Genomic DNA, 72,089 nt, shown 5'->3' on the forward strand with positions numbered 1-72,089 from the left:
GACACTTTGCGGTGCCACACACACATTGCAAATGCATGAAGTGAAACAAGTTGCTCCCACCCAGACATGTACGTAGAGTTCTGTGAAGTGCATGGTCTGATATCTGGTACCTGATGAAATACAGGGCTTGGGGGGCTTTGTGGTGTCTCAACTTTCCATGATACACAGCTTGAACAGCAAATGTTCACAGCTGACAGTACTGTCAGATGGCCAGGGAAATGTCCCCAGCAGGGGCAATCCAGGATGCATCAGTTGCTATGTGTGGTCCTTTAAGGATTTCTTCAAGATTTTGCTTTTGGGTCATGGAAAAAAACCCGAATAAATGATTCACAGGCCTAAGCAAGTTATTTGAGTTGAACAGCTCTCATTTCTTATTGCAAAGTGTCCTAGCAAAGTCCTGATTGATTTCTTTGAACAAGTAGTCCTACCAATTTGCAAGCAAACTGTTCTCTTTAGAAAGATGAACTTAAAATATATTTCAATATGATTTTCTGGAATGGGAAGAGAGAGCCTCAAGCCAGCCTTTTGTGTAGGACTCAGATTTTATATTAGCCTTTGTCACTTGTGTGAAAAAGACTGTGTACATGCAGTTTCATTCTTGTATAAAATTGCACCCTTGGGAAAATAAAAATTAAGAGCCATAATTTCTAAGAGATAATTTGCATGTATAATTCCCATGGGTTCTAGTAATCTCAGTATCTCATTATCTAAGCCTAAATCTCTAATAAACTTACAACAAACCCCTTTAATCAGACCAAATAATATTATCTGTATTTTAAACATCAGTTATTATCTGGACTATAATTCTGTTTGTATGCACAGATAAACAGTGTATTCTGTCAGGCAGCATGTAGCCTAGTAGATCCCAATTAATCACAGACCAACAGATAAGCAGGACAGAATCACTGCAAAATCTCCATCTTGGAAGGAGCTTTTTGCTGTACTCAGTTTTGGAAAAAAGTTGCTGACGATATCTCGTCTTTAATCAGTACTCAGAAAATACCTCTGCCCCAAGTCTGAAGTCATGCATAATTCTGGTTGCTACCCACTAGACACATTTTGTGTGTGGAATTTTAACTTTATTATTTTCACATGCTTCCCAGGCTGGAGTTCTGAAGAGACAGACCTGGTAATTTTCATTAGTAATCCGATAAAGTTTAAAAGATCCTATTGATTATTAGGAACATGGTTTAAGCACTCTCTGTTTTTAAATGTGTGTTTTATAATCCATTGCAATTTTAAAAATCAGATTGAAATAACTTTAATGCCAGTGGAAAATTTCATGAACAGGTTGTCCTCGCAACTCACTGCTGCCACCCCCGTGCTAAGCCCTCAACTCTCCCACACCCTCCCATACAATCTTAATCCTGACAACTTCCATTCACCCTCCAGCCACATATGACTGTTAGTGGAGGGAATTGATGATAAAATATAACCTCTCCAAACATACCTTGAGTTCATAGATAGGAGCAACTGTTGAATTCTGACATTCCCAGAGGCACTGAGCAAGAGTTTGCCTTGGTTGCTGCCATCTCTTTAGAAGAGGAATCATTGTGTGCACACATCCCATCTTCATACCCCCAGCACCAACTACATCCCTTGCGGTGATTTCTGGAAAAGCTAATCTTGAGAGATCAGCTCCCTGACCTCGAGGGGTGGTACCGTTTCAGGTTCAATCTTGCATTTGGAAATTCTTGCAACTGAAATAAATAGTTAAATAAGTAAATAATCCCGAATCCTTTGGATTGGTCACGTGGGTAAAAGTTTCAGCTGTTCAAAACTTCTCCACAATCTTGAAGAGATCTGTAGATCCATAGCTATGGAGAGGCTTGAGCAGCTATAGAAAAGAGGAGCTCAGTGGCACCAGCAGCTATAGAAGTGTGGATTTCCTGAGATGCAAGAGTGCACACCCCCTGACACGAGGGTTACTTCAATTTTTCAAATGTTCACAGCTGACAGTACTGTCAGATGGCCAGGGAAATGTCCCCAGCAGGGGCAATCCAGGATGCATCAGTTGCTATGTGTGGTCCTTTAAGGATTTCTTCAAGATTTTGCTTTTGGGTCATGGAAAAAAACCCGAATAAATGATTCACAGGCCTAGGCAAGTTATTTGAGTTGAACAGCTCTCATTTCTTATTGCAAAGTGTCCTACAGTCCAGTTGTTTGACTTGGCAAATTGGTTTCTTTAGTAGGCAGCATACAGTGCTAGCTGCTATCATGCATTAATACTGTCGTACATGAACCCTGACAACTGCATTTTATAAGTGGATCTTTATATTAGATCTTTATGAAACCACAGAATCCCTTTCCCTTCCAGGCTCAATAAACAGCTTAGTCAAGGTTTTGACTATCTGTTTCATTTAATTACATATCCCTTGATTTATGGTTCAGGAAAGGCTGTAAATGAGGACATCACATTAGCAATCCAACCTCAAAATGTTTTCGAAATCAGCAACAAAAATCCTCACATGAAGTCTTATGAAAACAGTCCCCTGGGGAACCACATGCAGTGCAGCCTAGTTAGCTTCTGTGTTTACTGAACAGGAGAGATGAATGGCTGACTTTGATTTTTTCCTAGGTGTGCAAATAAGGAGCATTAGACTTGCTTATCCTGAAGTGTTTACCTTCATCTGTCAGTGTTGGGAGCTGAACACGTGGCTCTGTGCCCCAGGGGAGGCAGAGGCCAGGAGATGTAAGGCTGAGTTAATGTGGCTTGGCAGAATTACATGGTACCAGAAAGGCAGAAGAAGACTGTCAATTAACAGCGTTAGTAGGCACCAAAAGTCATAAAACAAAGTTTCTCGATGCTCAGTCAACCTACCTCACTCAGACATCAGAGTCTCCAATGAGCACATAAAGCAACAAGAAAAAAAGAGGGGCAAAACCCTTAAGGAAATATACACCCAAACCCTACTCCCAGCCTACCTGAATTTTAGGGCCATTAAATCCAAAGCCTGCCTGAGGCTCCATATTTATCAAGTGACCTGTTATATTAATAGTGGAAAGAATGTCCATCTTTAAGCTTTCTGTTCTGTAAATGGTTCAAGACACATGATTCGCGTGGTCAGTGACAAACAGAACAGCAGCATATCTAGAATCCCCTTCACCTAGAGCTGTAGCAAGATACGTTATGCACTCTGGCACGACACCCCCAGCTGTATAGCTGGCAGAACAAAAGTGCCAGGTAGGAATAATCTCAAATAATTAATCTCATGAACAGCAATTCTAAGGGAAGTTCCAGGATATGGGATAAACATGGAGACATGTATCCTGCAGGATATGTAACCTTGCATCATTGAGGCATATTTTGGTTCATCGACGGGCAAACTTTAAAACCATATGGGACCACTATGATCATCTATACAAATCCACACAATGATTTATGCAACAATGTTATAGCACACGGTTAATCTGTAGTGTACGTTTTAAAGTTACGATGCGTGCCTTTCCAAATACCTGCCAGTGATCTACCACCCTTCTGGCAAGCTATTGCTTTAGTAAATTACGTTCTGTTATATAAACTGTTAAAATATTTTTTTTATTAACAGATTAAAACAGGAATCTCTCCCTCTTGTGGGTGTTTGGTTTTAACTTAGATAAGATTAATATTTTGAGCTTCTTAAGCCTTTTGATCTAAGGCAGGTGTTCAAGACTTTCAATCATTCTTTTCAAACTGTAAAGGACTGAAAAAGAGACACAATATCCTTGAACGAATCAGCACAAACACTAGTCACACTTTGAGCTGGTCAATACATTTCTATTTTTTTCAGCTAGAAATGTTTTGCTGGAAGTTACTGATTCACCCTCATGCAGTGCAGTGGTTGAGGTGAAACTTCAAGCAGGAAGTTCAGGTCCAGAACGGAATTTCTGATCAAACTGCGAAAGCAGCCTTTAGCACAGGCAACGGTCTGTAATGGGGCAGTCACATGCGTAAAGAGAAGTTACACTGAAGTTTCTCCTCCACGACAAACACTTTGAGGATGTGATCTCGGGTCTCACAAGTCCTTGGTAAGTGTTTTTGAGAGGCTGTTTTGGAATGTTTCATTTGCATGGCAATACACCACAAAAACAGAATTTGAAATATCTTATCTATTTTTAAAAAATGGAATTCTTATTTGCTGATCAGCCCCAGATATTTCAGTGAAGGTTTCATTAGGTTTATAAACAGAAGTATCCTACTAGCCGTTCCTGTGACTGTATTCTGGCAGCAAGAAGAGAGTGAAAATAGAAAGTTTAAAACAACTCTTTCAACTGCAAGGCTTTTCTCAAGAAAAATGTCGCTTTTATGTTTCTTTCTAAAAATCAAATGCACTGTTTCTGTCTAGGTCATTCTGCACTAAACTACAGGATCCACATCTCCCCCAGAAATAATGGAGAGGAATCTTTATCATTCCCACACTGGCACACTCACCCTTAGGTTGACAGGAAAACTTAAGCCCTTTTCATGTGGCTTATGAAATGGCTTCTGGGCAGGAGGTGCAGAACAGAGGCCAGGGAGTGCGATGGCCATGGTAAACCTGCCTAAAGTGCCAAGCAGCTCACTAAACCCAGTGCTGTGCAGAGGCTTTGTACACGGTACTCTGGAGATGGAGGCACCCTGCTTCTCTTCTCACACACTCTTTATTAAATGGGCTTTTGTTAGGCTTATAGTTAAGATTAATGCAGCTCAATGAAGTACCAGCTCATTGACTCTTCATTTGATGGGTAAATTTCAAAACTGAACAACTAAGTAGAATATCTCACGCCCTACAACTTAATGTATTCCTGAAGTTCGAAGAACTATTCAATAATAACCAGCTGTTGCTGATAATAAAGTTATTTCCCATGTATTGAAATGCTTTTGATTCAGATACATGGGGAAAATTATGATTTAAGACACTAGTTACTCGGAGATAGGAAAAGCTACATTTTACCATTCCCTGTGCCAGCCACTGTGGGGCAAAGGCTTATGCCAACAGCATCTTTTTAGTATTTGCATTCATGCTGCCTTTCTGCATATAAAAGCAGAAAGTGTAAAGTCTAAAAGAAGCCTAAAATCCAGTCTTCATCTCTTTTTCTTCCTTTATGAGAGCACAGAGAACCCACACTGGAGCTAGGCTCTTACACCATGCTAATGCACACCTTACCTCTCCCACACGTGACAAGAGAAAACCAAAAGATTGCTTCCTCCATGGCATACCTGCCTAACATCAGGAGCAATTTAGCCTCCAAAAGCCATTTTTATTTCAAAGTAGCAGTGGTAATAACATGAGTTGCCTTTAAAAGCACCCTGCAATTTCAGGAGAATGTCATTGATCGCTGCATCTCATATCATAGGACTCACAAGTCTGTTTGTTTCTAGCCCTTGCAGAAGGAAGAAACATTACTTTCAGCAGTCCAAAATGCAAAGAAAATAAGCTTTAAACTTCTTGTGCTCAAAAGCCCTATAGTTCTTTCAGTTGTCATGAAAAGCTAATTTCCTGGTTTTTTGGGGTTTAATTTCTGATTTGGGGATTTGACAACACTACATGTATTTTCTAGTAAGGAATGGAATAATGTACTTAAGTAAAGATCCCTTTTGCTTGTTGAACCTCTGCGTGCCTTAGAGAGGTCATCCTCACCATCCCTGTCATTGTATACTCTCTGTTACGCCCCTGACTGTGCTGAACCAGCTGCCTAATGAACTTGCAAGGAAACACCAGAATAGGTTGCTCCCCTGGGAATATGCTGGATTCTGGCATGGTATTCCAAAATTCCTAACTCATTCACTTTCCAAACATGGTTTTCAACAGCCTGAGGACTCTATTTGGTTCAACAGCCTATTAGGGTCCCTGTAGTACAGCCTACCAGATTTTACATAGCTCTTTAACATCTCTAGCTCAGTCTGTTTGATTGGTAGGCCAGGGCAAAGGGGGAAAAAAGCCCACTGAAGAAATTTCATAAAATACCTTTCTCTCCCCCTCACCAAGTTCTGCAACTTTGAAACAGCTTGTTCAAATAACTTCAAATTCAGTCAAATTATCAACTGCCTACAGCCCACTCATGCCAAATTTGAAACACAACAGAGTAAGAAGGAAAGTACTTTAGCAGAGATGCCAGTAAAAACTGGATTTATAGAGGAAAACAAATTTTGTCCTCACCTAAAGAGTGTAAGATTGTGAGTTAGACTTACAGAATGGTATATGCTTGGTTCTGAGAGATCACCGTATCCTCCACATAACAAATAAAAAATCAGATAGTGCACACAGTCCCACCAAGTTACCTTATGAAGAAATAGCAATAGATTGTTTCTGCTTCCAAGATCCTGCAGTAAAAATACACAAGATGCACAGAGGCAAGCGGTATTCACTTCATTTTACATCCAGGCACAGGAAGACCAACTGAATTATCGATAGTCACTGAAAGAATGGAATTAAACTCAAATCTGTTGAATCCTATGACTGAGTTTTATCTGCTTTCAGGTCCATTTGCATCTTTGCCTTCATATTTACCAGTATTTCTAAAGCAATTTGAGATATCTTGATGAAAAAAAAAATTAGCAATATAGAATGTGTTCTTACTTATGCTATAGTGGAAACGTATTTATAAAAGTGGCAGAAAATGTTACATGCGGATAATTCAGAAATTACAAGGATTTCTCACATTGCCTATAGATTCACCTCTTTAGAAGTCAGTGAACTGGTTTTTTGTGGGTATTGCAGGGCTTGCATGAGCTGAAACTTTATTAAATTTCCAAAGCGATGAATCCACTCCCTTTTTGACCCTAGAAATATCTGTATCCTAACAACTACACAAAACAATAGCGAAGTGTGACTAAACGTGAATGGCAATGTACTGCTGACAAGCTCTGACCATTAACATTTTTCTTTCTGTTTAACTCAGCAGGCGAAAGGCAGCTAACAGAAGCTGTCTGCTGTTACGAGCATCACAAGCATTTCATTGTGAGCATGCAAAAGAAAATGAGTGCAATTCTCTCTGAGAATGCTACTTTCTAGGTTTTCATTATTTCTCTACAGATTAATTGTGGATAAATGCAAACAGCATATTTAGAAACAGGACACTTTATTCTGTTGAGATCTTTGAAGCCTGCAACCCAAGCAGGTGAAATAATTGAGACATACAAGGACAACATCTGCTGTGCAATTGTACTAATATGATTAGTTTTGCCATGGTGTTACCAAAAGGAGAATATAGTCCTTTTATAGCTTAATTGATCACATTTAGATGTTTGGTGAAGTCTGAATGCAATGGGAAAGCTTCTGCAGGGGTCAAAAGTGACTCCTCCTCACGCTAGTACGTAGCCTCATTATTAACTGATATGCTGAACCCCCTCAGATTTCAGCAGGGTGTGGGGAGGCCCAGAACTCAGCTTTCCTCCTTTCTGTGTGAAATTACTAGCTACTCTCTTCTTACATAAAAGGCACGTCCTGCGTTGCTTGCACTTCTATTTTAAAAGAAAACAATGAGCCCCTCTCAGTGCTCTGGAAAAAGACTTGTAGGTACCTATATTCAGGAGACGATTCATGGCACTGGATCCTGAATAGATGGAAGAACCTGTGTCCTGTCAAGCAAACGAACCTCTGTTTCAGAGAGGACTCCGTGCTTAACACTTCCAACTGGTTACTCTACATGGCTTCCTGCTCCCAGCGCTGGTTGCTCTGAGCCCCATTTTGAGACACCTGCCTTGGCCCACCAGGTACCAGGAGCCTTGGCACTTAACCCAAAATTCTGGATTCCACCAAAGGCACTTGTAACTTACATTTAGGGATTACACTACCTTTCATTTGGGGGTGCAAGCCCGGGAATTCTTTCTGCGCCTTGACATCCTACAATCAACAAGACCGGTGGTTGTTTATCACTTCCCTCTATAAAGTTACAGGATCAGTCCATGAAAACTATTCCAGACAAATTAAGCAGTTAATAAAGGGACATTCCTAAAAAATATTGTTACACATTTCTATGTCTACAGGTATGACGGGAATCAGATTAGACTAATCCTTTGGCTGCTGTAAAGCAATGTTACCATTGAAGTTGAGGCAGATGTGCTGATTTACACCTGATGAAAACCTTGCCAGTAAGACCAATTAAAACAATTATCTTAGGAGAGAAATAAAGACTGTACAGCAATGTTCACCTATAAGAAAGCCTCTTCTAGTAAATGTCATGTTGTTCTCTGGATTGTTACTGGAGGGTTCTACGGTACTTAAATATAAAGGGTCAATTTTAAAGTAAAAAAAATTAAATAAAGAAAAGCAAAGCCCATGTTCAGTGAATTATGGAGAGTCCGTGAAGGGTGGTAAGTGTGAGAATCCAATCCCTGCTCATAGAAAGAGCCCTACTGTATGTTCCTACAAATATTGATGTTTGAAATCCAAAGCACATGTGATGCATTAGTGTGAAACAGGGATTACATACATGCTGCTCTCTGCCCTGCAGTTCAGGAAAAGTCCTTATGTAATGAAGAACTGAAAGACTTATGAGGGAATCCAATGGACTGTTATCGTGTAAAAATACCAGTGCTCTCCAAAGTCAACTCACAGTTGCTCAAATGTATGCCGGTATGTGTTTTGTTTTCCAACAGGTCTGAGAGAGAAGGAGCTCCATTCATGTCAGACCCTGTTAATCTCATACCTACAGCTCGGTCTATGTGAATGAAACAGTGACTTGGGAAAACCACTGCTTTTCTTTCCAGTCAATTCTCAAACATATAAAACCTACCGCAGGAGATCCAAACACCCTCAAACAATAACAGGCAATTTTGCCAATTACAGAAACTACTTGTAGGCAGTAAGAAGGGAACTTTTCATCCAACTAGGGGCTGTGATTTTGGGTGTTGGAAAATTAAGAATGATTTCCTGATGCTTCCTTCACCTGCTTCTCTTGATAGCCATCTGAATCCTGTAAGTTTTAATCATACACTATGCAAATGTCTGGACTGATTCTTGATTTAAGAAATTAAGAACAAAAAAAAAAAAAAAATTTAAGAAAAAAACCCAAGCAAAATGCAACAACAGAGCTCTGAGGTTGTGTAGTCCCAACATGTTACAGATTTAAGAGGTCATCCAAAGAATAGGACCGAGCCCAGAGCTTTTCATAGGCCAAATTCTGTGCTCTTTTCAAACTAAGCAGAGCTCCCACTAACTTAATGACAACTGAATAACAGTTGTGATTGCCTAAGAAATGTTAAACAAGAGTTACAAAGAGACCTTCCTATTCACTTCAGGTATAGCAAATGTTCGCTTCCAACACTTTGGGACAGTTTGTTTTACCCTTCATGCCTTATCCCACATGTTAAAATCCCACTGCCTCTAAAGAATATTACTGCTACAGAAATAAGATGTTTGCTTTTGAGAATTTCTTGGAAAAAAGCATGCATATCCTTGGCTCTGTTTCAGATATCCAGTGAGACATAATTGGTATTGTCACCTGTAAAGTTTAATAAAGTATATAATTGTGTATCAGTATGACAGAATGTTTTAATTCACTCTTGTTTCTGTAGCTAAGCTGGCAGCACCATCTACGCTTCTAGATCACCTCAGCCACAGTGATATGGACTGTCATAGGACACCTGGGATAATGGGACCTCTGACTTATCCAGAGATGGAAATTTGGAATGAAAGGGGAAGAGTTCTATATGTTCCATTCAAATAGATCAGGTTTCATGTGCTTTCACTGAAGACCCAGGGTAGAAACTATTCTGAGTCTGTCTGCATTTCTAAATGGCTTTTGTGAAGGTCAGTATCTTATTTGTAGCTCGGCAGGTGTGTTCTTGCACTGCTAGGTCACAGTGGTCCCATAACAGCAGCTGTTCCATCACACCTTTTTAGGAGAGGAAGGTGCAATCTATGTTATTGTTGCAGCCGAGGAGCAAAAGAAGCATGCCGTGTTTGAAGTCATCAAGACCTACACAGGTAAAAACTTTAAGAAATAAGTCCTGGTTTTCATTCTGCTTCCCCACAGGCCACCAATTTCCTCAAGACTAATCTTGACAACAGTTTTCACATTTGATCAGACTTCCAAAGAAAGATTTATTTTAAATTCATGCAAATTTTGCAGAAGTAAAGGGCACAAAACTGCAGGATGGCATGATCCATTCAATAAACTCTCCTACTGGAATAAGACTGACATTCTGGAAATTTTCCAGTAATTTTTTTTTTTTTTTAAGAGCAAAAGTTACTGTGCTTTCAATTACCACTATGGGAGAATATCAAGTGCTTATACTGAGGAGCCCTCTGAAACATTGAATTGGTATAAAAATTACTGAAACATTTCACAACTGTGGAAGAAAATATGTTACCCACAATACAAGTTCTGGTCTTGATATGGGACTCTCCAGACAAGATTAATTATATAGCTTCATTACTCAGGAGGTGAGAGTCGTCTTAAAGCCTTGTCTAGGGCTCCATGGAAATCGCACAGAATTTCAGGTCTTGTTTGAAGTACTGTATGCCAAAAAGAAAGAATGCAGGAAAGGAATGATCAGAGCAGAAAGTAACCAGCTTTGCGTTAACAGCAAAAGGCAATTGTAAATTGAAGAGAACTCTCTATTACAGTTGGCTTATTCTACAAAGCACAAGAATTTTATATTCCTCATAATTTGCCCTGGATGTTCACATTCATCTAACTGTTTCTGAAAACCTAGTAAACTTTTAGGCTGCATGACATCTGTGCCAATGAGTTCTTCAGATCAATCATCTGCTATGTAATTTTTACTGTGTTGCCTTTTGATCCCTGCTTTCAAAGAAGTGTCCAATATATTTTCACTAACTTCTTCCCTAAACTTTTGCCAGGCCTTTCATTGCCCATTGCCTCTTGAAGTTTACAAGTCTGAGATCTTTACAGCTACACCTAGTCGGCCTTTGGTAGCTGGGCTTGAGTTTGCAGAAACTCCTTGTCTGGTTTGTAGTGTGCGGATTGTCCCTCAGAACAAAAATTATTCATGTGAAGAAAAATTAATCATGTGTCAGACTGTGTCCAATGCCTGAGTTCATGCATTAAAGTAGGAAGAACTCTGAACAAATAATTAAAGATAGATAGATTTCTAGGAGCAGCAGGGAGACAAATAATGGTGGTGAGAAGTACTTAGAGAGTGTAATAAGCGAAGCAAAGAACAAGAGGGGAAGGAACATATAGACTAGGACACCAAAGTGAGACTGTTTGGTGAGCTGGAGAGCATACATTGAGCAGGACCATTCTGATTGAGTCTTGATATTTCTCAAGTGTGGAACAGAGTCATTCGTGGATTTAAAGAATACCTGTTTCTGAGATGGAACTGGGAAAAATCTAGCTTGTGAAATCTACCATGTTCTTTCCTCTACCAAGCCCTCTGCAAAGTCCCAGCAGACTCCTTCCTCCCCTCAGCATCAGGATGCCATCTGCATCACCTCTGGCATTTTCTGTAGAAGGGCATTGCTTAAGAGTCTCCTTTGACTCTGACCCACAGCCCTCAGGTCTAGATCGCTATTCTCCAGCCTACATCGAAGGGATATTCAGTCAGTGCTTGGTGACCAATATCTTAATCATAGGCAGAGGTGTTTACTGTGGCTACTGCAATATAGACTTCTGTAGAGGCTCACTGCCTCCCTTCCTCGCTCACCCTACTGTCACAGGAACCGTTCTAGCCTTATTACTGCTACTGCCACCAGCTACTCTAGCTGGGTGGCCCTAAAACTTCCAGGAAACTGGTGTCTGTAGCTAGGGAAAGCCCAGGTCTCCTAGCTACAGTACTGAAGGCTTTTCGTTGCAGTATAGCTGGCAGGAGTACATCCTGCTCTGGCTGCTGCAAGATGGGCTGAACATCCTTCTGCCCCTTACAAGACATGGAGACAATTGCAGTGCACTGGGCAGCTCACCAGTGACGGAGTTTTAAAGCCAGGATCTGAGTGGGAGCTGACAGAAGTGGGCAGAAGGAGAGGCTTGCGTGATTATTAGAGCCCACCCTTCTGAATCTATGCACATGCCTAAGAAAAACTCTGCCATCTGTACTCTAAGCTCATAGGAGATAAGCAGAGGAAGGAGGGGTTTGTATCACATGTGCTGCAAAGCCTTTGTAAAGAATGAAAACAAACTGTGGTGCTGACTTTGTCTATGAAAAACAGCGAGGCCTCAACCATGCCGATGTTTTGTCAAAAAATATTGAATCGATTAGTGACCGTAACATTTTCAAATAGCTTCCAAACAGCAAAACAGATTTTGGCATAAATAAAAATCCGTTCTCTTTATTGAATCCTTATAAGGCAAGTTTCAGTGCAGAAGGCATTCTTAGGAGCAGTCATCAGGCTGGACCTTTGCAGCAGGGGGAAGCTTTGGTAGCAGATGGGGTGCAGAATACAAAATTGTCACTCCACAGTTCAGGCCTCGCTTTAAGGCCAGCTGGAGTTGCTAAAGGGGTGTCAGTGAGACTTCATTTATGCAAAGAGGATGACTGTTTCCCCTTAGCACAGTAGCTGTATAGATCAGGATTTTGTCCCCTGGCCCTCTAAGGTAAGTTTGCAGGAGTCACTGTAATTTGGCTTCAGTTTTCCTTTGTCAGTCAGAACCCACAAAGTGATTCACATGGTGATTTGATCCTCTGAGATGATTTCGAATGGACTTTCTTCCTTCGTGGGCATAGCACTCAATGGCATCTGCAGTGTTAATCTTCTCTCCAAGAGCATTCTAGGTTTGTCAATTTTGGAGATTCCAATCGAGACAATAAAAATATAATAGTCAGCCTTCTTTCTTCCATCCTAATATCTATACAGAAGACAGCTTCCTTTCTAGTTCTGTTACTCAGTTGTACAGCTGTCTCCTCTCAAGGAAACAGCCATTGATCTTCCTAAAGTCCAGCTCAGGAACACTTCAGTCACTCTAAACTTTGCTTTCGCTCTCATCAGTGGATTTCTTATCTCCAACATTTGCAAGGCCTGCAATCCCAGCTGAGGAAATAGATCATCCCTAAATTAATGCCATAATTTTGGATGTAATACATGGATATGGGTAGATACATAGAGGGAAAACCACACCCACACCAAGTACAGCTGGAGCATGGGAGATTTAATTTGCACTTCTTAAGCATTCCAAAATACCAAAACAAAGACCATATTTTAAAGTGATTCTTTATGCTAAGCTGTACAAGGTGACCAATATTCATCTTACAGCCATTAGACTTATCAATGTCTTACATTTTTTAGGATACTTACAAGACTTTGCCAGAATTAGCTGGTAGAACTGAAATTTCACACACTAAATGTCTGTGAGAGAATTGCTATTATTTTAATTTGCACATTGTGCTGAAAAAGGGTAGCTGTTTCCAACAATTAAATTAGGTGGGAGATGTTGTTTTGTGCATGTTAAATATATTCTCATAACTTTTTTTTCAGAAGGGTCTGCTGAAAAATAAATTTGAAATTGAAATGAGTTTCTCTTATGTCAGAGACGAGCCTTTTGTCTTCCCCGCTACAAACAACTTGAAGTTGTCCAAACCCTAAGTCATTGGGGGTAAAAATGAATGTTTGCCCACAAATTAAATTAAATTCTACAAATTAGGTGAAATTCTACAGACAGTATACTTCAAATGAGGGATCCAGGGGCTAATCAGGGTTTTCCCGAAAATTGCTGTTTCAGTCTGCTGGCTAAAACATCAAATCTGAGATTAAGGTAAATGTTCCTCTTTTATCTACAGGGCTTAATTATGCTTAGGTGTCACAGGACATAGAATAATAGAATTATAAAATCATTTAGGTTGGAAAAGACCTTTAAGATTAGTGAGTCCAATTGTAAACCTAACACTGCAAAATCCACCACTAAACCATGTGCCTAAAGTGCCACACCTACAGGTGAAAGTAGCCTGACTCAAATGTAAATGGAAGAAGAGAAAAGCATGACTTCATGGAACTAGAAATACCTCAGGAGACAAGGGCATATGGGCAAGGTGATAAGGAGATGATGATGATGATGCTGCGGCTGATGATGATGCCGAGATGGGAAGGTGGAGTTGGAAAGTAAATCAGAGAAAATCTCACTCTTGAAATGATAAATGAGAAAGAAGTACCTGTAACCAAAGATTTCCATAACTCACTATTCCTCTGATGTCAGTAAACGTTCTCAAACTGCACTGGCTATTTGTTGTGATGGAGCTTTGAGGACTACTGATCTGTTTTCTTCAGGTTTTGTCCTTGTTACAATTGTTTAAAAAAACCCCAGACTTTCAGAGAAAGACTACATGTAGTACCTAGGGCCTGGCTGCACAGCCAACTGTCAGAGAAGAACACTGAGGCCTGGCTTAGTCCTCTGCTGGCCCGTCTCTGTGTCACTTTGCTGAGTGCTCCTAAATCTGCTTTCGTGAAGGGTATCAGTATTTCCCTGAAGAAACTGAAACAACGAGCACAACAATGAAAGATCCAGTAAACATCGTGCAGCTGGCTTCCACTGTGTTGGCAACTACATTTTAAATAAGAGTAAAGGAAATTTAGGTCAGTTAAAAGATCCTGCTAGTTTCTCTACTCTTTCTCCAGCTAAATGCAGTAGGAATGCTGCACACATAAGAGATTCAAAGGGAATCCAAGAGATTCAAACAGATTGTTTCTAATTGTTCTACTGATGCCTCAAATATGTAAGAATCAGTTGCATACTTTGGTTTAACAAAAGCAGTAGTACAACTCCAAGGGTTATTACAGAGCAGGCCATATCATATCTGTTATTAAGTCGCTCCACTAGGAAACTCTTAACATGCAATGCCCAGTTAAACAAAACAAAGATGTAGAAATGTGAATGAGCTGAGGCCCTTCCTTTAGATTTCTCTGTTCCATACTGGTATCATCCCAACAATGGCAATTGGGATGCTGCTAATTTGCAACAGAAATAACACAGTAAAAAATTAAGAATGCACGGAGTGACCAATTTTACAATTCCTTAACTTCTGATCCCTCCCCCACTCTTCACCTGCCTGACACTAATCTTCACCTAGCCAAAACTCTCCAGTCCTTTCTCAAACTGAACTTTCAGTTTCTTGGATGTTTTCAAAATTATGAAGTCCTATAGAGATGATAGCAGCTGAAAAGATCTCATCAAAACTACCAAAATCTGTGTAGAATGCCATTGAGCCTACTAAATGTACATATAAAAGCTAGTCAAGTGTTTAATAACTCCGCAGTATATTCAGGATATCAGGATGAAGAAAATATTCACCTCAAAATTATCTGCATGAGCTAGATACTGCACTGGAGTCAAAATTCTTTATTTATTTTGACCTGGGTTTACTCTGTGATTTCTATATTTTTCATTTTTTTTTAGAAGTGTTTGTGCATGCCTCTAACAAAAGAATGCCTTTTCAGTTGCATGAAGCACTGATTCTAAGATAGGAAAAAATTGGGTAAAAAGTTGTGACAATCAGTATTAGATCAATATGCAGCTGCTATTGCCTGCATTGCAGGCACAGTCCCTTAATGGTTTTTCAGTAAGCTGTGTTTATCCTTCTCTTTTCTGTTTCACAAAGCTCTGGTCTTCCTGATCTGTTCATTTTATGACACCTTTATGGTGAAAGCTTGACTTACTTAATCACTTGCTGTGGCAGTCTCCTGTTTTATGACACCTTTATGGTGAAATCTTGACTTAATCACTTGCTGTGGCAGTCTCCTACCATACATACTGCCCTGTGCTCACATATGGTAGGTTCAAACCCCGAATATGTAGCTACCTGATCTGTTTTCTAGAAATTTGTTACTTGGACATGATTCTGACAAACCAGAATGTCAGCCCAGGTTTTTTGGCAGTGTGCCTCTGTTTTCTGTTTCCGTAAGAGGCCTTTACTTTCCCAAGCTCCTTGTCCCACTGGTAGTTTTATAAAAAAGCTCAGCAGGTCCCTGGAAGTTCACAAAGACTTCTTCATTCATAAACAAGCTGCTTGCAAGCCCCTGAACAGAATGGCTCTATCCGTGACGTCTGATTGACCTTCAAGAACTGCACACATGACAGAAAAAATAATAATAATAAAAAAGGGGGCAGAAAGTTTAAGGAAATAGACAAATGAAGAACAAGGGGCCCATCAGTGTGTTAGTAATGTGGTGAATGCAAGAATTAAAGATATAAATATCATGATGGGCTGTATTTGCATTGCCACAGCCTGGTTAAAAGAAAGAACCCCAGAGCTAGGAACCGACGCCTCTTGCATCCCTAATGGCTTCTATATAAAAATTGTCATTTTCTTTGTATGATTAAAATAAAGAGCATCGGCAAAATAAACTCTCCCTTCCTACATGTTTCTTTTAGTGAATCTACTGTCGATAGAAGATGCCAGTCTAACAAGTCTGCAGACAGAGGCCTTCTGTCTGCAGAATAGGTACAAGACAAGCAGTGGCAGGGAGAGGGTCTCTGCCACACACACAGCCCTCTCAGACCAGCAAGACCACCCCAAGAGGGAAAGGACCGTTCGGTCCTTGGCCTCCTTACTGACAGCAGCAGCCTGGGAGCCAATCAGTGCCCTTTGCCAGAGCAAGTTTCAGGCGGTCTGGAGTCTGAGCACTTGTCACTAGCCTGAAGCTAACAGTTCATTTAGCCTCATTTGCTACCGGCTGCTACTGACAACTGCTCTAGAGAGTGTAAGGCATGCCAATACTGGTCTCTACCATATGGGTCATTCAAGCAATTTCTAGTTATTCTATTAGTCACCATTCCCTGTCCTCTCTCTGTTCATCTACCTCCACCAATCGCCCTTCCATCCTACTTTGAATCAGGGGGGTCTTTCAAAACAATCCCGATGCTGCTTTATCCTCCCCAGCAAGCTCACTTGTTGCCTTTCCCCTCCATACTGGAATCTTTGCCCCTTCTTTTCCTTCCCAGTTGGCACTTTGCTTGTCTTCCAGTTTTGCCATTCCAGGGGAATCCCAACAGGGCATCAAGGACTTTCTTGGCTTTGAGCTGTTAACAGCTGACCAACACCCTCTCTCTTCTTCAGTGAATCCCATGCTCACACATTTCTACATTTCTAACTGTACATTTTGAAAGTCAAAACATTTAATTCCTTTCCCCCCTACACACTGCCTCTTGATTCTCTGTGGCAACAGTTGATGACATCACTGTGTCCCCCACAGCGCAAAGCCTCTGATGGCAGGCAGAGGTTTAGTGAGCGACCTCCCAAGTACCTGCTTTGTGATATTGAGTATAGGAGAAGATAGTGTGTTATCTCTTTTCTCCCACTTGATCTAATGATTTGTCACAGTGCCAGAAAGGATGCTATGGACTTTCATCTTATGTCAAATTCCAACACTCTGAGTGACATGATGACTTACAATACTGGCAATGGAACAGAGTTCAGTCCTGACTAAGGGTGATCACAAGCCGGGATTGGGTTCTGGCTGTAGGTGGCCTTATCTTAGATGAACTTCTACACCGGATGCTGAGTTTCCAACTGTCTGAAAAAACATCATCATTTTAGGTAGCATAGCTGATAGCTCTCCATCAAGATGCCTGCCAGTGAATTAGTCATGGAAAATAAATTAGTCTTTATTACCCTAGAAGCAGTCACTCCAGTTTAAGACTAAATCATGCTGGCAAGGCTCTGTAGAGAAAATACTGCCATTTCCTATACTGTAAGTGCTCTGTGGGTAAACAAGAACTTTTCATCTTTAAGAATGGGAATCCAGAATATCTCAGCAGTGTTATCATCACAAGAAAATTACCTTGCAGGCCCTGAAGGACATAGGCAAGGTCAGGTGGCAAGCCAGTGAAAGCTGCTGGTGGGGACCTCACAATGACCCAGATCATGGTCCTCTTTTTTAATGGCGCTTTGCCAGCCTGCCCTCTAGAACTGTAAGCACAATTAATTTCCCCAGAAGCATTCAGGTAAACAAGTTATGATTTGCTATTATTGAGATTGATTTAAGCCAGCATGTGGCTTGTCTAAGAGAGCTAATATGTACCTGAGCTTGTTCTTTAGTACTACTGTCAACTAACATGGAACAGTCCTCTTCCATGCTATTAGTTTCACTTACCCTGTAACAGGGTGGCCGCATCCTAGCTGTTTATTGCAAACTGCTGACTCCTGAACCATGCCCATGAATTGTGTAGGACATTTCCAGGTAACAGAAGTGAAACTGCGCCAGGAACTTTTCCAACAATCTAACAGCCCAGAGAACTGAGTTCCAGTGCTGAGGAACGCTTCCTGGCACTGTTTACTTTACTTGTAGATGAAGCCTACGGGGACCCTTTTTATTGCTAGCTTTGCTGGGCTCAGGCACCATTAGCAAAAATGGCAATGTGTGAAAGTTTTCCAACTGTAGACATGGCTCTTGAGTACTTGAATATGTTCCATTTACTGTTAACAGAGATTTCTAGAAGATATCATCTCTTCCTCTGATTCTCAAGAATATAATAATTTTCAGGCTAGAGTCAAAAGAAACAACAAGGTCTATCCCCATCCTTCTGTCTTTGGTTCAGGACTTACCAGCTTTATGCAGGTGCTCATAGCTAACCTCTTTGTGTATGGATCCTGATCCTTTATCATTAAATATGAATCAAGCCCCTCTCAACTGATAATTATAGTACTTAATTTTTCAGCAGACATATTCTTCCTTGAATCTATATGAACATTGATAGGATTTCTGAATGCAAGTTGAAGGCAGCAGTTTAGAACAGGAAGCATGAAAATGGACTTTTAATAAGGCAACAAAAATCCCATTTTGAGATAAATTCCGCTAGTTCACAACTTTATTTGTATTGTACACTGCAACAAAATTTGAAGCATTCAAAGGTGTACAGCAACTGGAAGCACTAAGCCAGCTGCATAAACGAAGAACATTGTTGGGAGCTGGAAAATGCGCAAGGAATAAACTTGCAAAGGACCCAAGAATTGATCATCGATATCTGTAGATATCAAGCAAGGCTCTCATAGAGTAAGACAGTTCCTCCTGCAATTGTTTTAATGTTGGCCTTTCTCTAAGTCAGTATCTAATATGACAATGGACTGCAATTGCTGGTTCACTCCTCTCTGCTTGCAGATCACATTTTGATCTTCAGAGCTGGTAAAGCCCAGAATTCAGGTGAACTCCTAGTTTGGGGAGTGCTTTGTAATTTGTTCTGCAAGTCCACATGCAGCAATTATTGCTTTGATGGTGGAATGGGGAATTCAAAAAATCCATCAGCTAGGATTCTGGCTTCTCTGATGTCAGCAAAAAACCACCTGGACATCATCTGCTTGGTTTATAACAGGTGTCCCGATAACTAGCTCTCCCTAGTAAGGTCAGCATCATGCAATAGCTCAAACAGAATCATCACCCTCATGAATGCTTACCAAAAAAAACCCTATTTTTTCCATTTTATTTTTTTTCCACTTGATAAAACAATTTCTCCTGTTTTCAGCATCCAATCACACCAAACTTCAATTAGTCCTGATAACCATTCATTGCAGGCACATTTGGTGATATTGTCATGTCTTCTAATCATCCAGTAGAGACAACAATGCCTTATTACTGGTATACATGTAACTGAACTGATTTTCACTAAAATGCTTCCAATATCAGATAGGAGAAAGGCAAATAAAGCCTGTTCTAATTGCCTGACTCCCCAGAGATGGTGACAGGGTCCCATCCAGACATAACCTGGAATCCCCAAGAACTCAGTTTCTTCTGTCTATCAATAGATAACTATTGTGAGGTCCCTGACACAGAGAATAGTCATCATCTTGGATGAAACAAGGTACAAAGTCTTGGAAACAGACCTCTAAACATTTGTATGTGTGAAACACTGGAGGATATCACACAGAGAGTCTGAAAAGCCATTTAAGTTCTGCGGTATCTTGACTGCACTTAGAATAAGCTGGTAGGTGAACAGCTACTCACACGCTCAGAACACCAATATTTTAACTATTCTTTCCACTCATCATTTTACACACTCCTTTTCTGTTAATTGTGGTTGGAAAAATTAAGTCACTACAATTTCAAGAGTTGGTTTTACACTTGGCTGAAGACTGCTTTGTAGCTTCTTAGCATTTTTAACTGAAACAGGAAGTGTGGCTCAGAGTATAATGCAGGTGACAATGTCATAGGCAGTGTTACATGGAGGTGAGAAGATCACCTACACACCTAGTGTACCAACTTTTACTAACTGGTGCACCACTCAAAAAGACTTGTGATTCCATCCAACCCTGTAGAAAACCATCAGAGCTTTTAGAGTATTAATTCTGCCAAGTATCTTTTGATTGCAGTGATCCATCACCCACTCCCTCAGAGACACCGAGTTTTACGGTCTTCTCTCAAGACAAGAGTATTAAAAAATGCTATGGAGTTCCATACGTAACAGAATAGGGCAAAGACTGCACTTGAATTTTGTAACAGATTTTGTGGTGATACACTAACACTGTTCCCCAAGGCATTGGAAAGAAAGATTCTATCTTCTTCAGGAATGTGCCTAAACTGAAATGTTTGAGACCTCAGCAAGCCCAGACAAAATTAACTGACACTCTGACGTGGTCGCAGTTTTCAATTTGTGTATTTGTGGAGCAGGACATGTACGTTACTACATCCAAGTCAAAAAGAGAGAACCGACGAAGAATGCAACTATCTTAATGAGAATTTGAAGACTCTTACTAAGGCCAGATGTTTTTATGAACATCCTAAAAGACTATATTTGGAAAGAACTTCAGTTTTACCGATTAAGAATGCTATTGTTTTCCTTTTAAAATATTTTGAATGTTTTTTTGAATAATCAAGCATGTTTCAAGTCTTTTCTATGGTTCAGTTCTCCTTTTGAAACCCAAGCTTTGACCTTTACCTGTTGAAAAAACCTCAGCTGCTGGGAACGAAGACCAGACACACCTCTGATTTTCCCAGATGTTCAGCAGTAGGAACCCTACAATTTTTAGGCAGCTCAATGCAACATTCATAACTCTCTGATGTTTTCTAGCAGGGGTTATGCACACATCTGCTCTACTGTTAACTTCCTATCTCTCCTTCTCTACCCCCCTTCCTCACTCTCCTGGACAATCAGAAAAAAATACAAAGGTCATGAACCTAACTGCAAGCATCTCTTCCTGCTTCTTGTGTGGTTTTCACCCTGACCTTGATACTCTTTTCTGTTTCCCTAGTGGCATCTCATGCTCATACCACCCCCTCATGCTTCCTTAAGAACAGGAACAGCAGAAAGAGGGAAAGAAAGTCTGGCAATTAGAAACACACCCTGAGATTTCCTGCTTCTAATGCCTATTGCAAAGGGGCTGCTGTTTCTCAGTTAACAGAGAGTAAAACAAGGGAAAATTAATGAGCTTAGCAAATTGAGGACAAATTGAATAAAATGGGGCCAAATTCATCCCTGATGTCTTTTCTTGGAGGGCAACAGAGGGATAAATTTATCTTGATATTTGCAACTTGGTTTTAAGGACACAAGTGAGGATTGGGGTTTTTGTTGTTGTTTTGGTTTTGTTTTTTTTTAACCATGGGGTCATTTGGTACTTGCTACCTAACTACTTCATTAATCTTCTGTAACTTAATATTGTTATTATATTCATGTAACCATGGATATAATGATAGAGCGTGGAAACAACATGATTAAATGGCTGAGTTACTATCACTAAGAAGTGAACCAGCCACAGTGAACGTGGCATGACCTGAGACAAATCACTTTTGCTCTCTGTGCCTTTGGATATCCCTGGCCTAGATCAGTCCCTTAACACGAGCTCTTCAATACATATACCATCTCTTCACTATGCTTAAGTAGTTATTAGAGTTTTCTGCTTGCTGAGTTGTTCTAAGTGGATGTATATTACAATGAAATATTTTTATGGCTGGTTTACCACAGAACTATAACAAGGACACTTCCACAGCATTCAGGTGCAAAAACCTGCTACGTACTATGTTCAGCGCTAAGAGGTGTTGACAATAGTGTCACCTCGCAGACTTACTTGGCCTTAGGAGAAAAACATTTTTGTCTTGGAATTGTTACAGAGCTTAAATATGCAAATAATTGGAAAGTCCAACAAGAGTTTGCAGTGAATTAAATACCAATTTTCATTAACCACTCTTAAACTGTAAATTTACTATCATGTCAGTCACATGTAAATGAAAAGCCTTAAATAAGGTGTGGAACGTACTTGTAGACAAACACTTCTTAGCAATAAATTAAAATGAAGCAGCAATTGCCCTGTTATGGCCTAGGTGGAGCATTTGCGAGTGCGACAGAAAGAACTGTCTATTCACATGGTTCTGGCACTCCTTCCTAGTTTCCTGCTGCTAAATTACATTAAGAGACTCTAAACATACTTTCTTAATATCCCTGCCCCCTGCAGGGAATTATTGTGGTTGCCACAAGAACGTTACTTGATCATGATGGGACAGGAAAGGGCTTGGTACAATCCTGAACAAGCGATCCATGTAGCCGTCTCTGGGGTCCTAATTCAGCCTGCTGTCTCTACTCAGCAAAATACGTGGCCTCTCTGTTTAACTTACATAAGGGGTTAGGTAAGACGGACTGCAATGAGAGCTAGTACATTTTTAATTTTCCTAGTGATGTCAGTGGAGTGTTGGAGGTTACCATGGGCTCTACAGCTGGGGCTATAGACAGTAAGCTCTGCAGAGCATGGACAATTTTCTTTTCCTAAAATACTTCTTATCATTAGGGTTTGTTTTAACTGTGGCTCCTACAATGTTACTGTAATGCAGCGTCACATCTGCATAGAAATACAGACTTATTAATCAGACATCATCATCAGACATTTTTCTGATGCCAGCCAATGAACTATCATGTAGTTCAAATTAGCCAGCTCCCTGTTCCTGGGTTCGAGCTTACCCTCAGCTAGTTTTCAGGTTCACCATATTTAAAATGTATTGCTTTTTAATTCAGGTCAGTCCCTGCAGCAGAATTGACTCAGAAAGTGCTACTCAGTGAATTAAAACAGGAAAATGTGGCTATATCCCTGTTTCTGAATTTGCTAATTAAACATTTACCTGTGAAATGCACACTGCTGAAAGAATATTCATTGATAATTCTGAGTGAAAAATAACTAAACCTCTGTTTGGGTTACTTTCTCTGACTTAAATGCACTTGCCAAAATATCATAATTTACTAAATATAAACCAGCAACTTTAAATCCACAGACTCATATCACAAGCCAGGAATGTCCGCAGTAATCCTCAAACCTCTGAATCAGCTACACCAGACTGTTAGAATTGGCCTCTCTTGATCAGGTCGATCAGGTTTTTCTTTAGATCAGTCTTAATCAGAGCCTTACTTGCTATAAATTGGTCAATGGAACTAGGTCAATTTATATTTAGAGAGGACTTTATCCAGCAAAATGTCTTTTTCATGGATGACAGGACCGTCCATGTGTTTGTTGGTACAAACATACACATTTCTTGCAACGAAATGGCAGGAAAGCCTGACATAGGGTAATGAGGCTTCTGAAGATTGTCTTCTGAAAACATGGAGCACTCTCAATCTGTGCTGCTGCCATCTATCAGCTTGTAACTGTAGCAACTAAAGGTTCTGTCCAACAACAGTGGAGGATTACAAAGAGCAAAAATGTGAGTTTTGAACTTTTGACCTGTCTGTGCTCTCTTGACTTATCTTCGCCCTGGTTTCTTACATTGATGTCAACCAGTAGAGGTTCCTGAGAGGTTTTGTACATAGCAAAACGGAACTGTGCGCAGATCGTCCTTCCCACTGTAGCTATTGACTTCTCTATTAACAACATATTGTCATATGCCTATGGAGCTGAAAGCCAGATGTGCTGTACTGCTGCAGCACACAACTTCTCAATTCTGCTTCATCAAGGTACTGTGTCCCAGAATGTGGGGAACCTGATATTAGTATACTGGGGGTCACTATTACTGTGACAGAACTAGCTTTACTGAAGGCACCTACTCTGACTGCGCATCTACAAAGTTCTAATTTACATACACACATTCTGGTATCTGCATGTGGAAGGCCTCACACAAATCATCAGGGTTGGGTTTGGAAGATCTAATCTGGCCTTGGTTAGGATGTTTTACTCAGTTTTACTGTGCAGTGAAAAACTCTCAGTTTGCGTGTGTGAGACAGACTGAGAGACACTTCTCTCTCTGATTGACCTGATCTGGTACTCCGATTTAGACATGTATATGAATATGCACATAGAAAGCTATGAATGTGTACATATAAATATAAATCGTACATGACTATATATGTATATATGTATATTTATCTTAAGTTTAAGCAAAAGTATTCTTAGTCCTAACGAAGCTAATAAAGAAGGGAGAAGATACTTTTTGATGATATTTTTATATGACTAAAGCTTACTAATTAATGAAAAGATGAGCCTTTGCATGAAAAAGTTATTCCTGACAAATGAGATACTGCTTTTCTGTATGAAGAAATTATACAATTACTTTTGTATGTCATACTTTGTGGGAGAGAGATATCAAGGAAGCTAAAGAACCTACTCATCCTTTTCTCTCTAAGCATATGTGGTATGTTGCTCTTTGCCATATGAGTGAAAAGAAGCTGTATCAGTGTGCTGCCCACTCACTTCATCATGAATACAGCTGCATCTGTCCAGGGATTGCACAGTACTTTGTAAGAGGGTGATAAGTCCTAGCTGGAATTCTATACTCGCTTTATGCAGGAAGTTGGGTGAGATAAATATAATGATCGCTTCCAACTTTGAAAAAAAAAAACTACCCTGGGAATCAGTATTTCTGTTTCTAAATTAAGAGATGGCTGCACAAAGAAGGGAAGTGACTGCTTAGAGTCATGCAACAAGCCTGCAGGAGATGGCTAAGTAAAATCTCATCGTCATGACTCCTGTCTGAAAAATCTTACACCTTGTTTCCTTCAAAGCAAAGCATGGCAAAATTACTGCTTTTTCATACAGAAAATTGCCTCTACAACAGCTCATGCTAAGCCATATGCTTGATTTTCTCTGTTTAGCAAGTTTCAGAGGCTGCCATAATCATTGCTGATTCAGCATACTTCCATACAATTCCAGTTCAACTTTTTGCATCAGTTATGATCAGAAAGACTGTATCTTCATAGGAGTCAACTGTAATTGGAATGGTGCAATGCCTTCAACTGTAACTTCTGCCTTTGGTCTCATTGTGGCAATTCCTGTATCGTTATTCAGTCAAGAGGACAACTAAGTATGCTGTACTTCCATTGGAATTTCCATGCAAATATCCAAATCCATTTCAGAGAAAGTGAAATTCTGATTAGGAATACTGTCCTGGAATACAGTGATGCTCAATTTAGTGGCAGAATCATGACTTGACCCCAGTTGCTTCATGTACTACATGGAGCACGGACTTGATCTAAAACTCACTGAATTTAGTTCCTGTGTTTGAGATGAGGCAAGTAGATGAAAATGGCACAGGGTTAGCATAAATGTTGTAGCCATTTGAGTCCCACAGGATCTCTGCTAAAAAATACTTAACCTTTTTAGTGTTGTTCTGCAAATGGTTGAATTTCACTCTGAATCTCACTTTGAAGTTAATAAAGTCATTTATCTCTTGCAAGGGAGATAAGAGGGGAAGAAAGGACATGGCCCTGGTAAAGGCTGACACATGGTCTAAGCGCTGGCAGAAGAAAAACTGCCTTAATGATTTCGAGACTGTTGTTGAACCAAACATCTTGTTCCCATAAGATGTTTTGCATTTATCTATAGACAACAACTGTATGATCATAGCTGAAATGCAGGTTATTCTATGATGTGTAGTACCCTTATCCAGCCAGAGATAACATTATTTTGCTTACCATACATGCCTCTAGAGCTGAAAAACAATCTGAGTCTCCACAGCACATTCCAGTATTGCTGCTTTTTCAGAAGGAATGTTCTTCTTCCACTCCAGCTTCAGCTTGGTACCTATACAACATAGGCATTGTGCCCTGCAAATACAGAACAAAACAAACTTTGAGGTTCCTTTAAACTAATACAACCATTTCTTCCTTCTAGCACATGCCTTTGCATAGATTCCTATTCTGCAACTGATATTTATTGATCTAGATTCATATGATCCAAGAAAAGCTTGACTGCATTGCATTGTGGTAAAATTATAAGGGGAAAAATTGGAATATGGGGGAGAAGGGAGAAGGAAAGCCAAGCTTTTATAACTCTTTGTAAACCTGGTTTATGTGAGCCTAGCCAACCCAGGGTCTAAATGATCTGTTACGCTTAAGAAGTGGATGTGAAAGGCAGCACTGTTGCTGAGCTGCTGGTGCCCCACAGAATCAAAATATTTCTGCTGAGCTACAATTTAAACAGTCATACTCCAATTATGGGAAGCAGCCCCTGTGAGGAAGCATGCTTTCCTTCTCAAAGCACTTCACCTTCAGCAAGTAAACATTCCTAAGTGTAATATTAAAAGCACTAAAGTTTATGTGCATTTTATTTTGTGCTAATAGAGCAATTAAAAATGCACACTGTCTCAACTTTGCATTTTTATTCTAAAGAGGTTTCACTGTTTTCCTGTGGATTCAGGTCTGATCTGCACATCACTATCTGTCAGCAGAACACAGACCTGTCCTGCCTTAGTGCTTTTATTAACGTAATAAGTAACTATTATGGGTTCTCTGTTATGACCAATTTCTGCTTAAATGATGAGATTGCAATTCCCTGATAATGTGCCTTGCTCTGGCACAACACTCCAACAAACCTTCTACCAGCTGAACTTCTCCTGCCTGCCACTTGTTCCTCTGCCTGCCTCCAACATATATGATATACTTTTACTTATCCTTACAGACTGCAGAATCAAACCGAGTAAAATAAGATTTCCCAAAACATGAAACTACATTTAGATCCAGACCCACTCATCATCTTCCTCTTCCACCCCCATACAGTGAAAGTGTCTGTACATTTGGCAGATAATAAAACCATCCCGCTAGAAACTTGTAGACTTTCTGACAGTGCTGAATACACCATGGGAGAGTAGAGAGACTTGTGCCAGCAACCAGGTAAAGTGTCCAGAGAAATGCACATGGTGATTGTGAGAAACCTGTATGGTGGTGGGTGGAGAGGGGGAACATTTATTCCTTTCCAGTGAATCTGTACAAAGAATTGTCAAGCGTCATATGAATCAGAACAGAGCTGAATTTTCCAAAAGATACATCCACACAAAGCGATACATTTTTCAAGGTCCTCAAGTCCTATTTACCAACATTTACACACACTCAGATTCTTGGAAAAACTCAACACTGTATTGATTTTATGTATATACATACAGAGGTGCCTGGCCCTTGAAAATCTGGTGTCTTTTCTGGATGTATAAGCCTTAAAATTCTGAGAGGAGATCTTTCAATAATGTGCTCAAGAGCTGAAAATTAATTTGAAATGGCATACGGCTTTTACACAGCTTCTCTGCAAAGAATTTCTCCATTATGGGAAAGAAAAGGGAAAGAACATCTGGAGGTCTGTTATAAAAAGGTTAGCAGGAATTAATTCAAGCTTTTTTTCCTCCAAAAGCTTCACGTAGGTTAGAATCTGAAAAGATCTGGGCTGAAGCTCAAAACTAAGGTGATGCTCTGCTCACTGGATCTTCTGCTATGTTCAAAGAAGTAGGGGAAGAAGACAAGACACACTGTGAGGATGGTTAACAACTGGAGCAAAATTCTGAGGCCACTAATTGATTTTTCATGTCTCAAGGTCTTCACCTGAAGACTTGCAGACATGCAGACAGGAAGATATGCTTTAGTCAAGCAAAAAGGTTCTTGGACTCATTGCTTAAGTAACCAGATGAGATTCTCTGGCCTTTTACACCAATAGTGAGGCTGGATGATCTAATGGTCCCTTCTGGCCTTAAAATCTGTGAATCTAGAATTACACACCACTATAAAACTTATGTAAGGGAAGGGAGACTAGAGGCCAAAGAATTACAAAGAGTATTTATAAGCCTGCTACAGTCATCACTAATGTACATGTAATTGGCAAAGCATTTACATCAGAGGCCAGTTGTAACACATACGTTTATTGAAGGCTTGCACATTTCATTATAACTGAATTACTGAACATATCTAAGCCATTTATAGTGAACTGTGGCAAACTCTAAAATAAAGTAAACACATGTGCAGGGGTTATTGATGTGGTATGGCTGTTCTGATATTTAAAGGCATTATAAACGATTTGCAAGGCATTTAATAAAAGTGACCTACATTTATATAGCGCCTTTTATCCTGAGGTATCCCAAAAATTCTGTACAAACTGTATAGCCTGCCACTGCATTACTCCAGGCTGACACCAGTGTGACTCTTCTGAAGTCAGCTAGATCGCAGTGCCATTATGCTGGAGTTAGGATGTGACTAGTCCAATCTTGCATATATAAATGGTGAAGTGAAGGGGAAGTAGCAGTTGTTTCACAGGTTTCACAGGACCTGAGTCCTTAAGAAGCCACTGGGTCATCTAATATGACATTTCATATTACTTAGGACATCTCTGGAAAACAGGCAGAGGATCTGGCATCTTTCCTTACCTGTCTGAGCACATATACCTTTCATGTCTGAGCATTGCAAGTCTCAAACCTCACATCTAAGTTTTTTCTTTTTTAGATATCTTTATTGGAAATAGGGACACTAAAACTGATCTCATCAATTTCATGTAGAGAAGCAAAATGACTTCTCTATGACCATTTCATATTTCCATTTCATGGCCTTTCTACCCTTTTACAAGATCCCATTCTCCCTCTTACTTTCAGCACTGCACTAAGAGCTCTTACTGGGATGGTTATTTGTAACAACATCTCACTCCTCTAAATTTCCAAGACAGAGACTCACAGCATGTGGGAATACCTTGCTTTCTTAGTCAGCAGTCTTAAAACTCAGTTTGTTGGAAGAGCACATACCCAGATGATTCCAATCACTACATGACAGAAACTTGCCTTCTTAATTTTTTACTATTTCATTAATCTTTATTACAAAACTAGCATTCAAAACTCTATTTCATTATTCAGTTTTTTGAAGAAAATATTAAATGGTATTGGAGCAAAAAACAGTCTGTGGGGATTCCTCCTAGTATCTCTTAACAAATAAATGTGATTTGTTGGTGATATACCATTTAATACTTCCTTTTAATTCCAAACAATACCAATCTGTGCTAAAGGATCCTTCAGCCCTGGTCTCCATCTGCATCTTGTGTAAAGAAAGATATGTGAGCAGGGAGTGAACTTCCATGCCCTCCACTAGATGCTCCAATTTCATGATTGGAGGATTACGTCTGGATTGGGCCAAGTGATGGGACATTACAAGAACAACTACCCAGGAATGCAGCCAAAGCCATGTACGCTGTATCAGAACACTCCTCATATTAAATACATCAACAATCCCATCAGAAAGAGATAATATGTTGACTCTTGGAGATATGCTTTTAGAGAAGCGAAAAGGAATTACTCTTTTGACCAAAGCTACCATGTGGTAAGCCACAGTGGAACTGTAGCAAAACCCCAGCATTAAAATTCCTGAAAATAGCATTATGGCATCTTTAATTGACATTAAATGGTCAGGATATAATTTTGGGGCTTCTCCAAAAAAGTTACCTGTAGCAGCCCAAAGCCCATAAGGCTCTGGCCTCTAACACATCAACATTTTTTCCTAGCACAGGAAGGACCTTTCTAACAAGACTTCAAACCAAGTGCTAATAGCCTTTACATTTACTTTGTGAGACTGTTGTTCAATAATACAGCATGACCGCTGGTATACAGAAGCCTGATAATGAAAACGGAATGCCAAAATACTCCATTTTTTTCAACTCTCTGGAACAAATAAAAGATGTTACTTCTCCCTGCAAACTATGCCTGTCATATCATTATGTCTTCATCACTACAATCACATTACTAATGTAGACTGCATTCTGCTGTAGTACGCTGATTGCATAATGCTGAACTTTATTGATAATAAATGCATATTCTCACTATATTCTGCAATTAAAAAAAGTCAGCAATGTGGGCAAAATGATGTGCTTAAGATATAATATACTCACCCTCATCTAAAGATAGCTGTTTAGAATACTCTTAAATTCACTGTTAAGGGTCACAATACTGGTTTTACAGGATGAAATACTCTAAAATACTCTGAACTGGACTAGGTAAGTGATCAAGGCAGATGACAATAAAGGACCCTCTACTTGCATATTGTGAAGATCCTTTATTACGTAACATTCATAAAGTATTTTCCCCTCTCGTTCTCACTAGTGAAAAATCTAGCAGACCAAACATACCTGGAGTGATATGAGGTTCTTTTATCCCATTTTTGGGGGGGAAAGATCGGAGATTTGCCATGTTGTGGTTTGGGTTTTTTTAAACAGGACATTTCTTAGACCTCTTTAGATCACAGTTACACAAACAATTTCACTGGTATGACCAAAGGGCTGTGATGTCTAGCAGGTGGCAAGAACAAGCAGCTGACGGATGTAGACAGGCTTGGCAGGGACAGGAACAGGAACCCCTTACACTCAGCTGTGAAAGGATTTGTAAAATGGAACTGCAACCTCAGGAACTCGAACATGCTAAACACTAATGACAAATCAATGAGAGACTCAGGATGTTCTTAGATAAACACATTCTCCGGTGCCAAAGCTGACTTAAGAAGTTCCTGCCCTCCGCTGCACCTGCTAACTCTTTTTCTCTTCCTCCAGCATTGCCAGTTGTATCACTGAAATGTGTCAGATTAAAATGAAAACTTTTAACCCTGTTTTAGTTCTGGTTAATAGAGTGGCTCCCCAAGCTGTTGTCATGTAAGTGAAGGGCTGGAGCATGACACCACAGGAAGAGACAGATGGGCGAGAATGAAGGGGAGTGTGTGTGGGTACCTGAACAACATAATTATCACAATGGTAAATACACATCTCCTGAGCTTTGGTATAGCTGAGTTTGATACCACACTTCATCTGATCCAACGTCTCCTGGGAATTCATGAATAAATTCTCCCTGAGTTCAATGGCCTTTGAATGAGGCCCCAAAAGCAGGTACTGTGCGACAACAATTTTATCCCCTTCTGCCTAAAAGATTTTGTCAAAGAAACAAAACTATTCAGAAAAAAAATCAGACTCTCCAGAATGTAGATCTCCTTAATCATTGTTATTTTCATTGTCCCACATTGTACTGTTGCTACCTTTAAATTTCAACGTTTACCTTTACCTCTTAATTTTATACTCCTATCCATAGATTTATTACATAGATTCATGCGGGTTTACAGCTGCCTCACACAGTCTACGAAATTTCAAACACACTTGTTTAGACTATGAGCTTGTTTATTCTGGACTATGATGACCAAATACACTCTCTGAAGCTAATGTGATTAGCTTGGCCAAGCTGATTAGGACAGAAGAATGCCAGGAATTCCTCCTCCAGATGTATCCTGCATCGCTCAGAACTTTCTCCAGCCGGAGCATGGTTCCCAAGCTCCACCTAACTGCACATAGATGGAGAAAATCCCAAGATATAAAATTACTGAGGCAGAAGGAGAGGTGGGAGAAGGCAATGATTGCCTTAGACATGTTCACACTTAACAGAATTAATGTTTACTGATACAATGGAACCTAAACAGGCAGGCCCATCATTTAATGTGTTAGACTTTCAGACCTTTGACTCTTTTATGGTTAATTAGCCTTTAGCTTAAGAAAGCCCCCAGGTCATAGAACTTCCATCAGCTCTGAATTCAAAGCTTTGCCCTCTCTCACCCTGACAGTTTACAATGTAATGATGATTGATAGCCAGATGAAAGCATTAGCTGGGGCCTGTCTTTTTGCATTGTGCTGGGAGAGAAGTGTAATGATCTATAGCTGCCATGGTTTCAGAAACCATTTTGGTTGATTGTGACCTTAATTACCCACTTAAGCAGGCTTTGGCCAAATTGATTTTATACTGCTTTATTCTACAGCAGGTTAAAAATTAACCCTGCAATCTTAGATGCATTTTACAAGGTTTGTAGTCCCTTGTTACCTAAAAAGCTCCTAGTGAATACGATCTCAGGCTGATATTCATGAACTCAAATAAAAAGGAGAAATGATACCTTTTAACAGTGACAGATTTATACTCTGAGAAGATATTGGGCCATATACTTAGCTACTATCAAAGTTATACTCAAATGACCAAAGATCTTATTACATTTAGTTAGTGAGCAGTATGTGAGCTAGATTCCCACCCAAACTAAAGCATTTTTGCTTAGTCCCAGGAATCATAGGCAGCTCGAAAATGCTCCAGACAAGCAGCAGCAGATGCTGTTGGGATGGAAAAACTGCACATATACAGGAGCGAAGTGGCTGACTTTATTAGTATAAGTAGCATAGAGATCAGATTGGCAGAGTATTTGGAGCAGGAAGCATCATACTTCCTCTCAAGAAGTCCAGCCTTCCCTATGTCACATAAGGAACATTCTGTATGAAATGTTTCTAGAGAGAAAAAAGGGAGAGATGATTGTAAAGACACATTATCCTTTCCCACATGAAGAGAACCCTCCAAAACAAGGCAAGGGACAGGAGACAGAAAGATGGGACTTTCTCACCCCACACTCTTTGCTTACAGGGTAACACTCAGAACATTGCTGATTGCTACAGCAGGACTGAAATTATAGTCAAGCTCAAACTTGTCTTACATCCTCTGTGAGAACAAACGTTTTCTGACAGAAAGAACTTGAGTCTACACTGCCTGATTGCAAGCTCCCACGTGCAGTGGGGAGGAGGCATGGTAACCCCATTCTAGATCTGTTCTTATTGTTCAGCCAATGTGAGCAGATAAGGTGTCATAGTATCTTTCCTAAAGGAGTCTTAAAACTGTCTTTCACAAAAGGTCTGTATTTGCACACAGTCTGTGCTCCTACGGGAACACTGGCAAATCCACGGAGCTATAGGCACTCCATATGTAGGTAGTGTGGACCGGGGAGGCTGTTGAGCTCTGGCCTGTGCCCTAGTCCAGCTGACTGCAATGTACTGCAGACATAACTTAGCTCCTGTGCAGGAGACAACCAAAATCTTATGTATCATACAAATACATGGTATTTCGCATTTCTTCACTTTAATGTGATCACGATTCTTAAATTTTGTCTATAAACCACCCCAAAACCTTCTTTTTTACACTGATGACATTTTCTAACTGGGATAGCTGGCTCCCTCAGGTTATAGACTAGGGACCAGACAGCATGTTCACTCTCAGTTGTAACCTGCTCACAGAAAACTATCTGAAGGCCTCAAGCAGAAAGAATCATATAAGTATTCTGCTTACTGACATACCAAGAACCGTAAGACATTCCCAGAAAACTTACTAGCACAACAGGGAGCGTGGAAGCAAGGAAGGAAGGATTAAAAGAAGAAACAATTTTTAGGTATGGCTTTGCAAAATAGCTGTTGCTCACTGCTAGAGACACAACAGGGATGCTAACCATCCTAACTGACTCCATAGCAATGACATATTCCAGTTGGTGCAAGTGTCTTTACATGCATTTTCAACAAAGCCTTGATAAGCTGAAATATCTGTTCCATAGAACAAAGTACACTTTTGGCTTGTGCTGAGCAAGCTCTGAATGATGCTTTTGCCACCTGTGTTTTACGGAAAGCACTTTCTGTTCTGTTTTATTACACCTGACACTGATCTCCACATGGCCCTGTTCTCTGTGAGAGAGAACAGCTGTTTGATGTCAGGAAGAGGCCTTCCTCAGCCATTATTTGGGTGCAGCTGCATCCCAGCACTTGCAGCTGATACTACTTTTAAGTTCCATCTTAGCTTTCCAACTATTCATTTTATTCCCACTGTCTTCTACTGTATTTTTTGCTTTCTTCTAACTTAGCTTTAGAGACCTCCCTATTTAAAGGCCTGGAGCAAAATGTGTGATTTTGCCTCTCAACTGAAAATTATTCTAGCTCTATCCTTTACAATACTGGTGATGAGGTTTGAACAGATAGATACCCATGAGATTCCAAATTGAGGGTGCTCTTATCTGGGGATTCTTTATTCTACAGGGTGCAGTGCATTTGAAGCCCAATGTCTTTGTTGATCAAGCTTGCAACACTCAAATTTTCTGGAATTGTGCTCAATTGTATGTGTAGTTCCTTTTGGCCAAGTATAGCAACCGCCAAAAATTCAGAGCGCTTCCCTCTAACTCTTAGTCTGAGGTGCTTACACCTTAAAAAGACAATATTCTGTGTTATGGCTGCCTTAAGTAAAGAAAGATACTTGTAAAGCTGATCTAAACAATCCACCCAGATGAAGAAAGCTCTTCTTAAAATCACTGAGATAAACACTGAAGGTATTTTGCTGTTGTTCCCTTGGGCTGTCTTAGCCTCCTCAATACAGTAGTCTATCTGGCCTCCAGTGGAAAATGACCCCACTTAAAGTCCCTTTGCATCTTGCTGGTAGAACCCCATTAATATACTGCAAGTCTTTGGCCCTCTCTAGTGATCAGTCCACATGGAACAGCTCTTGAATGCCATTTCTTCAAAGGAATAAAAGTAACCTTCACCTAAAGGAATAGATGTACACATACCTGAATACCCAGATCCTCATTTAATTTCCTTGAAATAACTATGGATTTCATTTTGGATCTGCCAGAAGACACTGACATCATCTTGCTCGTCTGTTTCTAAGTTAAAAGTGACCCACTTAGCACATTTATTTCCTGGAGTCAGTAAGGGACCCCGCAGCAGACACATACAGATTAAACTGCCTTTATATTGGAAATGTTTCTGTTTAAAATGCAGTTTTTGGTTAGAGTGTTCTCACATGTGCCATTGCTTCCTCCACATAAAAGAGGGAACTTTGATACTCCCGTTTGTGAAACACATCACCATGCATTTTAATAATCCCAGCACAAAACTGCTAAAGTTAAACCAGCCCCCTGGCCTCTATATTGTTTGATTATTGACACATGCAGCGATTCTGAAATCTACTTGTGACTTTATCTGGATGGGATGAAGAACAGATTTGCTTAAATTCTTGGTGACAGAAGTATAAGAAGGATAAAGGAGAGGTTATTTTCCATCACAACTGTTACTTGCTTAAAAAAATCTTCCCCAAAGCAAAGTTATAATGTGATATCTTGGAAGAACACTACTCCATTCTTCGTTGAAACACCCTTTAACTCCACACCAGCAAGATAGAATCATATTAGCTAGCTAAGGACTCTAAAGATACTGATCAGATCGTTTTAAATTTCACTGAGGCTAGAGCTGGGAAAGGTTAAGACGCACTTCCCTGCAAGAAAAGTAGAACAAGTTTGCTGCCAGGCAGCCGTAAAAGCTACCCATAATGTTGATAACGCCTTATTGATTCAAATAACTACTTTGATGAAGCCACTTCTTTTTTTCCTGCAATCCTTCTGCTGCGGGCTGGAAAGGTAATGCCAAAGGAACACATTTGGCAGTTGGAAAAATATTCCATGAACACAGGAACATTCAGCAGAGAAAGAGAGAGAGATTGAGAGAAGCGGGTGATTGAAACCAGATGAAGCCAGCTCGTGATCACGGCTTCCACTGCTGAATAACTAAGTCCATGTAAAACTGCCAGGCTTTCCCTCTGCCGTGTGAGAAACCCCAGGGAAGACCAAGCCTTTGTCTTCTTCTGACACATGAAGCAGTGAGGATATTACCAACTCATAGATGGTCCACAATATCCATCACTCTCTTTGGTTCTGGTATGTCTTGCCACTTCTAGACACGGGCAAATTATCAGGAAATCATTATACTAGAAGCCTGTTGATTGCAGATCAACAACTCCCCCAGTGCTAATCGTGGCTACCTACTAGGATTTTCTACTCTTTGGATGCCACATAGGGGAAATACCCCTATCAAAAGCTGTAGTATTAATCAAATGCAGTTTGGCTTATGTGTTTATCACTGAAGCATCTGGCCCCAGTAGAATTAGCAGGCAGTATGTATGTAGCCTGGTAGGCAGAGCGTTATAGAGAAACTCAGCACTTCGGGGTTTTTCCCTAGACTCCAGGGCTTTAAATAATCTTGGAGATGTCACTTCTCCCTATGCTTCATCTACTCCATTAAGAGCTACACAGATAACAAACTATCTAGCTGAAAGGCAACTTACCTGTGTTCATGCAAGTTGCAGTCACACCTTCGACTACAGACAGGCATACTCATAGGTTTTAAGTCAGATTCAGACCATGACACTTTCAAACTTCCTCCTACAACTGGACAGCCTGGTGGAAGCTAGAAAATCAGGCATCCAGCTGATTCAGAAGAATACAGGATCATACCCACAAAAATCACAACTTTAAACATTATTCACTAATGGCATGAATATCTGGGACAGAAGAAGGAGGTTCTCCCAATACTGGCCCCTTAAAATGGCATTAGAAAGAACATGAAAAGGAGAGACAAAATGTGATACTTGTCATAGATGTCCAGAAGAGCATTACTTATGACATTTCCATCAGTGAACAGCCCTCCACAAAGATTTAGTAATTTTAGCACTTTGAAAAAGAAAAGCAATAATGGCTCGAATGTTCTTCTGAGTCTTCCCTTGTAGGAAAGTCAGCCAAGAACATTCCCAAACCTTTTTGACTTAATTCCCACTGCAGCTTTATAGGAGCAGAGAGGGTATCCTCACAGTTGTCATGCTGATAATTTGGTAATTGACATACGATTATAGGTACAGAAATCCAGACTTCTAAATGGAATTGGCACCAACCTGTACAAATTAAATATTTTACCTCAGTTTTAACCTCGAATGGTAGAGTTAGGGAAATTATATCACCTTGTTATGCAATGCTGGTCATGAGGTGTCATGTAACCCGATCCACAAGTGACATGTAATCAAGACCGCAATTCCAGGGACAGTGAAACAAGATGACAGCCCTCTTCATTCCCATTGTTTCTACTCAGAAACTTTTCAGCTACAGACAACTTCAACATTTAGTATTCCAAAGCAAAACTGCTGATTTATGCTGTATCGAGGTGCTTCAAAATACCAGTTTAATTATGTTCAGACAAGCTGAACAGCCCAAGTGAGTAAATGCAATGCATAATGTAGACCACTCGAGGGAGTATATGAGTGGCAGATGAAAAGGTCAAGATGATCATACATCTGTGAACTACAAACAACAATTTCCCTATTCAATAAATTAAAACAGTAGTACAATTGCCAAAGTGCTCTTTTCTGAGAAGGTCAGACAGGGCATCATGTTTCATTAAACGATCTCGTAAAAGCTGCTTCTAATAATTAAATACTGTTTGAAAGATGATTATGCAGGCTGAGGCACTGGGTTGGTGCCCATGACCTGCAATCATGTCACCCTCAGTTGGATGACTGCTGGAAAGGGGAATGTGCTGTAAAGGCTGGCTGACGCATTTGGCTTCAGAGTTTTTACTGATGGAGAACTACTTCAATTGAGTATTTATTTTCTCCATGGAAGACAAGGTGTGATCAACATTTTTCATTTAATATTTTCTGATTTTCTTGCTTACATTTCTCCCATTGAAAGAGGGGGTAAAGGCAATTATTTCACTCTAATACATTCTTGCTTCATTTTTTTTTTTAAGAATACAAATGTCAGCTCTTCAAAAATTAAACAGAAGCATTTTTCTCACATTAAGGTTCTCACACAAAATAAACTTGCCTTTTTCAGCTGACTCTGCTAGCAACAGAATTACTGTCAGGACATGTCTTGGAAGGTAAAAGCTTACAATGCAGGTGCACCTGAAAATACCTGCACCTGCAAAGGGCTTGAAAGATGAAAAATGCAAGAGCAAGAGGAAAGCAAGAGAGGCAAGAGGATATATCCTGTTCCTGCAGCTCCTATTTGAGGGCAAGGACAGGGCCTGGAACTGACAAAGCTCAGTGGTGATTTTACCTGTGCACACCTGGAGATTCTCATCTTTCAAAAGAAGGAAGGAGATTCGGCCTCTCTATCCCTGCTTTCTGGCTACAAGAGGGAAACAAGCTGTGCTATGCAAGGAAGCAGTATCTTACATGCTCCTTTTGTCAACTGCCACCGCCAACAGCCTATGCAACTAAGGATCATGTGCTCTTGCAGAAGGTGGGCCTGCAAGACCAGCCAATGCAACAGCAGATGAAGCAAAGGAAGAAGCTGAGTAAGTGTTCAGGGGAATGCTGCTGGAAGTTACAGGACTGAAAATTCCCAGTCTTTCTGCATTCTGATGTTCTGGTCATTTTTTTGTCCTTACTAACCACTGGGGGGGATGACAGAACCTCCTCTGCTCAAACTCCACTAAAAATCCTCTCTTCAGTCTCAAAAACATCTGGCTTGTATGCTGCAAGAACAAACTTACTTTTTAATCTATTTATTTTAAAATAGACAGGATACCGAACCAGCACGAGTGGGAAAAAGAGATGCAACCTAGAGCTTCAAGCTAAATCCCATGAAACAAAACCACTGAACTGCTGCAACTGGGGCAAAGTCCACACTTAGCTTTTACATCTTCAGTTTCCAACAGGAAAGACAGAGGATGCTAAACCAATGTTGGGAGGAGTTAAAGAGAGAGAGAAAATCAGACTTTTTTTTTTTTTTGTAAACAGATGCTGCAACTTTCATATCAACAGGAATTTACAATCTTAAGTTAGTCTTAGGTATGTCACAAGAAAAACAGAGAAACACAAAGATGGTTTCTCCTTCTTAGTGTTCCTGTCTGAAACCCAAGGACAGGACACAGAATTTGCCCTGGTTCAAGTAAGAGGGACATCTTTCAGCACTGTTACAGAATTTCTGGGAACAAAAAATAGAAATTGGAGAGAGGAAAACTTATGGGGTTACCTAACTCACCTGCGTACTAAAACAGAACTCCACAAACCTCTAATATAGTCTCCGAGGTGTGAACTTCCTTGACTGGGATATGTATGGTATTTGTCTATACTTGTATTATTACCATACAATAATTTCCTACAATGTGGACAAAAGTCGATAAAATCCATGTTGACAGTTCTGAGAATATTTTCCATTTGGGTTAGAAAGAATCTGCAACCTCCTCAACACCACTGAAAATAAGACAGAGGAATCCCAATTTGCATGCAGACAAACAGGTATCCCAAAGACCTCTTCTGATAGTCTCCATCTTAGCTTCTCTGAGGCAACCTGTGCAGGTTGTTTGTTACGTTAACAAACTTTCAGCAGTACCAGTCAGTGGATTCAATATGCATGCCCCATTCCTGTGACTCAGGGTGCTACCACCAGCTCAGGCCAGGTCACAGGTGCCACCTCTTACATCCATTGTTCTCCTATGGCAACAAATATTTGCACTTGAGGTGCAGTGATGATGGATTCTGCTTTGTTCTATGTCATAGCTAAAACAGGAAAGAGGAAATCCCTGCCCCATCCCTCTTTTCCTCTTACCTCATTTTCCTCTCTCTTTCTCCTGTTTGGAAAACAGTCTAGCTTGCAAAAGGCCTATAAAAGATAATTTCTTCCTGCTGGTGACAAGCAATGGAATAATTTCTGCTAGCATAACAAATGGAGAAAGCAGATAGTGATGAACTTATTCGTTTACAACCAGGTATCACTGACATCAATGGCAATGCTCCCCTTGAATTTCCGTGGCAGAAATGTGGATCTCAGCTGGTGAGACAAACATCCTCTTTAATCCACCCTACAGACAGTAAGTGCCACAGGAGGGAAAGGCAGCACCTTGCAAAAGTGGGAAGATTAATGAAGGTGGCACAAGGAGAGATTTTTCCAAAAGTGACTGATGTTCCAAAAAGAAAGTGATGGATTTCAAGTCAAGAGTAGTACAGCAAAAGTAGAACTGACCAGAAGTACTCCAACAAAGTGTTTTCCCTCAGAACTTGCTGATTTAGTCAAATTAAAATATTCTGTATAAACAGCTTTATTCCCAATCTCTGAAAGGTTCCCATTACTTTGAGACAATATCTTCTGAAGACTCAAAATTATTTCCCAGAACTAAAATTCACTTTCAGAGCCAGCTTTATTGCTTGCAAATCAAGCATGCTACAATGAGTCAGGAACTTGTAACCCTAAAACTGAATTCTGAGAGTCTTAAAAAATGAGATTAAATGCAAAAATAATTCTTAATTAATTTGGTTTTGAGCTTTGAGCTATCAGGGTTCAATGGTGTCAAGCTGTGTTATACATTTTTTTGCACCCAGAAAAGCAGGATGTTATTTAAAATAACTAAAGATGAAATTTCATATGACTGTGGGAGCTAAAGAAAGACACCTTGACAAACATGAAAAAAAATAATGAAGCTATTCAGTTCCACAGAAGTAAGATGCATCCAGAGAGCTGTGCAAGATCAGCCGATAAAAGCTTTGTTTTATATTAATTAAACAAAAAAGCTTTAAACAACAAAAATAATGCCCCTCAAAAAAAAGTGTGCCATCCTTTTAAATAGAGTACACACCCATTGCTTTTACTAGGGGATTTAAGAAGATTTGACCCATCTGGATGCCTATCTCTCTTAAAAATTGTGGCAGCTAAATATGCATTCATGTCAGCACATAGAAAGAAAATTTCATTCATGAAGATCTGACTCTATAATGCTTTCCTGGAATGACTGTTTAGTCGAGATTATGAAATAACATTTAAAGTATGGTCTTGTTATTGATCTGTGTCATCCTTTGACGCAGCAATTAATTCAGGTGATGTCAAAATTAAAGTACACGGTTCCAACAAGCAAGTAAGCCAGCACACACATCTGGAGTAACGCTGGCAAAACACAAGGCTGGTTTTAAAAGATACTGATGCTGTGCAGTGGCATGGGAGCACATCTGCCATGTAAGCCAGTTCAATCGGTCTGAAGCAACAGTTTCTCACACCTCATAGGGGTCAGCAATCAGTGGTATGCCCAGAAAGAGACCCAGGGAAAAGCAGCTGCCTCAGACTTGCTTTCTTGCTGTTGTTCTTCCTACTTCATGTACTACAACTGTCCCATACTTCCTGCTCAAAAGTACTGGTAGTATCATGTAGGTGTTACTTGGGACTCCTAAGTGGGCTTGGACTCTGCTGTGCTCGGCTCTGCACATACAGACAGCAAAAGACAGATCCAGCTCTACAGAGATTCCCATCTCCAAATACAAGACGAACATAGAGTGAAAAAGGGAGGCGATGCATGAAAAGAAGTGGGCTGAAAAAGAGGGCTGAAGGAACTCCAGGGGTCAAAGTATTATCTGACTTGAACTAGCAGGATTTCAATTGTATTCAATTCCCTGCCCTGAGCTAGACTTTACACATGATCATGGATTGCTGCTTAGGGCCTGTGACCATTCAGATCCTGAGGCCTCCAATTTCCAGTGTGGATTTGGGCCTGACCTGCCATATGCTGTGGTTCTCGATCAAAATAAATCCTTACTGATGCTCAGGCCTCATAGCCTGCCTGGCCAGAGATGGTTGATCTGCCACCTTCCTGCCACTGGTTTGAAATGTTCTCTGGAAGGCCAGAATTAGGATTATTTTGGAGACAGAGTTACGTTGGAAAGGACAGACCAAGTCCTGTGTATTTCGTAAACTATTGCCAAAATCTTCTTAAACTTATCCATCAAAAGCTGGTTGGGTGGGGTTTTTTTTGCAGCTGAAACCATCAGAACCTCATCATCATGAGGAGAAGGTGGGTAAGTAAGAGGGAGTGAGAAGCTGTCATTACCTTGAATCTCAGCTGAAGCACAAACCACAAAAAATAATCAGCCTTTGGGCTTAGCGGCCACATATCCCAATGCAAATATTGATATTTTGCAGTACAAGTAGCTATTGAGAGATTAATAGCAAGGGGAACTAATTCAGAGGCCAAGCAAGTTAGTAGACATTGAAGGGGCCTGATTTAACCCTCCCTTATATTGTTACAAACTCCCTTGATTTCATGGGACTAATTCTTAATTCATAACAGATATAGCAGAACGAGAACAGTGCTCTGAGCCTGAACTAATATGCTAGATGCCTCACAGCCTGTGTCCTCAGCAGGTGTACACCAGTATAACCCCACCAAAGCAATGGGTAACATTCCCAGCTGGTGTAAATCAGCATGGCAGTACTGACATCACTGCTGATTTACTCTGAAATGAAGGACCTGTATGTACATATTTCAAATTCCTGATGCTTTCCTTTTGCTAAAATGCAATCTGTTCGGTTGCAGGATCATGGAGGACAGAGATGGAGGAAAGCATTTTAAGCTCTCCCCTTTGTTCTGATGGATTGTACAAAAGTGTCTCTATTTGCTTTATTGCTCTCTAAGGACTTCTCTTTTTCTTTTTTCTTTTTTTTTTTTTTTTTCAGAACAGCAGGCAAGTGTTGGGAGAAGGGATATGTAATTAAAGTAAAACATTAAAACGTCACGTAGCAATTAAAAAATAAAGAGCCGCTGTGCTGTTTGACGGTGTTTTTCCACACATGTAAGCCAGGCAATCATTGGCATATCCAAGCCCAACTTTTGGAAAAACAGAATCCCCCTCATCTACTGTGCTGCCTTCAGCTGCTAAAAAAGAAAAAACCCTACAAAAAATCAAAACAAAATAAAACAAAGAACATGATACCACCTGTGTACATAAGCAGAGATAATGATCATTCTGAATGCAAAGACATGCATCTTTTTGTTGTGAAAAAACCTGGGGGGAAGGAAGAAAAATATTTTATTAACTTAGTAATAAGGAGTTTCCACAGCTAAGGTAATACATGATAATATGGACTGAACAGCAGCCCATTGTTTGAGAGCAGAATGGAGCCCTGTATGGGATCACTGCTGGATTCTGTACACCACAGATGGAAGGGAGGAATTACACCCTGGATTTGGGGGGTGGAGGGTGGTATGCATTTCTTTTACAGTTCTATCGGCCTTGCATAAAGGTCAGTAAGTCACACACTCAAACACAGGCGCACAAACACTTGCTCACGCATATACACATTGAAGCTCACATAATCTGTCAGAGCTGGGAGGCAGCTTGTGTAAGCTGAAAGTTTAATGAGTGCCCGACACTAAGCTAACAAGGTTTTCAAACAGTGGCTAACAAAAAACAGGGATCAGAGAGACTGCATTTGGTGCCAAGATATTTGTTTTAATATTAACAAGGGCTGAATTCAGGCAATAAAAGACAAGGAGGAAAATAATATCTTCTGAAAGTGCTGAAAGCCAAGCAGGTCAATATATTTGAAACAACATATGTGTTTAAATGAGAGATTTTTTTTTTAGCATAAGAAAGAAAATCCATGAATATGAAGCAGAAGTGAGTGGTTAGCAACACAAAAATTTCAGCAAATATGCACAGAACTAAATTCATTTTCTATGCTACGTATCTTTAAAATTTGACCTAATATTAGCTGTGGTGTCTTTTTTAGTACAACAAACCAGATCCCCCAAGAGAGTCATGGTACATTCCCACAAAGGTCAGGATAAGATAGATTAATAAGAGTGCCCATTTTAATACTACCGAGGATCTGGGTCTCTGTTACTAATCCACTGCCTAGTTAAGTAAAAAAATGTTGTTAAGACCTTTACTATACTTCCTAGGCTCTTTTGAGGATTTAGGATCTAGGCTTAGAGCTTTAAGACATGCCAATGGTGAATGACCTACAAAGCAATTAAAAGAAAGTACACCAATAATAGGCACAGAGAGGTTGACAAGGATGGTGAGAGGTATCATACAACTTCCACAGGAGAAGAGAATATATAGATTAGGACTCTTTAGGCTGGAAACGTTATGACTAAGGAGAGACATGCTAGGAGTCTGTATAATGATGAATAATGTGGAGAAGGCAAACAGGGGATTAGTATTCTATAGCATAAAAATTAGAGTGTGCCTCCCCCTCCCCCCAGTTAAAGTCTTTTGAGGACATATCTATGTCTGTGTCTAAGGACATATGTAGCAGATAAATAAGTACTACATAGTACATAATTCAGTAGTGAAACATACATGTGGAGGTTAGGAGCACCACTGAGTCTGAAAAAATATATACGCATTAATGGAAGATAGATCACATATCAGGCAATAAACATGTCAGCCTGGGTGCAATCTTTCACTCAGGAGATCCTTAAACTCCTGATGACTGGAAGCTGGGATGATCGAAAAAGGTAATGTTTATCTCATGCTTGCTCTGCTTTTTTTACGTTCATAAAAGCATAGCTACTGCCCGTGCACCTCACTGATGGAATGATTAGGAAGAGTAGAAGCAGCTTCCATTACACTCCTGACTCTAACCCGTACAAGTAAATTTGATACCACCATGAAACTCCAGTGAGTTGATTTTGATTAACACCAGAATGGGAAAAGCAATTTCAAGCTTTGCATTTTGCTTTCTCATGCAGTAGGGAAGTTCTCCTGAGATTATTTTTCAAAGCTGAAACCTTCAGAAATATATCAAACGAACAAGAATTTGTCGTTTGGAGAGTTTTCAAGCAAAGCATATAGAATGGCTCTCATCTCGCTCGCAAAAGGTATGAACTTTCAAAAGTACTGTTATCAGAACCCAGATGAAAATCCAAGAAATTTTCAGGCAGGCACAGGCAGAAGCACAGAGTAAGCTTCTCATCCTGAGGCAGCTCTGTTGTTTTTGTGCGTATTACAATACCATGAATTGTGGAAAACTGAAGGAAAACTTGGAAGTCACAAATTCAATGCACTATTTTACATTTTATTTTAATTTGGGCAGCTTTTTCAGCAGGCTGAAAAGCATTTCAGACTGAAATTTGAACCAGTGTGACCTGTGTTGCTAAATTCACCTGAAGTTTGGTATTGTATTCCGCATACACTCAAACTCTACTAATTCCACTTTACCATCTAATCTGCAATATACAGTTTCAGATTCCCAAATGATTCAAATATTCATAGCAACATGAGTTACAGTAGTTAAGGATCTGGTCAACATACAATCAGAGAATGGTCTTTATTTCTTCATTCCTTTCCTGCTCCTCCACTCAAAGGTAGATAATCAGATAAGTGTATGGAATCTTGGAAAGGTACTGCCAGTCTTCGTACTGTTTTAATGCTTTGCAAAATGTTTTCCTGAAGACACAGTGCCTTATCCCTTATGGAGTAAGAATTTTTTCAGATTGCCTAGGCTTACCCATTTAAAGGCCTAACTGATACACCAGCCACCCAAATATTCTAAGAAACAGAGATTCAGCACAAGCTGCAGACCACATTGGCTGTAAACGATGCCGAAAAAATACTCCGTCATACATCTGGAACGTTTGCTCAAAGATAGAGTGTGCCCAGCCCAAAGTACAGTTTTCTTACAGTTCTCTGAGCTGTCTTCACAGTGTCCTCTTTGGAGTAAAAGATGGGTGCATTTGCCCCTAGTAACTTTTGCTCTGAAGGCATTCAAAGATAAAAACAGACCTAGCACAAGTGATGGCTGCTGCCGTCATAATCAGGTTCGCCATTGAAAAATGCTTGCAAAAGACTGTACCAGTGAAAAGATATTCATGTGCTGATGCTATAATACGACTTGCAATGTTATCAAAGTCTCACCTATCCAAATCTATATTTAAAATGTGACTATACCTAATTTCAGAAGCTAAATGGAATTGAGCTTCTTTATAATGGAAAAGGAGACCTCCCAGTGCACCTGGGATCCAAACCATGACTTTTTCCCTCTGATTCTGCTTAGTACTATCACTGCACTGCTAGAGATGTTGTACATCAGAGGAAGTTGTAAACTGTGGCCAAGAGTTACTGATGCAGTTTTTAGACAAGAGTCAAATTACTAATACAACGTTCAATTAAATTTTCAAACATGTTCATATACCTGATATCATCAGAAAGCATGTAAGTGTGCTCCAAGCCTAGACAACCTAACCAGCTAATGTGATTAAAATATATCCGTTTCCATGCTCAATGATGCACAAAGAAATGATGTAGCTGACAGTACTCTGTCTTTGAATCATTAGCGTGAATGACCAGATATCAGTTTGCAGTTGTGTCACCTGAGGATGAGACCATTGTCTAAATTATTGACCAATATTGTTTCATTGATTCCCTGAGTACCCCGGCATTTCTGTACAATGCAGCCAGTCCTCAATTTTTGGTAATTGCCTTCAGCTTCTTTTCTTCAGCTTTCCTTAAACCGAATAATGGGGGGAGTACATGCCAGTTCTTGTGACGGTGTAGAAAATCAGAGATTTTGGGGGACTTTTTGACAAACACCATTTTGAAAATATGTTGAGCTTTTTGTGGACACACAGCCATTTCAAATAATTTTTAGACCCAAAGGCTTCCCAGGTTCTTCAGTGAGGGAAAGAGGGAATGAAGAGGAGAGAGAAAAAGAGAAGAGTCAGTTAACACGCACTGGCAGTAACACTCAAGCCATGAAATACCTCTAAAAGATTAAAGTAAAAGCTGACAAGGCAGCAACTTCATCTACAATTTAAACAAAATTTGGTTATCCCAAATCTATAATTCAATTACAAAGCTATGTCATTTCTATCTTCTTATATGGATGTAACAGCTGGAAACTACCAAAAGTACTGGCAGATGTCTAAATGCCTTTGAAAGTAAATGCCCTAGGAAAGTACCAGGGATTAAGTAGAATGAATTTAAATCAAATTCTTAGATCAGTCTGAGTTCAGCAACCTTTTATTTCTAAAGTTATTCTACAAAGAAAATGGAAATATCTAGGATGTGTTGTAAGTGAAGCCAGAGCATTTGCAACAGCTGACATGCCATTAGGCAACTGAAAAAAAATATGTAAAAGGAGATGTCTGGAAGAATCACCCCACTGAACAAGTGAAGAGAAAACTTTTGCAATCTACTAATGTGAGCAGCAAGGAAAATAGCTGGGACTTTTTCTTGCCCATCTGATAACATAGTAAGAATTAACTTTATACAAATGATCTATCTGCACTCAGAATTCCATGTGGAAATTTTTATGCAGTAGCTACTGAACTATAAATTTACATCTTATTCAGAAATGATTCCATGTAGTGAAATTTCAAACTATAGATTTTAAGAGATACTGTCCTTTTTTGTGATTTTACTGTTCTTGGCCCAAGGGAGGCCTAGTCTATGATGGACACATATAGATATTATAACAGTGAATAATCATTAGTTCAGTGTATCTATCTCCCTTCCCTATTTTTATGAGACAGAACTTTGTTCTTCATTTCCGGGCTTAAGCTGTTGTACAGTGTCATTCTTCTGCTGCACTTCATCATAAGTCAAAGGTGGCTTTCAATTTTAAAGAGCTTTGAAAACTGGCAACATAAGTTACTGGTTTTATTTGCCATTCTTAAAAAGGGTATAGCAGTAAAACACAGAGTTCAAAATAACATCACTGTTATGCAGTCTAATTTTATGTTTATAGGTTCTTCAGATTCCAAATGTCTAAGAACTAAGTGATAAATGGGAACAGGCAATGATGGAGTAACTTAGAGAAGACAATTAGTCACGAGGATAAATTCCACTCCTGCAGGGACTTTCAAGAGAAGTCCATGAGCAAGGATTCCTTCCTTCCTTCCTTCCTTCCTTCCTTCCTTCCTTCCTTCCTTCCTTCCTTCCTTCCTTCCTTCCTTCCTTCCTTCCTTCCTTCTTCCTTCCTTCCCATGTGCAAACCTACACCAAGTCCCAGTACTTCTCCCATTTTTTCCTATGCTGGTTTCTAGAGGGTGCAAGACCAGTGAAGTTGTGGAAAGTTGTGCTACCCACCAGTAATCTTCATATGTCAAATGGTACACAAGGCTACAGCAGTGTATGTAATCTGTCGCTTCAGTGACATATATAGAAGTTGATAAAGAAATTTTGAAAAAATCTGGGTCTTTCAGCTCAGCAAGGCTCTTAGGATTTTTTAGTACTAAAATTTTGAGGTCAGTCAGTGCTGCTAACAACTATCACCAGAGATGTGGCATTATACACATTCTCAGACAATATAATCCCATTTTGCATTGGCTTCCAGGCCAAATAGTTTCTACAATCCTGTCACAGTAATGGCCTGATTACCTCTTTCTAGTTCAAAATGTGGTGAATACATTAGACAACTCATCTGTAGCACGGAAAATGCATACTATTTCCACTCCCTCCCCCCTCTCCCCCCCAAGGAGAATGTCCTTAAAGAATGTTTTTCTCATCTTTTTTTTTTGTCCAAATACAAGAAAAAACTATGTATTTTTTCAGTGCTACTCTATTTTCCTTTAGATTAATAGAAGCAGTAAGCAAAAATACAGTATCAAAGAAGACAGCGTGTCACCTTGGAAACAGTGTGTTGGCTCTTGGAACAGAGTGGCAGTTTTATGAACTTAAATGTGCAGTACCTAGAAAACAAGTAGCAAAAATGTTCCACAGCTTGATGGACAGAGCTTTGTTAGAGTGAAGGGGCATCTTGCTTTATTATCAAATAGTGCTTTGTTTTCATAGAATGCAATGAAGATGTTCTGTATCTTTAGCAACACTGAGAATCAGCAGTTGCGCTCCTCTAAATATTAGTGGTTTGCATTTTGAAACCAATTGCTTCTCACAGACGGATCCTCCCTTTTAATCCCGAGCATGAAGACAGTTGCTGACACTAAAGGGCAGGAAATTTTAGAAGCAAGAAGTGGAAAGATTTCTGAACAGCATGAAACTGACCTGTTAAAACTCACCGCCCCAGAAGGTCACAGAGTGAGATTAACTGTGGTTGGGTGTTAATGAAGGGCTTGGATCATTTTATGACCATTCGCATCTTTAGCCATGTTAGGCGGAGATAGTGATTGCATCAATCAGACCAAGCTTCAGAGCATAAACTGTCTGTCTGTGGGATGTATCTGCTATGGATTACTTGCCAAAACAGGATTCTTTCTCTTTCCCCTCTCCCACCTCATAAAGTTCTGAACAATTAGCCTTCTACATTAACTGTCATCCAGTTATTTCTCCAGTGGTGGGCACCAGTCAGCGCCAGAAACACTGGACCAAATTTCTTCAGAATGTGTGGTTTCTGCAGTTGAGACTTTCCAGCGTGACACTAACTAGGACAATGCACCGGCAGGACCTGTGGAGGTTGGAAAACAGCTCAGCCCAGAACACACTTGAATCCTGAACGCTGTTTGCAACACACGTAACCTTTGAAACAAATATATCACAGTCTTGTAAAAGATTACATTATATTTTCCAGTATAGTGGACTCCAAAATTTTTGTCACTGTCAACCCTCAGAATTTCTTTCTGCCCCACCCTTCCCATCCAAGTTTTCATTGGAAGCACAACAAAGGTGATGCAGTTACAGAAACCAGCTACAGACCCATTTATCATTGTTTTATGGACCACCACTGGTCCATAAACCACAGTTTAGGAATCGCTGGCCTAAAGCATCAGAGAAAAGCTAGGAAATAGCAACTAAACTATCTGCGGATTTAAACTATGAGAATAATAGTTTTGGCAAATCTTACTCTTTTTTTTTTGTTTGTCCATAAATGCTCTACCAACAAATTGTGACTTAGTTTATTTATTATTCACAATTGCTGGGCAAATAGAATCCACATGTCTCTAGACTTTGCTAGCATAAAAAAATCTTGATCTCAATTTCTCTGCTAACGTGAATTGGAACAGTCACTGTGTCATTTCGAGTAGGTAAAGATCCTATTTAAATCAGAGCTCTGGGCTGCTGGTCAGTCTCTGACAGTTTTACAAGAAAATCCTTGTCAGTTTTTATTTTCTGTCTTTTATTGTAAAAAAAAGGGCAAAATTGTTTGATTTGATGACTGCCTACTGAAGTGATGAATAATTTTTCCATTAGAAGACTTGCTTAATGGAAATCAATGTCAGACGTGACATTACTGTATATGAGATCCTCTTGGTTTTCAATTCTATACGCGCACATCTAAGACAATTATCTTGCAATTGTTCATTTTTAAAATTGGCATTTATGGCCCTAGTCCAGTGTTCCACTGGCAGCTAACTAGATGTCACACCTGCTCAAATAGATTGTGTTTTGTTTAAAATAATTGTTATGATGAAGCTGAAATACTCTGTGATTATTTAGATGCCAAATTACAAGCTGTCGTGTTTTTGCCTGATTTTTCTTGAGCAGTCATAATACTCCATATATTATGCCTAATTTCATTGCAGCTTCTCAGCATATTCTGAGAATATCTTGACTACTTACTGGTAACTTCATATTAATGAAAATGCAAGTATATTTCCATATGCCAGACTTTTGCTCTTCTACAAAGGAGTGTTTATGGCGAAATCATCGCCCCCTGTATCTATGTCACAACTCAGTGCCTTACGTATGGCTAGCACTTGATCCCAAGCAAGGAACGGAGAAATAAGAGCCAGAAAAAGGAGAACAAATATTCTAGGAAATTGAAGAAATATTCGGTAAGATAGGTCCTCATCCTGGTCCACTGTTTCTTTCTGGGTCTATATTGGGATGCTGCTGTTTTGGCTTGTGTTGCTTTACATTGCAATACACCCTCATCCAGTTTGGTACGAGTAAACAGCACGGCAAATGGAAAATAACAGGCTACTTAGTCATAAAAGATATTTCAAACATCCCATAATATGCTACCACATAAAAATTGTTGACCATAGCAGAAAATGGCCAAGTAAATTTTCCACAATTTTTCTATGGCTCTGGATGAAAAAAAAAAAAGAAAAAAAAAAAAGACAGAGAGAGACGGTTTTGATATCATTGTAGTGTTTTGAGGGGTTTGTTTTGTGGGTTTTTTTAATACAATTCTGTAGTTTCCTTTCTGGCAGAAAGCTGAAATATGTGAGTCCAGAAGTTTTATGGTATTTTTTTAAATGACTGAATTATTATTATAATAAGCTCTGGTGATATGGGATAGCAAGAAGACTGTTTTGTTACTTGAATTTTGATTACAGGATAAATATTTTTATGAAATCTTGTAAGTTGTTCTTGGACCTACTTGATCACTTTTTGGTTTAAGTTTTATTCTCTAATTTCTTAGCTGAAAGTTACTGAAACAAAAAGAGCTGGGAATTGGCCCGAGAAAAGCCAATGTCAGGTTGAAATAAAACTGTATTAGTTTATGGTACTGCCAAATCATATGGGAGTTCAGATAGATAACAAGAATCCTTGCACTAAATAAGCTTGTGCGAGGTCAGGAAGGTGAGTAGCAGAGCTGGGAATAGAAGCCTTATCTCCTGACATCTGGTCCAGTGCCCTTCCACAGGACTATCTCAAATGATGCTTTTCTTCCATCTCCAAATTTCCTTCTCTGTTTTTTCAAGTGAGCACTGGCGCTGACACACTAGAGCAGCCTGGGGTCAAACTAGTCCAATAGGTTCTCTCTAACAGCAGTCAATGCCACATATTTCCAAGAGACATTTTGATCCTAAATCTCTTATAATAAAAGGTGTTAAAATGCAAGGACTAAACTGTCTTCTGCCAGGCTTTCGCATGTCTTTTTGCTGCCTCGTTATTGTTTTCTGCTTTCTCATTTCTGCCCCAAGGTAAGCTGCAGGAATGTGAGCTGCTCTGACGACTGACACAAGAAGGCAAGGCGGCACTAGAGTACAGTACCCTCTCAACATCTCCTAAAGTGTCTGTCTCTACTTTCTACCTGCATGCACTGAGTTCCTGCTACAGACGGTGGCTGGAACACAAGCTGAGCACTCCCAGTTGTGCTGCCATTCCCACACAAAGGGTCAGTTTGGGGAAGATTGTGGACAAATCCAAGTTTCTCCTTTCTGAGCTATTTTTCCGCTTTTCCTTGTACCCAAGTAGTTAGAAGAAGTGAGATTTCCACAGGACCAAAAAGCCAAAAACTTACTGTGAGATTTATGACAATCACAAGAGATTGCAGTTTGTTTGGTTTGCTTAGTTGCACTGAATCACATTTGAAAAAGAAAAGAAAGAAAAAAATAGACAAAAATAAACAATCAGCCTATGCTATCAGCTTTCAGATAACTCTAACTTTGAATTGGATTGCTATCAGTAGTTTAGTTTAAATATATGTTCAGTGCAAACAGGCAAAAATGAGCTATGCGAGTTGATCTCTGCAGTCTCCCTGAGCCCTCCTGAGTCAGACAGTTGCTTGTTCATGCAGCTCTTATTCACTGTGGTTACACGGCACACCTTTCCATTTCAAACTTTAAAACACTCTCAGCTTGGTACATACATTCTGGTATCATTACACATGCATTTAAAAATCTTGAAGCATTAATTCCACTAGAAACAACAATGGGTGATGAATGTTAGGAAATTCCTTGCTTTCCTGCATGCACAGACATGCAAAAGTTTACTTTATGCCTCAGTTTGCCCAGTAATGAAATTGAGATAGTAGGACTGTTCTGTCCTCCAGGGTTGCTGGGTATGAAAGCACAAGAGACTCTGTATTGGTCAAACAGTACAGCTACTGGGATCAGTTAGTTCAGAAGAATTTCATGTTTTAAAAGGGTAGCTGAGGTAAAACCATACAGCCCTGGATTTGGGATTGGCCACGGATCTAAGCCTCATCACAGTTCCAGCGTTAGGGCTGAGCCTGCAGCAGCAGCTGGGCCAGGACCCCGGGTTCCAAGCTCACTGCAGAGGTTGTGCCTCTTTGGTTTTGGTCTGGGTCCATCTCTACTGGACCCAAACCAATATAAGAAAGTGATGAAAGATACACAGTTGGCCACGGAATCACAGAAACTGTGGTTGCAAGAGCAGAAGATGAAACCTGACTGCTCCAGCTCAAAAATAAGAAAGTTTCTCTTAGTTTATACAGTCTAAAGAGCCTGGACTTGGCATATGGCTGATCTGTGCAAGAAGAAGGGCAATAAAATACACATGCAACTATCAGTTCCCTGCTGATCTCTATCTATCCACAAACTCCTGGTCGGGGCATGTATATTTTTTCCTCTTATCCTGACACTCTACTTCTGAATACTGCTGCTCTTCTCCGCCAGTACTACACAATCAGTACACAACTCAATGTGCAGAGTAGAGACCTCTCTGTGTTTTTTGCTTCCCTCTGGGAATTTTGCAAACCCATCCCTGGATTGTCCGGATGCATCTAAAGCTCTTCCTCTTATAAACAAATAACAACAAAAAAGCTGCAGTCACAGAACTTTGTTGATTTTTCCTGTGCCATGCTAGGGTGCAAATGGTTCCCAGTGGCCTTTGAAAACCTGATGCATGGATTAGCTACATCAGCACAGGAAACCCTTTACACGTACTGAAAAAAGGAATGAGGTGGTTGTTTTGTAAAAGACCTGCACCGTCACTGTCTAGACTTACCAGGCACCCGTTCCATTTCAGTGCATCACAACAAATTTAACTTAATGCACCTTAACAAATGAAAGCTCCCTAAACAATATGCCATCAACAGGACATCATCATTTCAGGCTCAGTGCTTCTGGGAGAATGTGATGTTCCTGTCAAGCTCTTCTCCCTAGGCATAGTGCTGGGAAGGACCACTCATTACTGCCAAAGTGAAGGCAGAAGGACCATGCTGCTAGTTTTAAAATATTTTGTCAGCTTAACAGAAAATCTCACTTCTTTTCTTTTTTCTACCCCCCAAGTCCTTTGTCTCCTGGGAGGTTTTTTGGGAGGAAGAAATAAAAAACTGTGGAAGGACCCTCCCTCGAAATGTTTATTAAAACAAAACAATAACAAAAGACTACAGATTCTAAATGAAATATAAACAGCACTATTAACTTCTTTCCAGTTTGGGAGAAAATATGCACGATTGTTTATGGCTAAAATTTCCCAGATGGCATTTCAGAGCTTGCTATTCTTCTGGCACTTCCTGTCACAGAGGCAGGAAAAAGAAAATCAATTTTTATAGGCCCTTAAAAAGTAAATTTTATGCACAGATAGCACCCACACATATATTTAATCACTTAATTCCCTGAATTCCCTGTATTCCCACAGTTAAGCAAGACCAAATCAGTTCAGTAAGATGGACTCTGAAACCAGTGGCACTATTTCTAGTATTTAAGCAGCCAGTCGTTGGTTAGTTAGAGTTACCTCACAAATTTTGTCACAGTTAGACTAGGGCCTCTTTTTTTCAGTACTGCAGGTGTAAAGATATCACTGAATATTTCTCAAGCAAGAAGTTCTGAAATATTTTTCAAAAGGTAGGTACTAATTTCTTTGATATCCTGAGACTGGTGGAACTAGACTTTACTGCTGAAGTATATTTTAAACACAGATCTCAGGAACTTAAGAAGGTATGAAATGGAAGATATTTTTTCGAAGACCAACAGAAGCAGCCACACCATCAGGGGCTCTAGTGAGAGTCAGTATTCGGCAAAGCAGAATTTTGTTACCTCGTATTTCATAATATATTAGGATTATGGAAACAGAAAGCACGAATACAAAGGACCCTCTTCTTGTACAGTTCAGGCTCAGGGATGATCTTTTACAGTGCCCAAGTGGCATGCTTGACTGGCACTTTCCAGCATCTCTGTATAAACTTCAACAGTATAAATCGTCCCATTCCATGAAACTTCATGCAGCCAGCTAAGGAATCTACATTTTGCATATTTTTTCCAAGACACTGTGAAACCTGTAAGGTAATGCTCCTATTCCGGGATTCTGTGACAGAAGTGTCTTTTCCACATTTGATACTAACATAACAGTTTTGACAACTGGAATTTGAAGTCACCCATTATAATAAATTTATACCCAAACTTAAAGCCAAAGTTCTTCTTTTGGTCTTGTATGCATGGGCTTGAAAATTAATGTTTTGCCGTTCCTTAGGACCTTCTGATCTGGGTGTAAAGACAAACTGTTAGAGTTCTCAGACTTCGCATGGGCAGGAATTATTTATCCTGTTTTACAAAATCGCAAAGAGGGCAAGTTTGACCTGAAGGCCTGTGAAGCACATTTGTTTACTGCTCCTGCAAACTCCATGTAACCTTGGGAGGTCACTCAGGCCTACATTTTTGGAAGTATCAATCCTTCAGTTCTGTGGGAAAGTTATTTGAAGCACCTAAAAAACTGTTTTCAGAAGGTAACTAGCACTGAACCTCAGTAAATCAGTCTCTAAGCAGACATCTCTAATCAGAACTACCCAGGAAGGCAGCCAAAATCCCAGTTAGTTTAAAACAGTTATCCCTCTCTGTTTTTGCTTCCCAACAACATCTGTAAAATTAAGAAAGATATAAATCATAGCATGTTTTATTGAAAACACAGGCAACTGGAGTCATGTAAGTACTTGAATAGACAACTAAGCCACAAGGACATTCAGTTCTACACCCAAGTTACACAGAGCTGAGCAGAAATCCAAACCGGCTATCTACGGTTTGCTTGAACTCTAATTCTCTGGTTTTACTGTTGAATTACGGTCCCTCTACCACCTGATGGTAGCAAGAATTGTGTTTTCTCCTTTCCTTTCAGCTGCAGAAGGCTGAGCAGGGATGAGGGTGGTTTTGGCTCCCCTTTATTGAATTCAGTGAGAAAAAGTGGTGTTAATTAATAATCATCAGCTATCTGCTCTAAAAGCATCATGAAAAAAGAAAGAACATTAGAACATTAGTTCCTTCAAAGACAAGTCTGACTTTTATGAGTACCTTGTACTAAAACCAGAAGTGTCTTGTCTGCATTGTGTTTTCAACTTGGAAGAGCTACTGAGATGTAAAAAGCACAGCTTTTTTAATGCACTTATTAACATTGTAAAGTGTGAAGCAGTGAAATCCCTTCTAGTTTTAGGTCAACCTTGCAAAACTTTTTTTCCAAAACAAATGAGAAAAATAGAAAATTAATTTGTCTTTCTTTGTGTCCTGTCCTTTTAATTTGGCAATTCTATTTTTATTGTTATTCCAAGAAACATAAAACAATCACAGTTACATTGACAAGCATACTGTGGCTACTAGTAGCATAATCTATAGAATTGACCACTGTAAAGAACACAGGCCTAAGGGTAGTAACATACAGACCAGAAACCTAACAAGGGAAGCCCTTAGGTTAAAAATCAAGAATCTCTTAATTGGAATTCAATGACTGTTCCTCAGTGAATATATTTTGTACCCAGTCAGTCAGCTCCGTGTTTTTATGGGAGTCACTCTGAATTATTCTGTCCTGCCAGTCCTGAGATTGGGACCTCACTGTACACTGGAGTTACTTATTCTAGTTAAGACTACAATTGTGGAATACTTTAGCATTGTGGCTATGGCTGCCTGTAAAAGCATTGGTCCTTCACGAACAGAGACAGATTTGTGGGTAGCTGTAGACTGTCCCATTGGCAACTGACAAGGCTGAGACTAGACAACATAAGGCAACTACATGTTCCACCTGATAACAAATCTCTTGTGGCATGATATTTTCGTGTGGTTTAATTTAAAAAAGATCTTATCTTCACAGATGGACATATACTCTTAAAAGGTACCCTGAAAAGAGGTGTCTGTCTGCGAATTCATAAAAAACAGCTCAGAGAGATGTGTGAAATTGCCCCCTTCTTCATAGTGGGAAGTTAACTATTCCAGTAAATTCTGCAGCTGCTTCACCATTCAGAGTACAGTCATGATACACTGAATTCACAGAATATCCCTCATTGACTTTAATGGAAACATAATTTTGCCCTTAATGGTTGGATAGAATGACAGACGGGGCACATTCTAAAAGATATGCAAAGTGAGAAAGACCAACATTATAGCACATCTGCATTTGTTACATTTAGTGACCTTTGCAAGTTCAAAGCAACAGCAGTCATAGCATCTAAAGTAGCACCTTTCTGCAAATAATATGTATTATCTGTTCAAATCCATGTTCTTATTTCACTTCGAGATGTTCAGCATATATCCTATTGGTAAAAAAGTTCCAAACTATAACTAATTTTAGTATCAGAACTCAAATAATCTCAATTTGGTAAAGCATGCCATTACATCTGACCATCTTACTCTGGAAAAGAGACTTGAAAAATAATAGTACTCTCTGCTATACAAAATTTAGACACTTTCTTTTGCTAGTGCAGTATCTCATTTCTCTCTCCCTTTTTCTCATTTTGAATACTGGCAATTCTCTCTCTTGTGGTTACTTTAATTTCTGCTTTGAATGCTTCCCCCTAAGCTAAACTGGCTGGCTTTTGATTTTGCCTTGTTTTGTTCTTGTTTAAATGGTGGATTGGAAACTTCCAGATGTCAATATTCTAGTAAAATTTTATCTTGGAAGAGCCCTTCCTAACATTCACTTCAAAACCTCAGCATTCTTCCAATGCTGATTTACACTGCAGTCCCCTGGCTGGAGAGTGTTACCACAAGAACAGGACAGCCACATATCAGGCTGACAGTCCGCCCATTGGCATTACCTTCACTTGTCTTTTGTAAACAGCAGTTGGCCACAGTGAGGGAGGTCACTGGCCCATCTGGCCCCGGATTCCACATTCAGCTGTGGCATATGCCAAATGCTACAGAAGAAGGCAGGAAAGTCCTGGTCATAGCCAGTTATACAAGACTGTACCTGACTGGGAATGAGAGAAAGGGGAGTTAAACTCCACCTATCTCTGAGGATCAGCATGCACCTCTGAGAATGAGATATGACATTCCTTGAAACTCTTTGACTTACTCTAGCTAATATCACCTGCAACGTTACTGTCCAAATGAACAGCCAACCTTTGTACCAAGCCTTGCTCAGGGCCAGGGGGCAATTACTCTGCCAAAATGCTGTTCAACCTGAGCTACAGTTATGTGTCCTGATGAGCAGTGATGGCCTCTGATTTTGTGTCTTAGGGTAGGAATGACAGGAGACAGTTTCTAGTCCTGTTTCTGATGCCCTGCTTTTCTCAGTTCTGTTCCCCACCACCTATGGTCTTTTTAGACAAACAATGATTAATCATCGGCAGAGATGCTAAGTTTAGCATGAATGGAGATTAAACCTCTTAACAATGAGATAAGAGCATTTATGATGAGCTAAAACATTTTTAAAATAAATTTGTCACTAAATAATCAAAGAGGTCATCACCACTGGTCTAAGGTTAGGGTTAGAGTTAGACTTACAATTTGGTACTACAGGAGCAAAAAGCCAAACTTCTTTTGCTCAGATTCCTAAGGATACAAAGTTGACATTCTGGCATCTGTGGAGCAAATGCCTTATTTTTATTTCTGAAGTGACTATGACCTTTTGGGCAATCCTTAAAGATAGGGCTAGGGCTGCGGTTAAGGACAACAAAGGTTTAAGAACCAGTCACTGGACCTGAAAGCTTGAAAAGAGAAGATGAATACTAGTGCTATATGTGGGAATGTTTTTTTCTATTTTATGTAGTAGATTTTGGTCATTGGATGATATTCTAGTTAAAATAGAATAGACTATTTCAGTTGGAAGGGACCTACAATGGTCATCTAGCCCAACTGCCTGACCAGTTCAGGGCTGACGAAGTTAAAGCATGTTATTAAGGGCATTGTCCAAATGTCTCTTAAACACTGATAGTCTTGTGGCATCAATCACCTCTCCAGGAAGCCTGTTCCAGTGTTTGGCTACCCTCTTGGTAAAGAAATGCTTCCTAATGTCCAGCCTAAACTTTCCCTGGCGCAGCTTTGAACCATTTCCATGTGTCCTGTCACTGGATACCAGGGAGAAGAGATCAGCACCTCCATCTCCACTTCTCTTCAAGAAGCTGTAGAGAGCAATGAGGTCACCTCTCAGCCTCCTTTTCTCCAAACTACATGAGCCCGAAGTCTTTAGCCGCTCCTCATAGAACATTCCTTCCAGCCCTTTCACCAGCTTTGTTGCCCTCCTCTGTACATTCAAGGAGCTTCACAACCTTCACATGCTGGGGGGGAGCACCCGCCGGTCCCATCTGGGGTGCCCCATGTCCCCAGTGGCCAGTTTCACCAAAACCAGAACAAATTGTGAGGCCCAGAACTGCACACAGTATTCAAGGTCAGGCCACACCAATGCTGAATACAGTTTGGATTAAGAGTGGGGCTTGCACCAGCAATGACTGAAGGCATCAATTAATTGATGGATTTCTCAATGTCTAGATAGCTCTAATGGTATGGGACTCCTAGTCTATAGCTACTTTTGTTGCACTTAGGTCTATTGATTTGGGATAACAAGCAATGAAGAGGTTTTCTTATCAGTGAGTCCCACATAGAAGAGGTCTAGTGTCAGCCCAGATGAAAACCTCAGGATTAAGAAGCAGGAGCAAAACATGGAGTTTCTGCCATCTGATCTTTTCTTCCTGACTATCAGGCCTGCAGGAGGAATTCTTTCTTTGGGAAATATATTGGTAGAAGTGAAGGTGAACTAAAGAGGCAGAGTGTGTACGTGTTGGGAGAAAGAGTTGTCTTCTCACTGCCTTGCTGTACATCTTCTACAGATAAACAGTGCTGTCAACTTCATACGAAATTCACTTAAAGACAAAAAAACTTGATAGAAACATGATTTTCTTTTGGTATACAGTCCAAAATCATGGGGCACTCCCACAGTATCACATACTCTACAGATTCCATGCCTGAAGACCTGGGTCTGTTTTTAAATATGCTACAAGCCTGATTATGATCACAAAGCAGCTTCACATCATATTGTATCAGGTCAGCTGGTGAAAATCAGCATAACACCAGCTTCAGTGAAATTAAGACAATATCCATAAATCAGGGATATATTCCACTGACTTCATAATCAAGGTCACTAAAAAAGTAAGTGGATTATATCTACTGCCTCTAGTTAACAATCACAGCAGATTGGAGTCAGACCACACTGTAAATCCTCTTAGCTGAGACTAGACACATTACACATTCCAAAAGAGTGGTGGAGGAGCTCCATAGCATGGGAGAGAACATGCCAGCAAAAATGAGTTTCCAAATTTAAGAGGATACTGAACAGTTTGGAATATTGCTTTCAATAAAACTTTAAACACAGCAAAGATGATGGTAAAAATTTGAGATTTTTAAAAAATAAAGCAATACTTTATAACATCAGCAGCCTTCTTTTGCCAAACAGAAAAGTAACTGAATGCAAATTTTAAAATGCAATATAAATGAATGCTGATCAAAGGACTGTAATAATAAAAATGGAACTGACCAGCGGGAAATTGACTGCCAGCTGTTATCCTGAGCCACAACATAAATTATTTTGAAACATAATTACAAATAAAATAATAAACGGGCTTTCATGCAGAAATCACAAATTTGTAAGGAATCAATTACAGTGATGAGAAAATAATTAATGTAATGAATTCTGTAAAGGCCATTCCCATGCACTAGATGCCATGGAACATTCAGGCAGTAAGCTACATAAGCATTCTGTGATTGTTTACGTAATACAAGTAATATATTTATCTGTTCTCCCAGAAAAAAAAAAGTTTTGAAAAAAATAAGTAGGGTCTGAATTTAAAAACGTGGAAAAGACAGACTGAATGTTTCTTAATTCATGTTAGTTTTACAGATTATCTTTGAATTTGCTCCCAGCTTCCTGCCTTATCATTTTTAGGAGTCATCCCTGACTTTTACGCTGTAATAATGCAGGTAATAACTTGTACCTGTTGTGATAGTGAGCCAGACCTGTGGAAAGGATGCACCAAACCCACCAGAACAAGCCAAAAGAAATGGTTAGCAGTAAATAATGGCATGATAACTTTTGCTCAGGAATCAGTGATTTCCAGCTTGTACCTTCCTCCCCATAAAAATTAGAATCTCTTAAAGGAAAAAAAAAAAAAGTTATTTGGGTGCTCCATTATTCATACTATTTTTATAGCAGTGTAACTTGTATTAAAGAGATGGGTCTATCTATATTTCTATGGCCTCAGTACCTTCATGTTCTCTGAGCAGAGACCTCTATTAGTCAGCACTGTACAAATATTAAGAAGAGTTTCTGTCCCCATGGTGTTACTGTCTAAACACATGGCAGACAAAAGAAGTATCATCAGAGAGAAATATGCTCAAATTAAAATTGAAGGGAAGTAATTTGATTACAATTGTGCACTGACTCTACCACACACCCAGGAATATAAATCCAATCAGTAGCCAGGCCCCACCTATCCCCAGAGCAAGACTTAAACAAAAAAGCCAAAGTGCTCTTTCAAGAACAGTGACACAGACCTGGGGGATTTCTTCATAAGGTCAGACTGACCATCAGCATGCCAATTTTAGCTGTTTAAAGCCTACACTTTCACAAAAAGACAAAGTTTTTTGACAAAGTATTGTGCTGTATGCACCGGCTGCATACAAGTCCAAAGGGTCTGAGCGCTCAGTGGCATCAAGTTACATTACTGCAGCCAAACCCTCATTCCTAAGACATACCAGGAGTGGATCATTTTGAAGAGCACATGTATGGTAGTGTTTTACTTCTCCTGAACTTCTGAAAAGCCACCTATTCCACAGTATCTTGCTCAGGTAGGCTCTTCTTCCTCTTCCCTTGCATCAGAAATTGACTGACTGGGTTGGTGCCTAAGAAGAACGGATCTGAAAATACCATTAATTTCTAGCTTCTCTGCAGTCTAATAGTTAGGGGTGATTGTCAATGTAATAATATTTTCTTCTCAAATAAGAGGCAGCAGGAGGTTTTAGAGAGTCATCATGTATGACATGACATTTCATTAGGTTCCCATCTTTGAGAGTCAGGCTGTTGGGAAGTGATTTTGTCTGCAAAGTTAATGCACATGCCTTTTCTCATTGCCTGCTTACTGAAAAGTATGTATTATGTCCCTGGCTATACTTTGTATTTTTTATGGCAGTCTATTATTCAGTTTTTGCATAATTTAGAAGACTTGATGGAAGGAACAAATCATTGCCATGCAAGTGACTGTGAGATGAAAACCTCATCATTGTGCTGTGCCAACACAACTTAGTCTTCAAAAGTAGTCCATTCCCATTGCAATCAAAGAGTTATGTGGTGAAAAGCCCTCTGCAATCCATTGAAATTGTGTCCCTTAATGTTTTACAAATGCCTGCAGCCACAATGACTCTTTCTCGGCACTGTTTGTATCTTTATCCAGCAGCCAGTTCTTTCTTTTTGCAACTCAAATCAGTGATTACAGAGGCAAAGGAAGTACGCTGTGGACATTCACAGCAGTCAACGCTAGTTAGCACTTTACAGGCTTCTCACTGGCAAAATCTAAAATGGTTTGCAAATACCATCAACTCTACTTTACCAGCTGAGAAGTGAAGTGACTTGCCCATGGTTATCTTGTGAATGAAGCACAGAAATCAGACTCCTGCTTAACTGGGAGCTCCCCCAGCCATTAGAATATACTGATACCTGTGAATCATTGCATTAGTAGACATCCCTTTTGCCATTCCTTGCAAATTCAAGTTAATATCTGAATACTGGTAATGCCGTACACTTTCCTAGTGCCTTCTGCTGTGGTTCTAATACACCTTCCAAATATTTATTCCATTTTATTCCATTGCCTTCATGAACTTACCTAAGCCTTTTGCTTCCCATTTGTAGCCAGCTGGACTACATATAGCTTTACAGAGGAATAAAAATGAAGACAAATGCCTTGGACACCCTCACCTTATTGTCAGAACATATTTACCTGATTAACACATGTACATAATGAAACTACCTCTGTGCCAGTAAACTAATCATGGCTAGTGCATAGGCTCAAGCATACGTTAGCATACAACCCTTCCTGCTGTTGAACTATTAGCATGCTCCCTGGCATAGTTTTGGCTCATGTCAATTGACACTCTCTCAGGCAATGCCTGGGCATGGTTTGGAAATGTTTCTTGCTGACACTTTGAAGCAGGATGCTTTGTTTTGGGTGGAAGAGAGTAAAGTGCTGTGGGCATGAGCTATGCCATTCCTTTTGATACAGGGCTCAGAGAATGGCCCTCTGCCGTTTTGTTTACATGAAATATCCTGAGTAAACAGTATTAGAAAAGATGAAAGGGGAATCAGGTTTTGGCAGAGCATGATTCAAGTGCTTCCCAAACCATAAATATGAGGTTAACTATATGGCTTTCTATTGCTGCTAGCTGCCAATATCTCAGTGACTGTACACACGTGGTTTTAGTTCTGGAGGTGTACACGCCAACTCTTGTTACCTACATTATTTTTGAATTTGTTAATGAACATAATTTTTCATAGGTGATAATGATTGCTTTAAGCTTGACTTCAGTGGGACTGATGGTGTTCTGCATATCCGCTTTAATATATAGTTGGCTTGATTTTCAGTGTCTGGCTGCAAAACCCAGTGCAACGCAGGGATGCTTCAGATGGATTTTAAACTAGCTTGAGCTCCTGTGCAGCACAGCTTACTAAATTTCCCCTGATGCTTTCTTGTACTAAGCCATATAATTTGCAGTTGTTTTTTCCTTGCTCACATTTTGACTGGCACCATTTTAGCAAAAGCCACAAAACCATTACCACTTTACGCAAGTATGGAGTCTCAGGCTAGCAGGTTACAAAAGCTCCCAACACAATATTCTCCTTACCCAGAACAACTGTACTCTTAGGAAGCAGTGAAAGATTGCTAGTCATTTGATAAGCACCAGGTGAAAACAAAACAGATGATGTTAATTATTATCTCACAGAGCAATTAGATTGAATTAGTAAGAATGAACAGAATTCACCATGGGAAACTTCCTCTTCTGTGAAAGATTTATGGCCAGGTCATATTTTAATGGTAATTCATTTACATCGTAATGCAGATTTATTTAAGTTACATATGGGGTGATTAGAGTTATTAGATACAGATGTGGTGCTTGTTGGCCAGATGCAGGGAAACAGTTTATATTCTGTCCTGAGTACTTACCACATGTAGATCATTTCTGTTTTTACTATACCCCGGTGTGGCTGAGTGCATAGAATACTTGTGTGTAATGTTGTTTTCTATCTAGTTTATTAAGGTGCATGTGTTAAGCTGCACATATATACATAACTTGTCTTCCATCTACTGAGATACAGCCTACATTTTCCATAACACCAAGAAGGCCTTGTTCCTATGGCCCCAAGCCTCTATACCAGCTGACAGTTTACTGACTGACAGGCATGGGCTTTTAACAGCCACCTCAGGTGAGTGTTTTCTTAAGTATTTTGAGGCAATTGTCTCGTATCTGTTTGACGGTAATAAGTAATTATTGGCATCACCTATGCTCCCTTTGGATATCTGTTTTGTTTAAGCAGCACCCCACTAGGCCTTTATGATGGTTTTCATTTCCTAAGTAAAAATTTGTCCATCGAGATCTCATTTTTCCATCAGATTGTTGACTGTTGGCTGCAGGTTTGGGAGCCTACCTCATTTGTTTACTTATAGACAATAAATCCTCTCCTATTATCATTCTGTACCCAGTTTCACATCAAGTGAAGTGTAGGTTTCCTTGTTTTGATCTCTTAACTGGAACAGCTGATGAAGAGGAAACAGTGGTTTGTCAAATAGTGCTGACTTCAGAATTTAGCAGGTGTAGTACTCCTGTACTTTCTACCTAACATAAAAGTATTAATTACTGCATCTACACTTTCTTGTATATTTGATTCTTTTTTTTGCAAGGAAAGTCTTCTACTAGAAACGACTTTGTTATTTTTACTTAATGTAGTATAGTCCCAAAAGCAGCTGCTTTGTGAAAAAAAAAAATAATAATTAAATATTGCACTTTTGAAGAAAAAAAAATCCAAATAAGAATAATTAGGCCAAAATACCAGTTATTTGTTTTGGACGTGTGGAGCAATGCAGATGCTCTAGTGTAGTTGCCTCATTTTGGACAGGTGCCCATTTTCTTCTCTGGATCAAGTCCCTTAGTACTCCTCATCAAAACTACTTTCTCACATCCTGAGGGGATATTTTGGTACACCCTAATCTAATACAACTATCTAATGCAACAAGATCTGATACAACTTCAGAGAAGCAGTCCACAGGGCTAAGGTAGCAGGGGAGCCATTATTCAGCTCTTTGGCAGAAAAGCGTATGCATACCTCACATGGCCTCTCAGGCAGGCAGGCAGACAAAGAGCAAGAAGGATTTGGAGTCAGAGCATTTGGTGGACTTAGCAATTCTGAAAAATTATGCAAAGCAACCTGCTGCTTACAAAGGTTTTGAACTAATTTGAACTAACAATTCTTTGTCATACTAGCTGAAACTCCCTTGTTTATACTGCTATACTATGAAATCTACACAGCAAATAAAATGCTGGAAATATGCAGAAGAGTGCTTCTGCAAATATTTTCCTCAGAGTCAGTGAGCTTGGGTGTGCTTTGAGGGGAACTATTTGGAAGTATGTTCCATAAGAGACATCTCCATTCTCTCTGCAGTGGCTGTGGTAATTTTATAGAACTATAACACATTTCTTATGCAAATATAATTAGGTTGGAAAGTTTCCTAAGTTCCTGTCTAGCCCACAAAGTTTCATTTCTCTCATTCTATAAATCACGTTACTGTAACACCCAAAGAAAAGAACTTGGTATTTGATAATGATGTAAAATAAACATTGAAATATTCACTCCCTACTTGTTTACTTTTGAATATCTTGATTAAAATCTACATTTTTCAGAAGAGACTACCTGTTATGTACATCTGTACAGCACCAATCATACTAAAAATGTACATTAGGTTCTTAGGGGCTCAAAGGATCACTTGTTTAACTCATCTAACCCTCTGCATAACACAGTCCATAGATTCATACTACTGATTGCTACTTGATGACTGTCATTTCTGGATGAACTAGACCGTACCTTTCAGAATGGCATCTAGTAGTCAGTTATATTCCTTACCCCAGAAGACAGAAAATCTTCCAGAACCCCAATTAAGTATTTATATTTATGAAATACCTCCACATTTAAAAAATGTGTGCCTTAGCTCTGTGTGCTCTGGATTCCTTTGTCTGCTAACTTAAGAAGTCAATTCCTGTCATAAATATCCTCCTGCTCATGAGCACAGCATCTGGATCTGCTCTTTGCTGGCTAATTATTTTGTCTATTTTAGCCTTTCAATAAAAGAAATGAAGAGTAAAAGAATCATAGAATGGAGACAATGTTTCTTCCTAAAATATGAGAAGTAGGAAACTCAACTGCAGGATAGATTTTTCCTTGAGGATGGAGGAAAAAATCAAAATGACAGTTGTTTGCCCACCTGCGCAAGTTGAAATGAAATTTATTGCATTTAAATACATGACTGGACAAAGGCAAGATATATTGGCTATTCTCCTGGCAAAGTGCCGTCCAGGGAGTGTGGAGCCCCATACAGACTATTCATAGAAAGACAGGAAGGCTTAAGTAATTGAGAGAACCCTAAGAAAGGCTAAGAACAACCTTTGCATTAGATGCTACTGAAATAAAACAACACAGGTCTCAGAAGCGTATTGCTCAAACAAGACAAGAAAACTAATTTACTCAAGGTTATTCAGTGCATCTTCAGCACAGCTAGATAAGAAAACCATCCCTGAAGCCTTGCTTTGGCAACCTGGGCATTCTATCACATTTGCATAAAGGGCTCTACTATTGGTCATATGGAGGAAAGGGTTTTAAAGCTGAACCTGACTCACAAGCAGGTATGTGTGGCAATGCCTTATATTGTTCAAATAAGTCATTATGTGCTTTTACGGCTTACTATTACTATTAAAACATGATATTTAGAAAATTAAAAGATAATTTCTGTACCACACACATTAAAAGACATTATAAATTTTAAAATACCATTCTAGCTGCAGACTAATTTGTACTAATACATTTCATAATTAGACCTAAGATCCCATAGCATGTTTCATGAAGCATGACTAATGTAGCAGGCACGCTAATACAGAAAACCTCACAAAGCACCTGTGACTTAGATAATCGTATCCATCATTATCCTTACAGAAGTATGGCCTTGATATATAGGATGGAGGAAACCACAGCATTGAAGTTGACATGTCTAATACTATAAAGTAAATAGGCAAGCAAGCTAGGAATGTGCTCCTTTGCAGCTAGAACAGTAATTTGTAATGTTTTCAAATCACTTTTCAAAACTCTTTTCTGGTATGAAGCATGCCGAAAACTGCTAAATGACACTAGGGGCCACAGCATGGCTGGAAATTGTCCAAATACATCGTTGGTCTTAACTCTTAATTTCTCGGTCCCCACCCCTAGTATTGCAGTGCTTTAATTGTGAGCTGCTCCTCTAGATAAGATCTATAATTGATCAGACCTGCACAGAACCTGTCAAGTAAAGGTTCAGGTTCTTTCAAGCGCCTTCATGTTCACACACTATTAATAGTAAGCAAGAGAAATATTCTGAGAACACACAAGTCCCTGACCATTAGACATCACTATATATCAAGTGACTTTTAAATCAATTTGTGTCTACAACTTTATTCAGCCCAGTAATTTATCCAAGTGCATATAGAAGAAATAAAAGGAAAAAAACCTCAACAAAATCCATTTCACAAGAGGAAATCTGAATCTCTAGCTAATAATCATTTGTTAGACTTTGTTCCTTTGAGTAGCAGCAGTTGAATTCCTTTGCTCACAGAAGTCTTTTATTATTTGCCCTCACAGGCATTCATTTCAGAGAAAGAGAAAAAGAATAAATTTCACTTTGGTTTCAAGCTTTCTGTTACAAATACACTGTGACATTTGATTCTCCTTGTCTTTTTGTCTCCTTGTCTTTTTGATGCCACTTCTAAATAAATATTGATGGCATTGCTATAGCCAGGAATGTTTTCATCCAAACATTCAGATTTTGAAACAAAATGTGATAGGCAATAGAAAAGACATATTTTCCCAGTGGCTTTTAGTCTTCACAAATGCTTACATCTTTCAACTCTACAACTGTTACAGATGGAACAAGCTGGAGCTAAGGACAGAAGAGGGTCATGCTTTTATTTTCTATTAAGGAAGTAAATTGGAAATGATAATGAAAAACATGTAGAGAAGTTGACTGTATCTTTATGCTCCAGTAGAAAGAAGATCAGATCGGATCTTCTTATAGCCTGAACACATGCTCAGACTCTGGGGAAGTTCTGGTCCTTTGACCAAGTCTGAACTTTGTGGATTTCTGCTAAAGCCTGGATTTTCACAGTAGCCTGAGGTTGAATCCCACTGATTCAACACAAACCAACTGAACTGAATTCATTGGTCTTTGTTAGGATGCAAGTCAAATTAGATGATCCCTTCAGGCCTCAAAATTTCCGAAACTATGACTTTATGGATCTTTTGAAAAGTCTTGACTTTCTCTATATTGATCCCAGACAATGAAATTTTGGAAAAAAAAAAAAAAGATTTAAATTTAAATCTTGCATTTTGCGTGCACCTCTGCAGCCTAGAGTCAAATGCTTGTTATGTTCCACTCTCTCTAAATGTAGAGTATACACAGAGAGAAATATTAATTATGGAAGATAAGTGTATGTAGGGAGGGAAATTGAAAACGTTTAGCAGAGGAAGTGCTGCTTGACAGTTTTGTATTTTGAAGAACCATTTCTCCTACAGCACACCCTCAGCTAGACCTTATGCAAGCTAGCCCAGATATGACATGCAACAGAATGCCAGACTAATTAAACCATCTTGGAGAGACCCTCATGTTATTCAGACAGAGTTTAGGTATATCTGCATAGCACTTTATTATGCCATGAACACAGATCCCCTTTTCCAGCTCCAGCATCTAACAAAACGAGACCCCAGCTGCATTTGGAAGCAGTAGGAGACACCATACGGATAGTGATTTGTCAAACGCTCCTTCTTAGGCATTATCAGTACTTTTCACTTTTTCACTGAGCATGTCTTCATCATCCTGTTTATTTGGCAAAATCTCAAACCAGAGTGACCAAACATGTATCCTTTAACAACTCCAGTGACACCAGTTTTGGTTTATGATATAGCTGGGTGATATCTCTCCAAGCAGTCATCAGTGGCTGCAGGAAAAGATATCGTGGAACCGATGACAGCTGAGTAATTACTGAGTGACAACAGTAAAGAGTTTCACAAATGAAATTCCAGTCCTGACAGTGTGTGGTCACTGAAAATTTCTGCCATAACAGAGAAAAGGTTATTGGGGATGAGTTGAATTCTGCAAGATAATGGAACTCCAGCAGGGTGATTAACAGGTTCCCAGAAGTCAAAACAATTATTTCTTTCTTTATGGCAAAGGAGGGAACATCATGAAATTATTATTTTTGGTGTTTTGGTTTAGGGGTTGGGGGTGGTCAGTGTGGCTCTGTGGCTTGAACAATGGACTGGGGCCAAGGCTCCTTTCAATTTTCAGTCAGCTAACTACCTGTAGGGTCACCATGGATAATTCTCATCCACTCTTTCTGCCTCAGTTTCCTCTCCTGTAATGAAGTGATAAAATTCATGCACTCCTTTGAAAAACACTTCAGATTCATGGATATAAAGCTTCATGTAAAAGCTATGTATAGCATTCGTCTACTCCAATGTGCAGTCACAGTGTGGAATAGGCTGAGATCTATTATTCTATGACACGTCAAGACGACATTTTATCCAACTCATTTCAAGTTTTTTTTCTTCATTCCTCTCTTTCTTCTTTCTCGTAGGTGACGAGTTCTACAGGTTTCTTATCAAAGCAGTGGTCTGCCCTGTCTGCAGAACAGTCTTTGCCCAACCCCATGCTCTACACTTAGCTACTGAAATTCGATGGAGACCTTCATAACTTTCCACATAGGAGATTTCACTGAACTTGACATATTACTACTTCTTTTTAATACATGACTCTTTGCAATGCATGTCAAACTATTTCACAGAAACAAGTCCATTTATGGGATCCATGATAAATGTCCAGACCATTTAGCTCTCATAGCACCAAATGTGTGCATGCATTCCTGATATAGCTAGTCTCCATTTTTCCCCATAGTTTCCAATTTGTTGTCCTCTTTCCTAGAAGCAACCCTCTAACAAGTCTTTACCATAACCTATTCATAAGACAACTAGCCCAGTTCTAGAAAACTAGAAAAATAATCCAATAGTATTAGGAATAGTTTTTTTCTATATAACAATTTCAACTGTATGATTTTTCTGCATTAAGTTGCACCCTGAGTGTATGCTACCATAACTAGGCTAATCAATAGGTCTATTACACTGTTAATACATTAACCATCTAACAATATATTATTAATTCCATAAATATGGTGTATTCCCTTTTGCCCACAACACGATTTTGATTGTAAGACACCAAATAACAGCACAGCACCTTCTGGCTGATACATATAAAGCATATTATGGAAAAAGAATGCAACTTCACATTAGTACGATCTTGCTGTGTGACAACTGCCTGGGAAGAATTGTTTGTAATGCATGTCAACACCAAAGCAATAGGTACATTGCACTCATATCTACACAGTATGTCTGTTTAATGCAGCCTAATCAGGCTTTGTACAGGTAAACTGGGGTTGATGAAGCAACCGTTCTTATAGCTAGTATTCTTCTCCAGCACTAGTCCAAAAACTGTTGGTACCGTGTTAGCAAAATGGGCCCTTGTAGTTTTTTACTGCAGTGAAAACATTTTACAATTAATTCAACCATCACGAATAAGAGGGATGTCTTATAGAACAGTTTTCATTCACAAGTCAAGGCACTCTTTAGTTAGAAAGTACCTAGAGTTGAAGTTTTCTCTAACGCCGCCCAAGTGGGAACAGACCCCTGTTCAACTCTGAATAGAAACTGCACGTCCTGCTGTTTAAGTGTTTAAATGCAAACTAAAGTAGCAACAGCTAGACATTCTGAGTTCAGCATTTTGTCTGAATCTTCATCCTTGCTGGAGTTAGTCTTATTAATGACTCAAATGTAGAAACTTCAGCTTAAGCGAAGGTGTTCCTGACAGCTCTCTGTAGATGTGTTCAAATCACCTCTGATAACAAAGCAGTTTTCTTCTCTTACATACTGGACTGGCAGTGATGTTTAAGTTCATTAGGATGCAATAACACAGCCATCCGCTGTTGACAGTTTACTTATCCAGGTTCTCAACTAATCTCAATAATTTACAGCTGAAAAACTGTTTAAAACGTGATCACCTGCCCAGTGAGTAAAATACTATACAAGTACCTAGACTTGATCTCCAGAGCAGAAGGCTGAGCAAAGGTGAGAAAGTGTCTGCTGGCACACGCACACGCACACGCACACGCACATGTATACTTAACAAAGAACAAGAAATAACATCTTCCAGAAATCTAAATCTACAGAAAAACTAACTTGAAAATGCTATTTCTAATGTTCACCAACCACTTAAGCTGAGGTGAAATGAGCAAATTAAGTTGATCTAAGTGTGGGCTGCCACTGACAGGGATGCTTGTGTGGTTGCATGGTAATTTGGGTCAGGGAACTAATCCAACTGAAAAACCATCCCCCTGCTTCTGCGAAAGGAAGTTTTCATCCAGTTCCCTGATTCAGCTCCCTGTGCAGCCACATAAGCACAAGTGTCAGCACAAAGGCAAGTACAGCAATTTAGGTGCCAGCTGCTTGGTGTTTTAAAAATCTTTCCCTCTAATGAATTGTTCCTATTATTAAACGAGCTGTTCTATGCAGGCTGCTTTGCCAGTTTCTTCACTGATACAGTTCCTGAGGAAAGAATGACAGGTATTGAACTACACGGATCAAAGTGTATACAGTATGCTGGCTGGTGTTCAGGGTGAAGTAGTTTATGTGCTAGAAGGGAAAAAAACCCTGAAAGATTCAAGTGGGAAAGGTATAAACTCGTGAACAGTTGAGAGATGCACTCAGAAAGATACAAATGGGTACAAAGGGGCAGCCAGCTGCACTACCTTTAGAAAGGCCTACTAGCATTAACCATGTAGAAAGTCAGTATTGCTGATATTAAAGCATTAGGAAGCTGATGCCTCTATATTCAGAATGTGGCAGATTATCGACACATTTCATAAAATATCACCTTTTTAAATCAAAATGTTTGCAGCTGTACAGTTTAATGGAAAAATAAATTACTTTTTCATAAGAATATTCATGAAAAAATGTTTCTTTTCAGCAGACCTTATCACCATTTTCTGAGTAGTTATAACAATGAATACCAGCCAGGGACAAGGTGGCTGGAAGAGCAGTCCAGCAATGAGAGGATTTGTAACATATTATTGATACTCTAAGCCTCCACTCTTCGAAAAGGAAGATTTATTCATTGTCACTCACAGGAATTAAGCAGTGTTAGGAATTTGTCAGAAAAACATATGATTCTATGAGTATGGCACTAAATAGGCAGGCAAAGGAGTGAGACAACTCTTACCACTTCATCGTCAGATGGCAAAACTGTATTGAATTCAGTGAGGTCCGCACACTGCCATGGATTATGATTTTCAGCTCTGGAACTGTCTCCCTTATGACAGTGGGTAAATTCCCTTTTCTATGCCTCTCAGCCTCCTAGTTTGCTTTTCTAGCCTGTTGGCACTGTGAACTCAAGAGGGCTAAGGCTGTTTCTTGTGACAAATTCAACAGTTATTGTCATATGGGGTACTGATTTAAGATGAGTTCTCTAAACACTGCTGCAATGTAAGCAGAAGTGACCAAAACAAGTTTTTCTAAGTTTTTCCAGTTTCTTGTGTAACTGGAGCTTTCTTACATGCCCTTCAT

This window comes from Charadrius vociferus, unplaced genomic scaffold (genome assembly GCF_000708025.1).
Source record: "Charadrius vociferus isolate BGI_N301 unplaced genomic scaffold, ASM70802v2 scaffold436, whole genome shotgun sequence".
NCBI classification, from domain to species: Eukaryota; Metazoa; Chordata; class Aves; order Charadriiformes; family Charadriidae; genus Charadrius; species Charadrius vociferus.